The sequence below is a fragment of the Chenopodium album genome, chromosome 12 (genome assembly GCF_948465745.1).
Source record: "Chenopodium album chromosome 12, dcCheAlbu1.1, whole genome shotgun sequence".
NCBI lineage: Eukaryota > Viridiplantae > Streptophyta > Magnoliopsida > Caryophyllales > Amaranthaceae > Chenopodium > Chenopodium album.
Genome location: NC_137845.1, coordinates 10,002,643 through 10,074,731, shown reverse-complemented (window position 1 = coordinate 10,074,731; position 72,089 = coordinate 10,002,643). Strand labels below are relative to the sequence as shown.

Below are 72,089 nucleotides of genomic sequence, written 5' to 3'. Positions count from 1 at the left end.
CGCTTCGGCGAACAGTCTCAGGTCGCTCTCGGTGGGCAGATTCCGGCCGAGAGGCTGAGCTGCTGCTCTTGTGCGTTTCTGGCCGAGAGGTAGAGGATCCTTTGAAAAATTGAGGGTTCTTTTTCCTCTCTCTTTCAGTTCTCCAGGTATCCTCTTCCCACTCTTCCAGCTCCCGGAAGGAGGGAGGCTTCCCCCCCATCATGGTCTAGCTTCCTCCGCTGATGCCTGGTATGCGGGGGAGTTCGATCACGAGGTGGAGGCATATTTTGTGCCCTCATTGCCTCCATGAGTACCGCCAGCGCTCTCGCCACTTCTTCCGAGCTGGGCCCCGTCAAAGGGGTCCTCGGCTGAGTGTGAGAGTGAGAGCGGATGGTCAAAGGTTGGCTTTGGGGCACTGATTGAGTCCTACGATCGGACTGACTTCTGTTAGACCGAGGGGGACTCGGTCTGTGATGAGAGTTGTGAATTACGGGAAAAAGGGAATCTTCCCGGTATGATCCTCCCCCCGAACTAGCACCCTTCGAAGAGTTCCTGTCCGGCGAAGGTGATGGTGTAGGAGTTTTAGGCCTTTCGCCCGCTCCTTGACGTAGGCTTTTGTTCTTGCGGTTCTTAGCCATTGCTACTAAGATGAGTGCAAGATGATTTTGATTGGCTTAAAGATTTTTTGAAAGTCTTCCCCACAGACGGCGCCAAATTGTTTCGGGTGAAAACAATGGGACCTCGCCGAAGGCCCAATGAAGTGGATGAAGACTTGTCCGGTCCAAGGGATGCTGGGCCGAAGATTTCCCGCACAGCAAAACACACGTAAACTGGCCTCGGGGGTGGATCCGAGGAAGACCCCTCCGATGCCGAAGTCAAACAGTGTATTTAGAGAGGAAGCTATGCAAGAGATTTAATGCTTGAGGCTTTTTTGTATATCTCATAAATGAGTTAATTGAAGGCTTTTATACCTTTGCATATGAGGAGAGGAGAGTAATTGGGCCCCTAAATAATCATGGGTTGACCATAGCAATTTGGACCAAATGACTCATGGCTGACTTGGCTTGATTGGAGGCTTGGGCCTTGACCTTGGAACATTGGATCATTTAATGACTAGGCCCAATTAGATAAATTGGACCCAAACAATATGTTTTATATTGAATAAAAGCATGACCTAATATGCAACTAATGTATAGTAAACTATATGAAAATATATGTTTATTGGCTCTTAAAAGTGATTACAAAACTCACTTATCATATTTGTAGTATAGAATTTTTTAAGCACGTAGTATAGAAAAAAGGAAAAATTGATTTAAATTATCCGATCATTTGGCCATTCAAATCTCTATTAATCCAAGCTTTGAGGAGTGTTCTTTTTTTTTCTTTTTTTTTTTTGGCCAAACAAATCGCTTGACCTTAAACCTCATGTCACCAGCCACGTGTCGTGTTTTCATTTGTCCATAAAGTATTTTTCAGTTTTTTTAAACTAATTTTTCCCCTTTTTTCTCCTTATTCTTCCCTTTCCCTCCATGAATTCAAGCCCCCTATTTCCGACCACCTACCCTCCACGCCCACACTTCCCTTTCCAGCCGCCCCACCCTTGTCAACCATCCTTCCCATTCCTTCTCCAAACACCTCAAAACCCTTCCCCTTTCCCCTCCTTTCTCCGACCATCCACTAATAACCCTTCTGATTTTTGGGTTTTGGATTTTAAGTTCGTCCTCAAAATGCAATCCAATCAACCAAATTATGGCCGGAATCAGGAAATTAGGGGGTAGCTGATGTACACGTTCTATACCATATTTTACCCTCATTTTATAGTTATTTCCATATGGTTTTTGAGCTCTACGGAGCTATTTCTCGCTAATACCCTCTTCTCTAGTGTGGCTTGGTCTATTTAACTGATTTTATAGGTACATGAAGATTTTCGGATGATTTGAACTTGTTTTGGATAGCTATGAGAGCTTATCAAGATGGAGGAGAATTTTACCCGTGTCCTCCCTGGAGGGCAACATTGCCCTGGCAGCCAGGGCGAAGAAGGAAAGAAGAGGAGTCATGAGAAAGAAGTGAAGAGTTCAACTTCCATCCGCCCGGACCGAACGGCATTGCCCCGACATATGAAAGATTTCTTGACGGCGTAAGGTCGATTTTACTTCGCGCGCCCGACCGGGCAGCCTTGCCCGGTCAGACCGGGCGGAGTGTCGAAGACTGCGTTTTTCCTATTTTTTTCGGGATTTCTTATATTAGGGGTTATAAATACCCGTTGTAAACCCCAACTAAAACATACTGAGTTATTATATTCTAGCTTTTAAACCTTCATTAGAACCCTAATATTCTCTCTAGATCTAGATTACATTGCACTTTCAAGTTTTAATCCATGTTCATCAACAATTGGTACTTTTCTTCATTCAAGCAATTGATATTCATCTTTATTTCTTCTTTTACTTTTAATTACTTATTAATCATGTTTTCTTCATTGATTATTGTTTTTGCCTTCATTAATATGTGTGAGTAGTTTTCTTATTCCAAGATCTAGCGGAACCCGAATATGATTAATGCATGATTTAATTCTTTAAATTCTCTAATAATAATTGTAATTGATATGCTTAATTGATTATGCTTATGCCAATACTAGATTAGGGATAATTGGTATTGTTATTAATCCTTTGTTTTAATCGCAACGGGAGTTGGGTTTTGACGGATTTGAATAACTCAATTAAGGGCTTGAAGTTCATCACGGGAGTAGTTGAATGGATGATTAGGAAGTTAGAGTAATGTGCTTAAGGTCTTTAATTTACATGATTCCACGGAAGTAGGCTTGATTGTGATTAGAGAAGCCATTGATAACTCGGGAGAGACCATTGGTATTATTCATGGATTACTTTTCCTCATTAATCAATTTAATTATGTGTTAGGGGTAGAACGACTATTGCATTTATCGTATTCGTGGTGAAGCTTGATCTTGGATGTTTTTAGCATTGATTTGTCATATTGTTTAGATTTCATCGTTTTAATTAGTTCTTTAGATATTGATTCTCACTTATTTGATTTGGTTACTTGCTTAGTAATTGCTTGAGTCTATTTAATTAGTGGAACCATAGTCTCTTGGGATCCGACCCTTGCTTGCCCGTCTACACAGTAGTGGTCTAGTTAGGTTTATTTTTGTTAGGTACGAGACACGCCTATCAGTGGCCGGATACGAGGAGGGGAAGGGTAGGGATGGCAAGGGCTGCCACCTGGGTAGCAGGGGATGTCGCTGGTAGAGGATTAATCGGTCGTTATACAATCACCCTAAAACCAAACAATATTTCTACCCAAACCAACCTAAGACAAGTCTAGGGTAAGTAAAGGATCGTATCCACAGGGAATGGGTAAAGAACACCAAGAATATGAAACGGTTATAAGCTAATTTGGTCACAAATTTGGGTTTTGATTGGTTAACTACTATATAAAGGAACGCTAGGGGAAACGGGATTCAACACTAACCAAAACCAAGGAATCAAAAACAAGAATAAATCATGAACACACATGGAAGATAGAATGGGAACTTAACATTGTCTTCTTTCAAAGTCACAACATAAGTACTCCCTAGATTAAGCACTAACATGACAAGGATCAAGTCTCAAGGATAGGAAGTGGGTTTCTAGCTCGAGTCTCTCGATCGTTCCGAACTAGTATGAGGCACAAATAACTGGGATTTCTCACCTAATTACCACACTAAAGCATCCTACTCAATGAAACCAAACATCCAACTCAATGAAACCAAACATCCACAATCATGAAAGTAGCATAACCTAATTGCACAAGAAAGGACTTACCCCAAAACTCCATCTTTCGATGTGAGAAGAGGGATGAACACATGAGCATGAAGTGGCCATCAAAATACACATGCAATAATCAATTCAAGCACAAACAACCATCAATCCAAGGTAGAACATGAACAATTCCAAGTTAAACAACCATAGTTTGGTTGGGTTTTTACCCAACCCCTAACTAAAAGACTATTCACTAAACATGGTGAAATTTACTCTAACAATTAAATCTAGGGTTTTCATGAATTCAAATAAGTTAGGAAAGAGATAGAACAAGAATAGATCAAACATGCAAAAACAAATAAACAAGATTAAGGGAGAAATTATCAACTCAAAACAATAAAAACAGAAATTAAAAGCAAGAGATAGAGGAAAGAGATTACTTAATAAACTTCAAGGTTGAGAAATTGTTGAAATTGATGGAACAAACTTCCAATAATTCTTACAAATGATTGAGTTTTTGAGAAACTAAACTAAGGGAGAGGAAAACTATGAACTAATTAAGAGAATAAGTCTAGAAGAGTTAAGGAGGAAGAAGGTCCCAAAAACTGAAGTCGAGCGTCCTATTTATATGCCCAAAAATTACATTGTAAAATTCGTCAAAATCAGGCTTCAGAACAGGAGGAGCGCCCGCTCCTCTATATGCAGCGCCCGCTCCTGGCTTCTCCGCGCGCCCGCTCCTTATGCATCAGTTTGATGCGGTTTGTGGGAGCTTGGGAGGAGCGTCCGCTCCTCTGAGGATGCACGCCCCCTCCTTCCTGGTGTAGGGGAGGTAGTATATGGTGTTGGGTTTAGGAGCGGCCGCTCCTATCTAGGTGCACGCCCGCTCCTTCCTGGTGCAAGCTCCCTCAACAAAAGTCTTCAAGGTCGTGCTACTTAGCCACATTCTCATTGCACTTACAAACACGAGCACACACATAAAAAAGAAACGAGGAAGCCGAAAGATGCAAATTAGCATAAAAGGAGTTAGAAAAAGGGATTAAAGTAGGGGAAAGGGTACAAAATCATGTTTAAAATGTCATGATAAGATGACAAATAAAACACTTATCAATCGCCTGCTGAGGTTGGGTTTGGATTTTTTAGAATTTTTTTTTTATTGGTTTAACATGTTAGATGACTGGTTGGAAGCATTTAAATAGACTAGGGTATAAAGTTGGGATTATTAAACAATAATTGATAATTGGCATTATTTTTAAGCAAATCAGCAAAGTTGACATGATTCGTGTTAATTTTTTATTCACAAATTTTACAAATTTCAATTATCTCATAAATTAGTATCCTCATTTTTTTAAAGCTTAAGCTGATGGTTGGACCCCAATTAAGAATATGTTTTATACTCTATCATGCCTCCTCACATAATTCAAACCCGTAACCTTTGTATTACTATGGCTTTTAATACCATGTTAGTGGACCAACTCAACTAAAAATTTAAGCTGATGGTTGAATCCCAATAATAGGTTTTATACTCTACCACTCATAAATTAAACCATAAGTTTCTAATCCTTTTATAACAACGTTTTATCAATTTGTTGGATTCCATTTCCCCCCTAGCACACGGTATGATGATGTGAAAATTTTAGGGTATAGTCGCATGTATGATGTGAAAATTTTAGGGTACAGTCACATGTATCTTGCTTGGTACAGACCAAAAACGCAAAAAGAGCATACAACTGTTTTGTAAAGAATATATATATAAAAACGACCAAATTTTACATGATGATGTTGTAGGTGTGGCTATGCCACGTTTTATTCCCCCGTAGTTTTATTTCTTGTTTTTCTTTCGGGGCTTTGCCCCTCGTGAAAAAAAAACCGACCAAATATAATAAGTGTACTACTAGGAAAAAAGGGGCGGTCGGTTATGAAATTTAAACTAGTTTTAGGCCCGGGCGATGCCCCGGTCATTTTTGATATAAAAAATTATAATAAATTAAAGTGAAATCTATTGGTGGTTTTATAATTTTAAAAAAATTATTTTTTTTAAATATTAATGAACATTATTAAAATTCATAAAGAAATATGCAATAACCTAACTTTTATAATTCATATTAGTTTTTTTATTTGTTAAAGGAATTTTTATGTACCATTAAAAATTTATTCAAGGTAAACACATGTTGTAGTTTTGAAATTGATATGTATTTTTGTGTTACATATTTTAAATACATATAACCCATATGAATTATGGATGAGTAAACGAAAGAATGAGATTATATTGAAGTATACATATATAAGTTCAATTAATAATTTAGAATTTATGAATATAAAATTTTTGTGAGGAAACATTGATGTCTGTTTTAATATGACATGACCCCACATCATTTATCAAGTCATGCGACACGTGGCAAGAATTATGACACGTGGCATGATTACAATTCTTTGCCACGACTTTACATTTGGAATATTTTACTTATACATTTTTTTCTGCTCGAAAAAGATTGATAAAGATAACTCCAGTAGCCGATAGCAAGTGATGGATAACAGACGAGAATGTTAACCGGCAAACTTGTAGTAGTAGAAATTTATGAACGTTTTTTTTATCTTTAATCAGTTATTGCTGAAATACTTCTTCACAGACTACTACAGTAGTTGTGAGACTTGTGACTCGTGAGCTATTTTTTCTGCACAAATAATTCCATTTGTACTAACTGGTTTATGTTGTAATACGCACTGTATTGTGTAATATGAACGGATTAAGAATACCGCCAAACAACACCGTTTAGCTTCCCATGCAAATTAAATATCGCCGCTCAGAACCTCATGCTCGATTAGACATTTCACTGCGTGTTTAACATATCAAGTAAACACTGTTCATGCAAGGGTACTATAAATCCTCGCATAATCTGAAGGAAATATACACAACAATTATCGGAGTATCTAAAAGATTTCTTTTGATCTCTTTGAAATCCTTTGTTGTAAAACACGTTATCAGCACCAATTTGCTCAAATTACTCAAAAGAAATGGCTCGAATTGCAAACCGGGACTTTGAAATTTTAGAGATTTCCGGAGGAAGATACCTGGAATGGCGGGTGGACGCAAAAGCCTACCTAAGGGCAAAAAGCCTAGAACACGCTATCGCCGAAGAGGGAAACCCTACTCCTATAGAACAAGCTAAAGCTTTGGTGTATATCAAACACCACATTCATGACGAATTAAAAACTGAGTATATTCTCATTGAGGATCCTAGAGAACACGACGTAATCTATTGAGCTTCAAAGATTTACGTCTAAATGGTTATCACATAGAGACCGTTAATGAAAATAAAAAGGAGTATATGTACCTCGTTAAAAGAAAATATGGCAATAACGAGACTCTTGAAAAATTAGAAGCATACTCCTCAGGATTGTACTTTACTTATATCAGCCCAATTGAAACATATTTGGTGTCTAACCACAAGGTAGACAACCATGAAATGTTTAATATATGGCATGACCGCTTAGGTCATCCCGGAACAAGCATGATGATAAAAATCATTAAAAGTTCAAATGGACATCCGTTAAATAATATACGGATCCCACAATCAAATGAACTTCATTGTAAAGCTTGTTCACTTGGAAAACTGATCATTAGACCTTCAAAAGGTAAACTTGAAAGTGAAAATCTTGCATTCCTAGAAAGAATACAGGGAGACATTTGCGAGCCAATACACCCGACATGTGGACCGTTCAGATATTTCCTCGTGTTAATTGATGCCTCAACACGTTGGTCACATGTTAGTCTTCTCTCCACCAGGAATGTTGCATTTGCAAAACTTCTTGCGCAAATCACACGTTTAAGGGCTCAATTACCGGATTATCCGATCAAAAGGATTAGGCTAGATAATGCCGGAGAATTTACATCCCGAACATTTAGTGACTATTGTATGTCAATTGGGATAGACGTGGAACACCTAGTAGCCCATGTTCATACACAAAATGGCCTTGCAGAATCATTAATAAAGCGATTACAATTAGTCGCTAGGCCATTACTCATGAAATCAAGACTCCCATATTCTGCATGGGGACATGCAATAATACATGTCGCTGCTCTACTACGACTAAGACCGAGCGCGACACATAAGTTATCTCCAATGCAACTAGTTGTTGGAAAGGAACCTAGCTTGGCACATCTAAAAACATTCGGATGTGCAGTCTATGTTCCCATAGCACCGCCCCAACATACTAAAATGGGCCCACAGAGAAGGTTGGGAATCTATGTTAGCTATGAATAACCTTCCATTACAAGATATCTCGAACCATTGACTGGTGATCTTTTCACAGCTCGGTTCGCAGATTGTCACTTTAATGAGACATTCTTCCCAACCTTAGGGGGAGATAAAGAGGGCCCATGCTGGAAAGAAATATCATGGAATGCCCAAAATCTATCATACCTTGATCCAAGGACAAATGCGTACGAACAAGAAGTGCAAAAAATAATACATTTGCAAAAACATCGCAAACCAATTGCCAGACGCATTCACTGATACAAAAGGAGTGACGACAAATTCACATATACCTTCAGTGAATGCCCCTGCTACGGTTGAAATCCCAGCAAAGAAAATGGATAATCCACTTTCAGATAAAATTGCAGCATGCAAAAGACGTGGCAGACCCCTCGGAGCTAAAGATCTAAAGCGAGAAAATCTAAAAGAGTGGAAATGAGGAATAAAAAGAGTGAAAACTCCTCAAATAAAGTAGATCAAATCCAAATTGATAAAAAATATCATCAACCCCCAAGATGAATCTAAAGAGTCGGATAGTACATCTGAGGGGGAGCGTGAAAACAAAATCGTCGACAATCATGAAATTTCAATAAATTACATCCACACTAGAAAACAGTGGGATAGAGTAAAAACCTATGTCAATGATGTGTTCGCATACTCAATTGCCACAGAAATCATCACTGATGTTGAGGACACCGAGCCATCATCTGTAGATGAATGTCGACGAAGGAGTGATTGGCCAAAATGGAAAGAAGCCATTCAAGTTGAATTAAAATCTCTCGCAAAACGCAAAGTTTTTAGTCCTGCAGTCCAGACTCCAAAAGGAGTGAAACCCGTCGGGTACAGATGGGTGTTCATACAAAAAAGAAATGAAAAGGACGAAATTGTAAGATACAAGGCTAGACTTGTAGCCCAAGGTTTCTCTCACAGACCGGGAATCGACTATGAGGAAACATATTCACCTGTGGTAGATGCCATGACACTAAGATTCCTCATAAGTGTATCAGCATGCAAAGGACTACAAATGCCTTTGATGGATGTTGTGATTGCATACCTTTATGGGTCACTTGATACCGACATATATATGAGAGTCCCCAAAGGACTTGAACTACCTGAATCTTTGAGGTCACAACCTCGAAAGCTACATTCCATAAAATTGAAAAAATCGCTCTACGGTTTAAAGCAATCTGGGAGGATGTGGTTTAACCGTTTAAGTGAGTACCTACTCAAAGGAGGGTATAAGAGCGACCAAATTTGTCCATGTGTATTCATCAAAAGGTCCGAAAATGGTTTTGTCATAATAGCGGTGTATGTTGATGATTTAAACATCATCGGAACACATAAGGAAATCGAAGAAACCGTTAAATGTATGATGAAAGAATTTGAAATGAAAGACCTTGGAAGAACAAAATTTTGTCTCGGGTTACAAATTGAACATCTGAAAGATGGTATCTTAATTCATCAATCCAATTATGCCGAGAAGTATTAAAAAGATTCTATATGGACAAAGCACACCCATTGAATTCACCTATGATTGTTCGTGCTTTAAACATCAAAGATGATCCATTTAGACCCCGACAAGAAGGTGAAGCTGTACTTGGTCCAGAGATGCCATACCTAAGTGCAATAGGAGCTTTGATGTACCTGGCCATCAACACTAGGCCAGACATTGAATTTTCGGTAAACTTATTAGCAAGGTATAGCTCTGAACCTACAAGCAGACACTGGAATGGAGTGAAGCACCTTCTTCGCTATATACGTGGAACAATTGATTTAGGGCTCTTCTATCCAAGAAATGGAAATCCTACTCTCGTGGGATATGCTGATGCAGGTTACCTATCAGATCCAGTAAAATCAAAATCACAAACTGGTTATCTTTTCAGCTATGGCAATACAGCAATCTCTTGGAAGTCAACCAAGCATACACTAACAGCAACTTCATCAAACCAAGCTGAATTGATTGCCCTTCATGAAGCTGGTAGGGAATGTATATGGTTGCGATCTGTGACCCAACATATACTAAAAGAAATCGGCATTAAAACAGTCGAAGAAGACCCAACTACAATATTTGAAGACAACACTGCTTGCATCTTACAAGTTAAAGGAGGCTACATCAAAGGTGATAGAACAAAACACATCATATCGACCCCAAGTTCTTTTCTACTCATGACTTGGAAAAAGAAGGTAAGATCGATTTCAAGCAGATTCAGTCATGCAACAACTTAGCCGATCTATTCACGAAGGCATTACCACCTAGCAAATTTCAAGAACTCGTGCATATGACCGGCATGCGTCGTCTTTGTGATCTGTGCTAACTTAAGGGGAACCCTATATGTGCTGTACTCTTTTTCCTTCGTCCAAGTTTTTATCCCACAGGGTTTTTCTTGGCAAGGTTTTAATGAGGCAGATAAACATGTAGGTACAATAGTGGTAATATTTATTTTTACATACATGTAAATTAGTAGTCACCCTATAGAAATCCGTTCAAGGGGGAATGTTGTAATACGCACCGTATTGTGTAATATGAACGGATTAAGAATACCGCAAAACATCACCGTTTAGCTTCCCATGCAAATTAAATATCACCGCTCAGAACCTCATGCTCGATTAGACATTTCACTGCGTGTTTAACATATCGAGTAAACACTGTTCATGCAAGGGTACTATAAATCCTCGCATAATCTGAAGGAAATATACACAACAATTATTGTGGGGAATAAATTTCAAGCGTTAATCCCCTAGCTTGAACCCCACTGTGATCATACACTTAAGTACGGTGGCGTCCAAAGGGAATGAAGATAGAGCAAAAGAGTCGCCAACAAGTTTTTTAGGAACTTGTAAACCGTTCACGAGGTGAAAGGTTACACCCCTTAACGATCCAAGAGATCGTCAACTCCATAAGGTCTAGAACCAAATAAGGGTTCGGGGATGAAGGTACAAATCCAACCTAAAAGAGATTGAACCTGCCCTAATAATAGGCCTCTACTTTATTCTGATCGTATTCATATGCGCTTTTTGACTAACATACAATCAATAAGATTACCCTAAACCTGTTTATCTATGTTAGTTGAATATAATGCACAAATAAATCTATTATTGGCGATCACTTGTATTATAATCAAATTAACCCTAAACAAGATTATTAATTATCTTATTAAGCGTGATTACAAGTACCAATTCCCTTTAAACATGCATAAAAGGCGTGATAAAGCAATAACAAAATATATAAAACAACATAATATTCATAATCATCATCATAATAATTATAACCATAATAATAATTAAAATAATCATGATCATAAATTATAACAATTATAATCATAATTAACATAATCATGTTAAAGCATAATAATAATAGCAAGATCCTAGGCATGATACTAACAAGATTAATAACAAATCCTAGCATGTCACTAAGCATATAAAAATCAAAGCTTTAACCCTAACATGATAATAACAATCATAAATATTAGGAAGAACATAAAAGGCATCATACTTTTAATCATACTTAATATTAAAGTTACCTTAGACATGATACTAGGAATTTATTGTTGTCACCCTAAACATCAAATTAAGGAAAACATCCTAACATGATACTAGGAATCAAAATAACAATCTAAGCATGATTTCTATATCATTATATCAATTAAACCATTAAAGCACTTACTTGGATGCCTCGTACCTCTTTCTAATAACAAAATACACGTGTTAGTAACTTCAAGGAAAATAATAAACAAAACAATTAAATTAAATAATTGAAATAGAGATTTGGGACCAAACCCTCAGAAATTAAAACCTTTCACGTCTAGGGCAAAGGCAACTTCGAATTTGTCTAGGTGTGTCTAGTGCTAATGTATGAGGATTTGTGTTTGTAAAAGGCTAGGCTAGAAAGAGAGAGAGAAAATAATCAAGAAAATCTTGATGAGAGTTGGTGAGAATTGGTTAAAGAGAATGAGAGAATTGATGATTGCGAACTGGTTGTAGGTGAATATAATTGAAAACTGATTGTTGATGAATGAAAACGGAGTTTTTACGACGTTATTTATAGAGAAAATCAGCCAAAAAGATAAAATAAACAAAACAGAGCATTGGCGCACCTGAAACAGAGCTGGCGCCAACGCTGGCTGATTGGCGCCAGGCGCCAACATTAGCGCCAGGCGCCAATGCCAGCGCCAGGCGCCAATGCCTGGCATTAGGCGCTAATCCTGTTTTTGACGCGTTTTCTAAAATCGGATAAATTTTGCCGTACAGGAGGATAAAATCGTATCTTTTCCTCAAAAATGTTCTTTGATTTTAATTAAAACTCTGAAAAGTCAACAAAAGTCAATTTATCAATGCTAATTGAATTAGGAATGAAAAGAACCTTCTAGAAGATTCTAAAAGACTAAAACCATTCTAATTGCATTAGGAATGATAAATCATATTAGGCCCTCCCGTAGATCATTGGGCCGCATATAGGGCTCAAAACGGGCCCAGTTCAGTAAATTGGCCATAACTTCCTCAATATTCATCGGAATTGGGCTTATAATATATCGTTGGAAAGCTCTTGTCAGGCCCCATCCAACTACACTACTATTGGACCCATATCATGGACCAACCAAACTGGATTAGCTGTTTTTTTAAAATAAGTTTTCAAAAACAGAGAGAAGAGAAAAGAAATTAAAACTATCCGCAACACTAAACTTTCCACACTTTCACTTCATTCGATTATGATTCGACGTGAAAGGTACTCATCACTGGGTTTGGTTTTGGGGAGACACAAATGGGTGTCTACAATTATCGGAGTATCTAAAAGCTTTCTTTTGATCTCTTTGAAATCCTTTGTTGTAAAACAGTATTTTTTTTTAACAGCTGGTAATCTTTCACATATGAATCTGAATTTGAAAAGGATTTGTCAGTTTGGTGTAAATGTGGTAAGCGGTAATTTGAGGCCCGTGCTTGTTTGTACTTTATAAATTATGAGCATTTAAATTGAGTATTTGGGTTAGCTTGAACATATGATTAGTACTGAAGCTTTTCAACCCTTCCTAGAAGGTGGGGAAATCTTACACAGTGATGCTAATCACAAGCTAAACCACTTTAATTTGGTAGCTTCTTCAACAATGATTTGGAAAGTGCTATGAGGTATCCTAAATCAACATACAACACAAAGACGACGAAGAAGAGGAAATTTAAATTCGACTGAAGGGTAATCGTGGCTCAATGGTGCTGAAAGTTGGTCAGATTGTTGGAGTTATACGAAATCGCTTCATTACGGTGATCATGGATACAAGCTCTGGCATGACTCAGGCTCAGGCAAAGCTGCACTTGTGCTTCAGCTGTTCAGCACCACTTTTGTTGGAATTTATTACAATGTAGTCTCAGTCCTAAATTCCTAATGTATCTTATGAGATAACTGATACTGTAGCAAAATATTAATAAGGTGTATTGTATATATGAATATGATTCAGTTTTACTGTAATATGAAACTTTACATAGCTGTAACGATGAGCACATTTGTTATATCAATATGTTGATTATTTTGTTGAATGGGAAGGACTTGAAAGACATAACAGACGAGAAGGAAGAAATAATTGTCAAACATGCTTTGTAGGTGATACATTTTCTATATGGTTCCTATGTTTATCGGTTTAGTATGTGTGGTATATTGATATATACAAGTACTCTATAGACCTTCTTTGTATAATTGTATGTACTTATCATTGAAGAATGCATTTGGCATAGCTTAAATATTTCCTTTACTCCGTAATAAAAACCTACCACACATTCATACCAATTTAGCTGAGAATATATGTAGTGATTTGAAGAATTTTAACACGGGTCAAGGAGTGAGCAAAAAAATTGGGTATTCGATCCCAAATCCAAAAAAAGTTAGGACTCACTGGGTCCAAAACTAGATACGATTCAAGGGTTCTAATTTCAAGTCAAAATCGATTTTGATTTCGGTTCCGGTTCCAATTCCTTAAAATTTGGGCCTTCTATATGGTACCATTGTAGTATTGTCTTTTTCATATGGTATCCAAACTTTTTCTTTCTTCCACAGGGCACCATTGATTGAAGATTAGTGTTAATGAATATAGTAACACTCCATTAGTTTTAAAAAAGGGAGATGTTTAAACTTTAAATAACCCAACTACCCACCAACTGAAGCTCCTATTCAATATTTCCCTTTTAAAAAAATGGTCTTTCTTCCCTTTCAAATTCTGCAAAATAAAATAAAAGATATGCTACCCAATGTTAGCTACTTTAAATCATCTCACCTTGATAATCTATTCATCCTCATCTTTACGCTTATGCTCAAAGACTAAAATTATAGCTCAAATATACTTCTTTTATCACATTTAAAGCTTATTTGTTCACAAATATTAGCCTAATTAACACAAATCTTGTTAACAGTTGAGATTTAATTTTAAATCAAACACATGATAAGCAAAACAAACATCAAAATTTTCACCTCAAGTTAACTCTTTCACCAATTTTAAAGCTAATACACAAACAACATCAGCATAATATGATGAATTAAAACAAAATTCAAACAAAAAGCAAATTCAAAAATTTATAAATTTCAACCAACCTCATAAATTATCATCCATATTTTTTTTGCCAGCCAACCTTATTTCAATCTCATAAATTAGACCATAGGTTTCTAGTCCTTCTATAAGGACGTTTTGTCAATTTGTTGGATGAATTAGTCCTTTTTTCCCTAGCACATGGTATGATGGCCTTTATTTTGCTAAAAGTCTGGCACTTCTCGGTTGCCCCACTAAAGTTAAACCATCACCTTTAGATTTTACTTACAGTACAAAAATTGGTAAATATACTCCCTCCCCCTCCGTGTTTTACCCAGACCTGACAAATGGGTCATTCGGGTCGGGTCATCGGGTCGGGTCAGCTAATATTCGGGTCGGGTATGGGTCGATTCGGGTTTTGGGTTAACTTCGGGTCGAGTCCGGAACGGGTCAATTTTCTTCGGGTCAAGTACATTCGGGTCATATTTGGGTCAGATCAAATCTGGTCGGGTCATGTTCGGGTTGTTTCATTTGTGGATCAAGCTCAAATCAATAATTTTATAGCGAGTATACTTCAGTTTATGAGCTTAGCTACGATTGAAAATGAACAATTTTAGTTATTTTTGGCACAAGACATTTTCTGTTCAATTATAAGGTAATTTTAGTTTGGAGCATTTCTGGTATTGGGTTTGTTCGGGTCAATTTCGGGTATCGGGTCTATTCGGGTCAAACACTTTGGGTCAATTTCGGGTTGGGTCAACTTCGGGTGTCGGGTCAACTTTGGGTCAACTCCATTTTCGGGTTCGGGTGTGGGTCGGATCGGGTCAATTTCGAGTTTCGGGTCAATATTTTTGGGTCATGGGTCGGGTCAACGGGTCTGGGTCAGGATTGCCAGGTCTGGTTTTACCCCATAATTTGTTTTGGCCCCATCCCCATTCACAATGGTAAAAAAAATAGTACTCGAAGTAATTCACTATTGATAGTTTGAAAATTCAAACACAGGACAATAATTCATTTACTGGTTGTTGCTCCGTACATTGTTGGTTTCACACACTGCCTAATGCCTATTGACTAGTGAGCATTCATTTAGAGTTTAAACATTATGTCCACTCCATAATTCATTCACCATTCACAACTCACAACTTACAGAAGGAGAGATTTTAACAAACAAAAAAAAAAAAAAAAAAAAAAAAAAAAAAAAAAAAAAAAAGAAAGAAAGAAAGGAGTAGAAAAAATGGCAGAGGGAGTGATTTCCGGCTTATTGGTAACGCCTTGACAAATCTGGGAAAATCAGCTGTAAAAGAGGCTGCATCATGCTGGGGTGCACGAGACGATTTGGAAAAGCTAGAGGACACCTTAAAGGTGATCAGAGCTCGAGTTCGCGATGCGGAGAGGCACCAAGAAGAGGAGCGCAGTGACACCTTCAAAGAGTGGCTTCGGAGGCTGAGGGTTGTGCTTTACCAAGCTGATGATATGTTTGATGATGTTCTCACTGTCGACCGCCAGAAACAGCGGATAGATGTCAACAAGCAGGTTTGTGTTTCTTTCTCGAGGTCTGGCAAAAATCTTCGTTTTGATTGGAAAATATCTCGACAAATCAAGTCTATTAGACAGCAGCTTGATAAAATCAATTCAGATATTGGCATTGCTAACTTAAAATTGAACGTTTATCATGGCGATGAACCACAACCACTAAGGGCTCGCTATGTAAGGAATAGGGAAAGAGGATCTCATGTGAGAGAAGATGATGTTATTGGTAGAGAAAATGACAAAAAGATTATTACTGAAATGCTTTTTGATGATGATGGGAAAAGGGTTTCTGTAATCTCAATCGTGGGGTTTGGGGGTCTTGGTAAAACTACTCTTGCTCAACTCGTTTATAATGATGAGAATGTTCGGAAACATTTTGATCTTGCTGCTTGGGCTTGTGTACCTGAGGTTAATAATCAGAACCAAGTTCTGAGAACAGTTTGCCAGTCCTTGGGTTTTAAGGATACCAGAGAACTCTAAGTAGATCAAATTGAATCGAGCAACCAAGCATCGTTAAAAGATAAGAAATTTCTTCTTGTCTTAGACGACATATGGGATGATGAACGGAATAATTGGTTGGATCTGCTAAGGTTGCTCGAGTGTGGTGCAGATGGCAGTAAAGTTATTGCAACAACACGCTCTGCTAAAGTTGCCAATGCAGTTGGTTCAACAGAGCTGAAATAAGGTAACAATATGTAAAGAGCTGAAATAACCAAAATAAAAAAGATGTGGAAAATCTCACATTATCAGCCTATCAGGTATAGTCTGTGACTTATAATACGTTGGAACAGTCCCATCCAATAGTACAGAGCAAAAATCCTACATCATGCCAGAAAAGAAATTATATGCTAATCTACCCAAATTATTTGCGGAGTAAATAATTATAGTAAACAATGATTATACTTACGTCTAGTTTCCTCGTAGTAAATTCTGATTCCAACATATACTTTGTGCTAATCTTACTATCAAAAGCAGCAACCTATCAGTAACAAAGGCCAATTATGCTCAAGTAAGAATTACATAATCAGGTAAACAATAGGCAAGGCAATATGAATCTAACTTGAAAATATATTACAACGAACGAAACAACATGAAACTTACAATAATTTTCTGAGAATCTTCTAGTCCAAGCAGAGTCAGGAAACATTTTGCTAGTTTCTCCTCAGTTATGTCCACATATATGAACATTATCTGCACCAACAAAGCTCAATAAATCAACTTAAATGTTTAAAATTAAGAGACAGAGAAAATGAATGATACCTTCGACTTAAATTTCTTGGCTACTTCTTGAAGAGGCACAAGAAGGGACCTAAACTCATCAGACTCTACAAACACATAGACTGATAGACCTACAATTCATTTTTGATAGGCATTAGATACTTGCTTGATATATGGTGTAATAATTAACGTGCAGAGTTCGATAACACCGAATTAACAAGTTACAAATGTCTGAATTCAGGAAACCAACTGGAAATCTTAGAGTTAGATATAAAATATACCACCATGATTAACGGTTCTTAAAATAGCGGGATCACTGAGAATAATTACAACATCCAAGTTTCAACTTAGTTAATTGTAGCAATATTCAACCTAATAATAATGCAATACTGATCCTCCAAACAATTAAAATCCTTTTCTTCTCAAAGAGATTAAAGAGAGTGTTCTCAAATGAAGTAATTCGTCTAGCAGTGTAAATTAACTATACCATCCTGCTAGATTTGATCATCCTCAATAGTCAGAGCATCACAAACATGTAAAAGCTAAAATTAAATTGTTCATTTTGATTAATCAACACAATTCCGTAAAATTAACCGTCAAACCATTAAAATGCAGAAATTATTTTAATACAAATAAGCGTCGCCACTGCTTTTAATCACAATTCGCTTCCGCTTTAGAAGAACCCTAAAATGGCTAAACTGAAAAATGAATTAACGACAAACCCTAGATTATGAAATTGATAGTCGATGATTGGAAAAATATCTTACCCAGAAGCTGCTTCAATGAAAGAGAAGAAGCTAAATTGTGCATTAGTTCTTCGTTTTCTTCGTCGACGGAGTGGATATTTGGGGGCAATATGAAGGTCGGAGCCATTGTTGAGCAGAGGAGGAGAGAGGAAATGGAGAAAAGGCTTCTGGAGTTTGATTTTTGGGAGAGGACGAGGGAGTAAACAGACTAGCAGTGACAATTTTTACCTAAAAACAACAGAGGTAAGAGTAATATTTTCTAATTTCAACCTTGTTTTAATTTAATCCTTTAGTCTCCTAACTACTCCCTCCGGTCTCAATTATCTGCAACAAAAGAGACTTTTACGGACTCCTAGGCAAAACTTTTAAGGGATTTTAATGAGATGTTAGGGTGTTTAATTAAGGTGGGAAAAAGGAGGGAAATTGGAGAGAGAAAGTCATGCATGTGACTAAATATTGTTATTGTATTCAATTGGGTGGGAAATAGGAGAGAGAAGGTGGGCCTTTTTTTTTTTGGGTGGGAATCTGTCACCAAAGGGAAGAGGGAAAGTAGTGTTCCCTCTATTTTTTTGGTGTGAAAATTTAAAATTTTCACATTTCCTCCCAAAGTTCAAAATTTTTAAATTTTGGTCCAAATTTGAAAACCATTCAAATTTCAAACAACACCATTTGTTCCCTAAATCTGCTGCATATAAGAAGGCAGCAACCATTACAGTTCATTCATTACAAATCATTAAGCCACCATGGCTTCCAACATCAGAAATTAAGTTTGTTCACAAAAAAAAACCCCATTACATACAAGTTTAATTAGTCCAAAATATTTACTGCCTACTCTAACATTAGTCCTAAACTAAAGGGCAGCATATCGGTTCTGCTTCCAGCAGCACTTCACCAAAAAGTTCGAGCAACCACAAAAAACATCATCACCTTCCTTCAAATCTGCAGGAAAACCAAAACAAAAAAAAAAAGGTATCCAACCAAATGGAACAGCATTTTCATCAGGATTTTTTTGATATTGAACAAATCCTAAATGAGGGACCATTTCAGTACATAAGTGATGAAGAGTTCATGGACTATGATGCTGATGCTGACAGCAGTGAAGAAGAACAGGACCACAACAGTGAAGAGGATGAAGTACCACAACAGCAAGCAACAAGCAGACAGCAATTAACAGTCCAAACAAAAAGAAAAATGGTTGATGACATTCTACTGAACATGCATGCAGGGGAACTTAAAAGGGGATTTCTGTTTGACATGGGGAGAAGGTATGGGGTTCACAGAAGTACAGCACTTAGGCTATGGAAATTTGTAAAGCAAAGTATAGCAGAAGGCAATGTTATTGATGTCAGAAGCAAAAAACTTGGTAAAACTGGTCCAAAACCAAAGGAGATCACTGATGAGTTCTTGCAGTCTGTGCCACTGTATAAAAGGACAACATAGAGGAGTTATGCATCAGCCCTTAAAATTTCACACTCCTTTCTTCATAAGCTGAAGAAAAAGGGAAGGTTAAGAACACACACAGCAGCAAATCATCCAGCACTGACATCTAACCATAAAGTGGCAAGGCTGAAGTGGGCACTGGACCATATTCACCCTATTCCAGCAGTTGGTAACCCAACTTTCATGGACATGCAACAACACATACACATAGATGAGAAATGGTTCTATATGAACCCTGAGACAAGGAGGTTTTATTTGCTACCAAAGGAAGAAAATCCCTATAGATGCCAACAGTCAAAGAGATACAAAGTTAAAGCCATGTTCATGGGGGTCATAGGTAAACCCTTGTATGACTGTAATGGGCAAATGTTGCATGATGGCAAGTTTGGCATATTTCCATTCACTTACCAACAGAGAGCAAAAAAGAAGAGTAAAAACAGGGATGCAGGTGTCATGGAAACTAAGGTTGTGGAAAGTGTGAACAAAGAAGAAATCAGAAAAATGCTTCTCCAAAACATAATTCCAGCAATCAAGAGACAATGGCATCCTAGTCTTCCTAAGGACATATTCATCCAGTGGGATAATGCTAGGCCACACCAAATTCCAATGGATGAGGAATTCATTGCAGCCTGCACTTCTGATGGGTTCAACATTCAAATGGTGTTTCAACCAGCACAATCACCAGACCTAAATGTTTTGGATTTGGGTCTTTTCAAGGTCATACAATCTCTGCAATATCAGTCCTTTCCCGCAACATTAGATGAACTCATTGACAAAGTGTATGAGGCTTATGAGTGGTTTGATCCAATACTTAACAAGTACACGTGGATAACTCTTCAAGGGGTGATGATGAAGATTCTGGAAAAGGAAGGGGGCAACAATTTCAACCCACCACATATGGGCAAACAGAGATTAGAAGCATTAGGCCTACTTCCTAACATTTTGGAATGTGACAGGGGACTCATTCAACAAGCAGTTGCATACCTAAACACACTTTTCATTCCAGTCAACCAGGATTTCCCAGATCAGACTCAAAATGAGGTGGATGCAGACTAGGGGCAGAAGATAGGGACAATCATTCAAGGGATGCATGACTTCCACACATAACCAAACAAGAGCCAAAACCATTGTTTTTGTCACAGTAAGCTTTTGTTTTTAATTGTTGCTTATTATGGTTTGGTTATGTGTCTTTTGGTAGAAAACTTGTCTTTATTCTAAGGCAGTCATGTAATGAATGATTAGGCTACAGGGGACTTTGTGACTTAACATCTTTTGTAATCATAACAAGGAACTAATGATAAACAAAGTTGCACTTATATTCCATCAGATTGGGTTGTTTTTTAGCATTGAGAAGTTGTAGGATGTTACCTCAACAACACCTGTGCTAGACAGTTGTTGGAGCTAAAGCACTCTACACATCCCAGTCAAACTGAGTCCCTTCATCATTTGGAATTATCACACACACATACAGAGGGACTCAATCACACAACACTGATTGAGGGACTCAATCTCACATCCAGAGGCATAGACTAGCAAGAACTCTCAAACACATCCAATTGGGGACTCATTGGCCACCAGCACATGCCTCATCATACATCAATCCATTATAGAGGCAGAAATGAACCAGGACAAAAGCAGTGGGTACACAGTCATAGGCAAGTCACAAAAGCAGCATATGCGGCAAGTCACAGTAGCACACACATGTCATGAACAAACAATAACCAGCATAAATAACCAACAGGGTAATAAAACCCTTCTCACAATCAACCAGCAACACCAACATAACAACTTAACACAACACTGCCAAACTAAATAACAGAGCACAGGGTAAGCAAACCCATTTCAAATTCAACCAGCATAATCAACAAATCAAAACAATAAATTAGGGTTAAGAAATAGTTACGCTGCGTTGATCAGTTGTTGGGGGGGAAGTCATTAGGGTACTTGTCCCTAAGGTAAGCCATATAGCAAGGGTCCCAGTCCTTGTAGTCCGGAGTGAAGACATATCTCACTCTTTTCCTCCCACTCGAGCTGCTGGAAGAGGCAGGAGACCTAAGGGACTCAGGCAAAACCCTCCCCCCAGGCACTGGTGAGTCAGGAATCACCACCACCTCAATAGGGGGTTGAGGAACTACAACCTCTACCACCTCAGAGTCAACAGAGGACTCCGACACCACATCAACCGCGTTTGAAGGCCCACCAACACCCTCCGCAGTAATAACGGGACCCATTCCGGCCAGATCTGGAACTCTTCCACCCTGGTTAGCACCCCTCTTCTCCTCATCTTCATCACTGGAAGTGTACTCGCTCAATTTCGCTCCGATCTTCCCTCGAGTGTAACGGCGGAAAAAAGCTGTGCAACGGCGAACAGGCTTCGCAATACCACTACCTCGCTGTAACTTGTACAGCGTAGAACCGTCAGATCTACGTTATGGGGTGGTGTTTTTAGGGGACTCATCGCCGTTTCCGTCCATAGTTACAGAGAGAGAAGAAATAAAAATGGAATTAGGGTTTCACAGAAGAGAGAGACGAGAGAAAACAGGAGAGAGAGTGACGAAAATGAAAGGAAGGGGGAAGGGTTATGAATATTTCTGGAGAATTCTCCAGATGTGATGAATGAGAGCAGCAAAATCGATACATCTTCAATGAAGATCAATGAATGTGGTGGTTGGGAGTTGAAAGGGTTTAGAAATCAGAAGGTTTAAGGGGATAAATTTTTGGTGGGAGTCATTAAAGTGTGTGTGTGTACTTAAAAAATGTTAAACAAGTTTAAAACACAAAAAATAAGGGCAAAAATGTCTTTTAACAAAAAAAAATTTACTACAAATAGAAATAAAATAATTTGTTGCAGATAATAGGAAGCTTCCATTTTTGGCAAATGTTGCAGATAATTGAAACCGGAGGGAGTATATAATCAATTTATGGACATTAATGAAGTGCACTATGATGACTTTTTGAGGTATGTGCTGTAATTTTTCTTTTTCCACAATATCTAATTTATAGATGAACAATCACACAAAATAAAATTTCCATATTTTACCAATGTACGGAACGTTTATTCATGGGCGTATCATGGTGTCGGGATGTGTTTTGGGGGGTCAAAAGTACCCCGAGTAAGAATTATAATGGTCAACAGTATCCCCAACCCCACCCACGGACCCACCCCCCCCCCCCCCCCCCCCAAAAGAAAAAGAACGAAACAGTATATACTCCGTATATTTATATTAAAAAAATATGATATAAAAAAATACAAACGAAATTATACATATAAATTACCTTAGCTAGGAAGGAAGATAAGTGTAAATTTTGTGGGACTAGCAAATAATTGTGGGATTAGCAAAATCTCATGGGATTAGCAGAGGTAGAATCGTAGAAATGGAGAATTTTTTTTTAAGTTGAATTTTACGTTTTAGTTGAAATGGGATATTGAGTTATAATTAAATAAGGGTATTTTAGTCTTTTATTATTTCCACATTAATAATAGATTTCGAAATTTAGGTTATTTCCACATTAATAATGGATTCCTGAATCCTAACACATTGTATTATGCGTGATTTCCCAATATCAGTCTTGATTAATAAACAATACTGTGACTAAACAAGTAAATTAATAAAAATCATATGTCTCATGAAGAGCATCTAACAAAATAAATGTTGGAAGCAACCTAGCATGATACTAACAATAATAAAAAAAATCCTAACATGATACTCCGTACTATTAGTCAAAGCAACAAAAATAATTAAAGTAAATAAAACCAAGCGAGTTTTTTTTTTCAAATATTATATCATGAATTGCAGTAATTTTCAATATCGTAATTTTAATTTAATAAATCAAAATAGTTAAATTAAAATAAAGAAATTAACGAGAATTCATAGTCAAAGTTTTAAAAAATTTGACCCATACTCCGTTAAACCGAGGCAAAAAAGGTTGGAGGAGTATTGCAAACGAGTCATTCGGGTCAGATCAATTTCGGGTTAGCTAACACTCGGTTTGGGTTCGAATCAATTGGGGTTGCATGCGGATATGATTCGAGTCAGGTATCGGTTTGAGTTTGGGTTGGGTTCTACATGGGCCGGACTTTTGAAGCGGACCTAAACGAAACCAGAGTACCAGACCCAGATTCTCTGATTCTCTCTTTCTCAGTCATCAAAATTTCTCATGTAAACCCCCCAACAAAAACCCTCATTCATCTTCAACCTCCAAATTTCTCCTCTCTTTCTCTCTCTTCAACAATCAAAGCCATAACAATGGCGTCAAGGTTAACAAGGTCTCTTTCTTCACTTCGACGACACTCCGATTCTCTCTCCTCCCTCAACCGCCTCTTCTCTTCCTCATCATCATCACCAGTTCGCCGCACTCCGCTTCTCCCGACCTTCTCGCGCGCAACTCAACCCCTTAGGTGTGTTCTTCTTTCTTCTTCTGATTAATTTCTTATTAATGGCGGAATATTTGGATTATTTTTGTATGTATAAAGAATTTTAGGTGTCAATGGATTTAGTAAGAGTTAGGAATTAATTTGTGTTGAGAAATTGTTAGGGTTTTAGGCTCAACTTTGATCATTACAATTGGCGTGATCTTCAATCAAGTTTATTTACTTTCTGTTCTAATTTTTCTTTCAATTGATGATACTAGGAAATTCTTATGTTTGATTTCTTGATTGCGTTATGATATGAAACTTCGAATTTAGGAATCTAAATTGAAACTAGTGTAGTGCCCCTAAATGGACTAATTAGGTTCATTGGTCTTGTTATGGATGTCAGCATTAGTCTATCAATGAGCAATGAAGAGGATATCATTACTTATCACTGTTATCAGTTAGTCGCGAATTTTGTGATTCTCTAGTGCTTTGTGTTTCAAATAATAAATGGCCAAACCTTCAGCAACTCATCTAATCTTTCATACTTTGGAATTTACTTGATTTTCTACAAGTCTTTGAACTTTTTAAATCTTCAACCAAATCCTCACCAGCCCTCCGAACTCTTCATTTGGATTCTAACCTTTCCCAAACATTGCATATTTTGTGTTTTTGTTCGTAGGATCACGAGTCATGATCTGGTTTGGGATGGATTTATCTTTCTGTAAGAACCTTTTTGTATGATTTTGAACTATGTAATGAAGCCTCGCTATTGGTCATCTTCTTATACTGAGTAAAAACAATTCGATTTCTTATTAAAGTTTGCAATAGAATATATGTTGTGGAGTTGAATCGTATAAATTTCTGAACCATTGTCATAAACTGCCGTTTGTTTCCACTTTCTAGTTGATGCTACACTGTGGGATAGCCTGAAGACATCTAACGATGTGTGTCTCTTTTAATAGGTATTTTGGGTCCAATTCTGCAATTAATGAAGAAACTGCAGCTAACATGAAAGGTTTGTGAAAAAATGGAATAGGATCTAATTATCTTTTTTCTCCTTTTTTTTTTTTTTTTTTTTTTTTTTTGGGGGGGGGGGGGGGGGGGGGGGGGAGGGGGTTGGGTAGAAACTATAATATGATGTTTGAATGTTTGTTTTCTCAAATTTATCGTTATATATTTGAAATATTTGATGCCTATTTAACTTAAAGGTGTAATTTTTTTACCACCGATACCCATCATCCTATTTTTAAATATTGATGTGTACATTGGCGTAAATGGACTAGTTGCAAGGTCAAGAGTTGGCTATGGATTCATAAATGTTTTTTGTCATGGGTCTAGGAGACAAAAAAAATACCGAATCTTAACATTAATAATTCAGCTCACTTCAGTAAATCAAAATAAGCCCTAAGTAACACAAGTTACTTTACATTAAAACATATATGAAAAAAGCAAAGTGTTTTTTGGAGTGTAAGTTTACTACTATAGACATTACATGTTCTTGTAAAAGTACAAATTCATTTCTTTTTCCTCATTATATGACATTTACAACAAATTATATTAGTTGTCCATATTGGCTATAAAGTTGTTATATTAATCTTATATTATTTCTTTCCCACTATTATTTTGGTTTAAATATGTCTATATCTTCTACTTATTTTTCGCAAAGTGGCATCATTAATCAAGATTTAATTTAGTCAACATTTGTGCAATTGTTGTGGAATGGGTAACCTCATTGGTTCAATTTTAATGGTATTCTCACAAGGACAGCCTGCCAAAAAAAAAAAAAAAAAAAGGATATCTGGTAAGATTTAAATTATAAGGGCAAGCTCTACAGGTTCTCTGAACCCTAGGATTTCAATATGAATTTATTTTAAATTGCAGTGTTAACAAGGTAAATATTCCTTTGTCTCTCTGACTCTCTGTCACACGGAATTCTCTAATTATCTATTTTCCTTTTCATTTTATTGTTTTGCTGTGATTTGGGGTTCTCAGCAAAGAGCATTCCCTTATATTTCTCTAGGAGTTGTCAGTATGAGTATCTTAGGTAGGGTTCATGCTTTATATGTTTTTACATCACATTCACACTATAGCGAATGAGGATTTTTCTGTCTATTAGTTCAATTTCTTAATAGTCATTCTTTCCTGCTATTCTTGGGTTAGAGGAACTGAGATCATAGTAGGAGATAAGGACTTCATAAGTGTTCTTTCCTCTCTAGGTTATACCTTCCAGCATTCTGAGTATACTTGAATACTCAATATGAATTTTATATGAGCTATTAGTTTCAATTCTTATAGCTTCAAATTGAAATCTTTTCATGATACAACCATATGTGTTAAAGACCTTAAAGTGCATGCTTTTTTCCTTCAAATCCTGCTGTCTCAATGTGATGAAAAATTGAGGGATTGCTGTTAAGAGAGTTTTAATATAAATTATGATTCATGAAGTGAGTAGAATGTTGTTTATTACATGATTACTGCCTTTCTAAAAAAAATTAAAAAAAAAAAAGATTACTGCCTTTGAGTTTATAGTGAATCTGATCGTGATATGTGGGATTGAGAATTTTCGTTGTTATTCATATACACTTTCTGTCTGATTACTCTGAGCCTCTGATAATCTATGTTGAAATGTCATGTTAGGTCAGGCATACTCGTTGGCTTCATTGAACACTGGAATTACCAACCAGCTCTGTGAAAACCGCAGAATGTTTCAAGCAACTTCGTCCATCTACAGATCCTTTGCATCTGCTTCAGAGTCATCTCGACAGAAACAAACAGAGGTGTGTATTATTGTGTAAATACCCTTAATCTTGGGGGTGAACATTTGAATTTCTCTTGATTATTTTGTATGTCTGTGTCTATATAATTCTATTTTTAGTGCAAGCAAGATTTTCTCAAATTCTATCACATATTATATGCAAACATAATCAAACCACTCTGGCTATTGATATAAGTATAAATTAATGGTTTGACGTATCACTGTAAAAATTCAAACGCTTATACTTATACTTGGCAACTGGGGTAATGTTATTGCACTTGACCTGGAATATTCTTAAATTGAAGATTTTCTGACATTGTTAGAAGTGTTAACTTAGAGGGTAAAAACACAGGCCATGGACATGTGATTTAATTATTGTTTAAAAGCTTGTTTGGTACTTCCTATGTTTATTTTTAGATGCGATATTTGACTTTTGCACTATTCACATTTTCTACTCTTTTTTCAATCTATGGTGATTTATACAAATGAACATAGTCATATTGTATCCTTTTATTATTTGCAACAAAGGGGTATTATTTGCAACAAAGGGGTATTATTTGTGAGATATAAAATATTCCTTTGTTGCAAATAATAGTTAACGGAGGTAGTATTAAAAATAATACTCACCTATTGATAATCAAAGATGTTAATTACTGAAGTTATGCATTAGCAATCATGCAAGCCAAAGTTCCTGTAGTTACTTATGTTTGCTCTTAATAGAAGGGATTGAAAGGATTTGAATGTTTGTTGGTTTGTAAGTAAAACAAATGAAGCAGAAGGGAGGGGAATATAAGGTTGACATGTTTTTAGTTTCTCCTTAGGATAGTGAAAAATTTGAAGCTTTTATTCCTTCCATCTCCTACTATCTACCATATACAATTTGAAATGCAACATGGGAAATCCACTTATTTCCATTGCCTTCCATTCTTTTCTATCCAAACCTTCTCTACCAAACAACCCTAAATGCTTTTTCGACGAAGTTTTCATTATGACAAAAAGAGTAACGATGGTTACCTTAATATGTGAACAAAATTAAATAGTACCTATATCCGACATTCTGACTTGGAAAATTTAACAGAATAAGAGAATAGGAAATGGATTGAGATATTGATACAAAGGATTTGGACATTGCTCAATCTCGCAATGTAAGTAAAGGGTGCTTCCACATGTCCAGAATCCTTCAGATACTTTTTGTTAGTAATAGGCTTAATAGTAGTAATATAAACATGTAAAATATTATGTGGAGTATTGTGGAAGTGTAGAGGTTTTAAAATTGGAAAAAATCTTCATGAATCTCTTCCTATACAAACTTATAAAATATTAAAAATTCTGGTGTTTTGATATTTGACCTGCCTCCCATTTTCTTTCTTTTTTTGTCTTACCCTTTATTATGCTGCCAATGTGTTCTTGTTTCTCCATGAAAGTTTGATGTGCAGCATCTTTCTTAGAAACCAATAAGGCAACTAGACAGGTAAACCTTAAATCTTCAACATGCTCATCCCTCCTCAAGGACTGTAAACCGTAAATCTTTTTCTTAGCTTTGGTTAATTGATGGGTGCAATTTCTTAGGTCTACTAGAACCCTAGATCTGAAGGAACTGGATTATGTAGTTGGAGTTTGATGGATGGCCAATGAGGTTCTTAGGGCTTGTAGTAAAAGGGGGAGAAGGTAAGTCTAACTTGTGTCCCTTTTGATGGCCAACCTATACTGTATGTTTTTGGGTTGGGTCTCGTCATTTTGTGTCATCATAGTACCTCAAGGTATGATGCCAAATACTAGCTACACTGATGTGAACTGCTGTGCTTTGAGGACACTAATCACTATAGTGGTTGAGATTATGCTACAAACTACAAAGAATTTCTGGGAATCAAGGTCAGAAAGTGTGAGGCTTGGAAAAGATTTGGTATTTTGCTGTTGATGAGAACCTATCTGTTTTCTTTTGTATTCTAGAACATTCAGATGCAGGTATGGGGAAGGCATGTAAGATTTCTAGTGCTCTTAAAAACTTTAATTTAAACATATCTGTTGCAGAATTGCAATGTAGGCTCTGAAAAAGAGCTGTGCTTAATTATTTTTTGAGATTTATAACTTCTTCTGTTTGTTAATATTCACAACAATTTGACTTTCACGTGGGCCAACGCACTACTTTGAACATTTATACCATTAAGTATCTATCTATTTATAAAAATTAATTTGGTATTAAAAGTTATACGTTGAGTTTAATCCAACAACATTTCACATGTTAACATTTTCATTCTATATATTAATTAAAAAAATGTCTTATGAACTATATAAATAGTGCATAAGTATAATTGTTGTGATTACTAAAGAATGAGGGAAAAATATATTAATCCTTTATGCAAATTGAATTGGTTGCAGGTTTAATATCTGTTAGTATCAGGTGTTATATATTTATGTGCATGGAACTATCAATCAGCTTATTTGACTTTTTGGTATTAAGTGTTTACTCATGATGTATAATGATCATCTAGAAATCCTACTCTGCCTGATACATCTGTTCAGCTGAGAGAGTAGTTTTGTATTTTAATTCTTGTGTTTTGTATATCATCATCAACAGGGAAAGAAAGATATATCCACAGTAGAAGATCCTTTTGATTCCCCTACTTATCATATCCCAGAAAAACCTGTCACATTTACGGAGGGTGCATCCTACAGCATCGTGATTCTTGCAGGCCTTGGAATAGCTGCTGTTGCCGCATATGGTGTCTTTAAAGAATTAATATTTGAACCAAAAGAGTATACACTCTTGCACTTCCTACTAATTTTAAATTAGTAAATACATTTTCTGTCATTTTGTTTATGAGCTTATGATCTGTTATAGGTACAAAGTATTTAACAAGGCATTGGATAGGATTCAGAATGATAGTCAGGTTAGATATTAATTTCTATTTTACAAATTTTTTTTCTGGTATGCATGTACCTATCTTGCAAGATATCATCTATTCCTTTAATATTGCAATATGCAACATTTGGAGCTTTATGCACCCAACATACAACTTTAATCATCAAGGCATCAATATCTTCAATTGTTACAAAATTAAAAAGCATTTGGGAAGTATACATCAAGACAATTCTTACAATATCCCACATGACTAGCTTTTTCCTGTTGTAAATATCAGAGTTGATCAAAGGAAGTTTGTCAACTAATTTAAAATTCAATTGTTGCAATATTGAAGAATAAAGTTGTTTATCTATTGCTTGCTGTTTTAGTCTTTTAAAAGCTGATCTAGTTAGGTAAATGGAAAGTGGAGAAAGGATGTTCAATGCCTCTCCCTCATCCACAGCCATTATTTGAGTAAGGTGTAATATTCCTGTAGCATGACCATATGATTGTCTTAGAGTCTTGACTCTTGATAGCTGATACAAGCACTCCAAGAGATGTCTTAATTGGTTTGTTTTACTCTATTTGAGGCTCTAATTTTAATTTTACGAGCTTTGCTTTCCTGAGAAGTTTTGTGTCAATTAGCATTAGCAAAACAAAGGTTAGAGTTTTCCTTCTTTTTTGGTAGCTTTATTGTGGGAATCACAACCCAACCCATGACCAAAGCAAATGCACTAATAGAATAATTGTGTCATAACCTTTCTTTTTATTGTACGGTTACTTGCCTTTCAACGATTATAAAGACTTTTTAGCTTAAAACTTTAATTGTTATTCTCTACAAGATGCTTATACTTTCTGAGACATGCTAAAATAAGTTAAAAGTTGCCTATTTCAGGTCAGAGTGAGGATTGGATCACCTGTTAAAGGATATGGCCAGGAGAGCAGGAATCGTGCTGCTCGCCAAAGGATTCCACATAGAGTATGGACTGATGAACATGGGGTGGAACATATTGAGGTAATTTTATACTTTATAACAATAACATTGCTTCCGTTTTTCTGTTGTGTGACTTCTATTCATGTCGGTGCAAGTATTTGCTTTAACCAGCTTCTCTTATTTCATTATTTGGAGGTGGGGGTGGGGCATTAATTCTCTCTTGCAAGTCAAAGAGGTTATGTGAGGAAGTGACTTGATGATCGGCAATTAGGAGCTGCATAAATAAATTAATTGTAATATGTTATTTCACCAGTAATGCTGTCTTAGTTATGAGATTAATATATCTGCATGGTATGTTGTGGACAGAAGAGGCATCGATAGATGCTGTAAATATGAGCATTGTTCAATTAAGTGTCTTTTTCTTTGCTGACTCCCAGAGGACCTCTATGCTATCTTAGTATGTACCACTCTAGGCCAATTCTTTCCCACATTTGCAACTTATACAGTATGAGTAGAAAACTTTCTTTCAATCAAGGAATATGTAGTTTCAGATGTTAAATTTAGGTGAAAAAAAAGGATTTTGTCTGTATAGAGTTGGACCCCTCTCCTGTAAGAAATCAGGTACGGGTTTTGCAGTACCTTTTGCAAAAATAAGCCATCAGTTATCAACTTGTAATACTTGGGTTTTATTTTCTGGTTTTGATGTCTCCCACTGGCTTCTGCTGTTCATCTTTCTAATGATTACTGGATTAGTGTCCTAGTTTTTGCCTTTGTAAGAGTTTGCAGCAGAAGCCACCTTTGAAGGCCCCCCACATTTTACACTTCTATTTACTAATGTTACTCTATAGTGTGTTTGAGTCTAATGTGAAGGACAAGAAGACTGCTTATTCTCATCTTTTCTAAATACCCCATCCATCTTAAATTACTTGCGTCACTCTCTTTGTAAAATCATCCCAAATTACTTGCAATACTTCTATTTAAGGCATGAACTCTCCATTTCTTATTATTTTTGTCTTACGTTGAGACCGCTTAATTTCTATAATAGCATTATAAACAAGAAACTCCTCACTCACACCCTCAAGAACTAATGAATCATTTTCTCACTAACTATTTAAATAAAAAAAAAATCCTTATTGTCAGCTACCATGCAATATCATACAGTCAGTTAAAGTGCCAAAAATCGTGTGCTGTCCAAAGCGTTGCTGCTAATTCAGGACGGTGGGAGTATCATTTTTTTTTTTTTTTTTGACAAAGAGTATCATTTTTAAAGTTAAAGAAAACAGTTTCCATCCCAGTTTTCAGGAAAGAAAAAAAAATAAAATAAAAAGATTACTTCTATATTCATCCCATTTTTCAAGAAAGTAAATATCTATATAATGTTCAATCTTGATTATTTCTATGTGAATTCTTTCTGAATATGTTGGAGTAAATGAAATTTTGAGGGAACTTCTGATGCTTGTATAGAGATTTAGCGAGTTTCAGTTATTATAAAAGGAAGCTCAAATTAATTTAAAGTTTCATGAACAATACGGTATATGTTGTAGGATTGATAATTTTTCTTCATTCAAAATTCTACTTTGTAGCGGAATAGCATTGTAGCATTTAGAGTCAGACTATTCAACCTCATGGTTACACTTGGGAATTTTTAAAATTTTATTATGGTTAGGGTTACAATTGTTACATTTCACATGCACTATGAGCGTAGATTGCAATATCACGCTGTTTTTGCATAGATTGTACACTGTAAAAAGATCTGTGGATTAACAAGTGCTTGTCGTGTCTTTTGACCATGTTCACTTATGCACTATCTTTGCATGCATGTTTTTGAAGAAGAGTAGATACTTCCAGCGGGAGGGAATGCTAGTTATTTGTTTTGTGATTTTCTGATGATCATGCATGATACACGTTAGTTACTTCTTGTAAACTCATTCGACCCTCTGTCTTACTTTTTCCCTTCCCCCAAAGAATAACAAAGTAACAAAATAAAAATTAATGCGGGCTTTTTTGAATTAGAAGAAACACTAATTCGATCAACTTTATTGCTATGTTCTTGATACAGGTGAATTTTTATATTCGTGGTCCTAGTGGGAATGGAAAAGTCTATTGTGAGATGTTCAAAGACAAGGAAGACAATCAGTGGAAATACATGTATATGATTGTTGACATACTCCACCCTTCTCAAACAAAGTTGATCTTGGAATCATTTCTCCCAGCTTGAAAGTACCAGCAGGTATGCTTGGCAAGATGAGGCACTTTTATTTTTCAATTTTTGCCTGCCGAACATGTTCATGTGAGTCACAGCTTGGTTTTTCCCACCCAAAATTTATAATTCGAGCCCCTTTGCCCTATCAGCTCTGTGTAATTACTGGTCCAAGATTTAGTAGTGCCTAAAGAAAAGTATAAATATTTGGCTAACTTCAGCTTCTAAGAATTATTACAGTAGCCATGTACTTAATTAGTGAAGACTGAAAAGTGAATTTTCCCATGTTTTTGGTAAAGTGAGATGGTTACTGCAAGGGTTGGCGCTTTCATACTTCCACATTTATGAATATTGACTTAATTCACTGGTTGTAGTACATTGTTTAGTGTTTTTCCATTCCTGAACACACCATTTTATTGAGTCTGATATGGTTCTCCAGACGTCCAGTAAGTGGTTTATTTTAGCTAGAAGTTGGGAAGACTAAAGCCTTTTGTGGCTGAATGTGTTTTGATGTGGCCATCTAGTGGGAATTTACTCGTATAATCTTCGAGATGTAGATTAATCACAACATATCAGGAATAACTGGATTGTAATCATCAGGATATTGACCAGTATCAATGTATCAAGAATGACTGATTGTAATGTTGTTGGATGAATAAATCTTCAAGATATATTGATCAATTGCAACATATTTAGAAATATATCAAGAATGATTGAATATATCAAGCCTTTTGTTGCTGAATGATTGATATATCAGAAATATATCAAGATATATTGATCAATTGCAACATATCAGAAATATATCAAGCCTTTTGTGGCTGAATGTGTTTTGATTTCATTAAATTAACCTTTTTTTCCGTTGCTGTAATTTTTTTTTTTTAACCTTAGCGATGGATTCGTGTAGATACAATAATGTATTTGGGTTTTGTTAGTGATATGGCAATTCTATAATACATACTTCGTATTAAACCGGCTATACTGGTAACATACATAAAGACGGCCACCCTAATTTAGCAGTAAAGCAATATCCAAAAAACTGAAAAAAGCTTAAAAAAGATTGCCTTCATAGTAAGGGTGGAAAGAGAAATTAAAGCATAGTTAAGTATATAATTTATGGTTTGAATTTGGTTGATGTCTTTTGAAGGCAATGATCAGTTGATAAATTATTACGAAGTTATGTATTGTGATTTGTGAATCATAACTATTATTGCAAATTTTATGTCATTCCGTGGTACTCTTCTAGATTTAGGATCAAATGCCATCTACAATATTTGGCCTTTGTGGTTCTCTCTGCCTTAATGTTATACGAAGTATGTAGTATGAAGGACGGAGTATCTTTCGAGAGAAAAACAAGCAAAGTGTAGCTTTTTTGTAGGACATTGTGACATTTTTTAATTTTCAACTAGGATTCTAGGAAGGAACAAGGAATAATGGAAGGAAGTGTTAGCACATGTGGGGTACTAAAAGAAAAATCTCAAATAATGTATATAATTATTAGTATTTTTTTTTTTTTTGAACAGATAATTATGTAATTTATTACTCCGTATTATACATAAAACACTATAAAGAGAATAAAATTTTTGCATGAATCATTTTGCTTTCTTTAGCTACAAATCAACTTTAGCCATTGAAATAAAAGATTTACACGATTGACACCAATGTATACTTAGTTATCCAATAATATATAAGGTAATACAAATCGTTTTTATTACTATTCTGTTTGTTAATTAAGCCCAAAATTAACGGACCATCCTTGTAATAATTCACAAAATCTCTAAATTAAGTAAAATTCCATGATTTCCTTATTTTATTCAGAGTCAATCTTCTTGTATAGTAATAAAAATCATATGAAATCAACTGTACCTAACATTCTTTTCTTCTATATAAACCCCCAAAAACTATCCTAGTTTTTCCTTGCAATTCTATCACAAAATGTCTTCCTCAATCTACATTATTTTCTCACTTTCTCTGTTCTCTCTCTTCATCCACCCTGCATTCTCTCAAACCACATGTAAATCCCTTAAACTCTCCTCCAACGTTACCTTTGAAAATTGTAATGATCTCCCCACCCTAGATGCAGTCCTACATTGGACTTATGACACCTCCAAATCCTCCCTCTCCATGGCCTTCACGGCCTCGCCCCCGCAACCCGATGGTTGGGTTGGATGGGGCTTGAACCCTACGGCCCCGGGCATGAAAGGTGCCCAAGTACTCGTAGCTCACAAGGGAAAGGACTCAGTAACAGTAGACACATATGACCTACGTGATTATCATGACATCAAGAAGGGACCTATTTCTTACAACGTTAGCTCCCTCTCTGCCGAGGAAACTTCCGGCAAGATCACCGTGTTCGGCACGTGGGTCATACCCAAGGGTGAGTCAACGGTCAACACGGTGTGGCAGGTCGGCCCTATGACGAAAGATGGCATAGGAAAGCATGCAATGGAGCCCGCCAATCAAAATGCCAAGTTGAAGCTTAGCTTGACTGGTGCTGGAGCTCCTGGAGGATCTCCTGCCGGTTCGCCATCGGGTTCAAGTACCGGTGATTCGGCTCCGCCACCGGGGACGGGTGCAGGGGAGAGACTGGTTTCGGGAGTTTTGGCCTTGGGGGCTATTGTAGTTTCCATGGTTGTTTAATAAAACTTTGTTGTCTATTTCCTCATTTATCTTTTCACAATTTAAAATTGGGTATACTACACAAATTAGAATGTACTCCATATCATTTTTTTTAAAGTAGTTCTTTATCTTCTCTACAGAAACTTTTGATCTTTTTGTTTCATATTTGATATGTTACCAATAAATCAAAACAGGAAAAGAGTCCGGCTAATTTTTTAATAATTCTATCAAGAAACAATGTATCTATTGTGTGATCATTACCAATATAACTATATTTGTCATTGAAGGGTAATTTAGGACATTTCTTCTCTTGTTAGTTGCTAAAACAAGTATAAAAGACGGATTTTTTTTAATTCCCCAATTTCTAGAGGAGAAAAAGAAAAAGATATTGTGGATGCGAAAATCTTTTTTTTTTTTTTTTTCATAATACAATGAATGATGAATATATAGGGTGAATTGTTTTTGGTGCAAAGGTAAATTGAGATGTTGGATTTTAGTCTTTTTAAATCTTGAAGTAAGGGAAAATAATTGAAAATTTGCCTTTGTGTGTACTTAATTTTGAGTATGTGATTAGATCTGAAATAATGATATTTAGGTGATTGATGCATGAACGTACACTAATGACTACATCTTCGGCATAAATTATTAGAACAAGTTCTATGAATTTTAGTAGATGAGATTGTTCCACATGAGAGGTCCACAAAATGCTGATGAATGTTCCAATCTCTTAGTAAACTAAAACATAGAACATGGTTGCTTTTTCATAGCAAACATAAAGTACCTTCTTCATCTAAATAAGTTATAAATTGTCATTTTTTTCCCAAGCCCTTGCACATAATTATTTCATACAGTTTAAACAACGTACAAATTGAAGTAGATTTTTAAAGACTATTGCATACATAAATAAATTGTTGCAAATTAAATGAATTTAAATTGTTTCGGTGATTTCAGAAGGTTATAATAAAATAAGTTTAGACAAGACAAGTCAAACAAAATATCACGAAGTACTTGTAATTCACAATTTCACATAATTTTGTCTTGCATAATTTCACAACCCTTACTGCCTTATATATATTTTCTTGTAGTAAACTCACCGAATCTTCTTCATTTAATGCATTAATCAAGGAGCAACTCCAATGGTTGTACTAGCTAGGAACTTGCTTGCAACATATTAATCCCTAACTACTCGATTAACCATTGGAGCTAGAAAATGCAATTAGCTAGTGTCAAGCTAATTTGCTTGGAAAAAAACTTGCTAAAATAAAACAAATTAGAATAAATAAAATGAAATTTAACAACAAAAATTAAGGAGGTTTGGTCCATTTTAATAGTAAGCTATTAGCTAGCCATTGGAGCTAAAATGACAATTAGCTTAAAAGCTTATGTGGTATGACAAGCTAATTTGACAATTAGCTTGCCATTGGAGTTGCTAATTAAGGAGGTTTGGTCCATTTTAATAGTAAGCTATTAGCTAGCCATTGGAGCTAAAATGACAATTAGCTTAAAAGCTTATGTGGTATGACAAGCTAATTTGACAATTAGCTTGCCATTGGAGTTGCTAAGACGTACTTGTGATTAGAGAAAATAAACTTATACGTAGTAAGTTATAAAAAGTCGGCGTATATATTAACGTGAATTAATTAGTTGGTGTGAAGGTTAATAAGCTAGATATTGATTAGCAGTTAGACAAATATAGTTATAAGCACATGTTAGCATGAAGTATTGAACATAATTAGCTAAGCTTGCACCAATTACTACTTAATTAATGATTTCATAAGTCAGCAGTCAATTAAGTTTATACAGGGAATTTCCCTCACAAAAAAAAAAAAAAAAAGTATATACAGGGGGAGAATTATGTTAAGGCTTATAAAATTCTACATGTTCTAGTCCAAAAAAAAAAAGCCTACATGTTGGTCTCCCATATAAAGGAAAAACACCAAACTTAATATGCGACGGTCATCATCATGAAGTTACGAAGGTTACTTCATCTGGCTGGCCAATTTTTATAAGGATTACTTGGTTAGTGTTACATGAGTTATTTCATCTGTGTTATAGAGATTACTTGATTAGTGTTATAGAGGTTAATTATTCGGTCATGATTACAGGGGAACTTGGTAATTAGTGTTACAGGTGTTACTTTGCTATTTTACAAGCTGCTACATGCATGATGTGGCCAGCCGCACATAAAATACACGGAAGTGAACGATGCATTCATTGTAATATTTTCGTGTCTAAACAAAACTCAATCAATCAAGTTTTTATACCTAGTAAGAGATGTTTAATTTAATGACGAATGGTTGATTATGTCTAACAAATACGAGTATAATTTTAAAGTATCAATGACACATTGATACGGTTACACAAAATACATAAACATTTTTCTAATACTCCGTATAAAATATTCATATTTAACTTAGATATTTTGCCCTATTTTTGCATGATGAGAATTGTGATCAACAATTCATTACTTCAATGAAAATTTTTATACATACGGAGTAGTTGGTACGTCATACTAAGAATTTCTGCAATATGTTTCAGTGTATTAGTCACGGACGACAATGTTGACAATACCTTCAAGTCTTCATTCTTCAACAATACGGAATTCTAGTGAGTTATTGTGATTTAATTTTTTATTTTTTTTTCTTTTTTTGAAAGAATTGTGCGTTAATTATTTGAGCGAGTAATTTTACAAGACCTTATAAAATAAAATAAAATAAAACACTTCCGCCAGTTATTGCCAAAATTAATGCCAATTTTGTTGTTTGAATTGCTTTCAAAAAAAAATTATCACTAGTGAGCTTTTTTTTCATAGACTTCAACCAATTCTAATACGACAATTATATTTTGAATTGCTTTCAAAAAGAATTATATTGTGAATTTGTGACCAGAAAAATTTGTTCAAAAATTGACAAATTCAATTTGGATATATACTTGAAAATTGACATCTTTTTTTTTGTACGTGCCTTACAATTTTATTATTACACATACTATTTGTCACAGCTACTATGTCTTAAATTCATATACGTAGTACTAGTATTTATTATAGTATATTGAATACCACCCTTAAAACTTTTTTAATCAACTAACTTACATTCATTTATGAAATTTTAATCACTTCATAAAAAAAAAATTTGAAATTTTAATCAGCTTGTTCATGCTAGATGTTGTGAAAAATAGAACATATATATAAGATAGAGAAAAGCAATCACCTTATTTAATAACATACAAAGTTTATATGAAATATTGTGTACTGTATAAATAATTTTAATTTAGCAAAAATCAAATGAAGAGATTCACACCTTTTTTTTTTTGGAAATAAAATTGATTCATAAATAAAGTCATGCGACATCTACAAAGAGATTTAGATCTAATGAATACATTATAATTGAATCAAATAAAAACATTCCATAAGCAAAGCTACGATCGTTGTTGCAAATCGTACATTCTTCATACCCTCTTTCATATCGCTGTGATTTACAGCCTTCATTGGCGAGGGGGTCTATCGATCTGTTGTAGCCCTGCAGAAAATTTCCGTCTGATTCGCTAGATTGTAATCGACATATTAACCTCTTTTTCGATCTCGCACAAAATTTTACCCATGAAACAACTCTATAGCAATCCATAAAATAAAAAAGCAAATCCTCCCTCAAAAGAGAGAAGAAAAACCCGGTCTTTCGAAGGAGCCAAATCTTCCTAAAGAAGAAGAAAAACCCTGTCTTTCGAGGGAGAAATATTTCTCCTAGAAGAGGAAGAATTATTATTATAAACCTAAAACAATAGAAAAAGCACACAAAAACAAACAATTGGGGCTTTCCACTGATAAAAATCGATGGAAGCCCCTCCAAAATTCAACAATGGAGGCTAGGGTTTTAGAGAGAGAAGAGAGGAAAGAGAAGGGAGTAAGAATATTTTTTTTTTAAAAAGGGAGTAAGAATATTTGATTTCAAATGACTTTTTGAAGATATTCACACCTAATAAGAGCATAAAATGAAATGATATAAAGTAAATCGATCATAATTTTTCTAGAAACATATAGCCTTTAAAACTATAAATCCAATGAAAATCATCACATGCCTAATTATTCGGAAAGTATGTTATTATTCCATAGTTTGTTTTTTTTTTTTTTTTTTTTTTTTTTTTTTTTTGGAAGAATTATTATTCCATAACTTAAGAATGTGAAATGAAGTTGACGAACAAAAATGATTCAAAATAACCCATGTGACGCCGGACTGCCGGGCATTCAACTCCATTTTATATTATACGCAATGTGATTTCCCATCTTATTATGCATGTTACGAGTAACAGTTACGACTTATGAGTGTTATGACTTATGACTTATGAAGTTGTGACTTGTGAGACATCTAAATTATCTAGAAGGGAACATTGAATAATAATATTCAGCACTTGGAAAAACATAAATGTTGCCCGATATGAATAAAGTTATAAATGAGTAAATATAAAATATTAAAAATATATATTGATATATACTTCGTATTAGTGAGTGAAAATAGTCGTATATACAACATTATTGTAAACCGGTTATACACAATTCTATGCTTTGATATATTTTTTTTAGTGTTTATAGAACTACTAGTTTAAGGTCCCGTGCAATGCACGGTTTTACTTAATCAAATTATGAATTACAATGTTAATATAACATAAATATATTTATATATAAAAAAAAATTAAAACAAATACTTGAATTTCTTTTCAAAAAAAAAAAATAACTTGAATTAATATTATATTGTTATCAAAAGTTATTGATTAATAAACATTAAAAAAAAAACACTCAAATTTAATGGTTATACTGTTTATATGAGAATAAAATTTATGTTAATTATAACCCGTGCAATGTAATTATATACCCCGTATTTTCCTATTTTGCTGGCATGTTTTGACCGGCACAATATTTTATAGCATACTATAACCGGAAAAATGTTTTATACAAATTTAATTGACTTAACTTTTACGAAAATTAATAATCAAGGTTTTTTAATTTTTGTTTTATATTTATGTTTATAGTTATTGAATTGTAATGTTATAACTATAAATAAATCAAAAAATTTATTGTAAAAGCTAAAGTGTCTAATCCTGGTTGGAGCAAAAAAAACTTTCAAGGAAAAAAATACATTGTAGAATGATACGAAGTACGGGATTAGTACATTATTCTAATTTAATATATTACCTTATATGTTTGTTTATTATAGAAAAATACCTATTATAAAAGTTATAAAAAATATGCATATAGAATACATTTCGAATATAATTGCCAAATTGAAGGTTAAATATTATAGGTTATATAAATTGATATTAATGAAGATTTTGTACAAAAAGAAAAAATAAAAAGGGAAAGAAAAAAGTGGCGGGAAAATTTTTAATCAGAACATGACAAGTGTCATGTCAGATTCGCCTTTAGTATTATGTAATTGATTGATTCTAATTTAATATATTACCTTATATGTTTGTTTATTATAGAAAAATACCTATTATAAAAATTATAAAAAATATGCATATAGAATACATCTCGAATATAATTGTCAAATTGAAGGTTAAATATTATAGGTTATATAAATTGATATTAATGAAGATTTTGTACAAAAAGAAAAAATAAAAAGGGAAAGAAAAAAGTGGCGGGAAAATTTTTAATCAGAACATGACAAGTGTCATGTCAGATTCGCCTTTAGTATTATGTAATTGATAAGGGTAGACGATTTGTCCCGTTAGCTATATAATCTACATACTAAATGTAGGCCCTAACACTATTAGAGGAAAGTTTTAACCAATTAAATTATAGCTCACCCTCTAAAATAATGTATATATATCGAAGCTTAATATGAGTATCTATCTATAACTAATACTAAAGTAATTACCGCTGACATTAGGCCTGTTCACGGATCGGATATCCGATCCGAAATGTGATTTTGGATCGGATATCCGAAGACTCGGATATCAAAAATTGATATCCAAATCTGATTTGAAAAATTCGGATATCCGATATTCGGATATCCAAAATTTTCGGATCGGATGCTTCGGATATCCATTATCCAATATTAAGTAAAATTGTTATGATTACTTTCTAAATTTCACTAATTTTACCGTTTTTTTATCGCTAAGTTGTACAAAATATTTTAACAAAAATAGTAGTCTTTTTGCAATTAATATTATCATCAAATATATTAAGAATATTACAATAAGTTAATAATACAGGGTTAATTTTATATGAACAATTTAAAAATTATATTATTTTAGGCTTTATATTTCGGATATCCGAAATTCTGAAAATTAATATCCAAATCTGCAGCCGATATCCGCCTTTTCGGATCGGATTTCCGATCCGAAATGAAAACTCGGATCGGATATCCAAAAATTCGGATCGGTTGCGGATCGGATTATCGGATTTTCGGATTTTCGGATTCTCGGATAGTTTTGTACAGGCCTAGCTGACATCACTATTGTATATGTGTCACCTTCTTATAAAAAAATTTTCCTCCTAAACTATTTGTAACAAAACACTCTCTCTCTCTCTCTCTTTTCCTCTTTTTTTCCTTTTCAAATTAAAGCTAATATTTGAAAATTATTGATTAACTATACATTTTTTTAAAAAGATTTTATGACTAATTATACAATTTATTAGTGATAGAAGAGTTTGGATTTTTTCTTTTTTCCCTCTATATCAATTCTTCAAATTTTTTATAATGAATCAAAAACGAATGCTATTTTACAAATTTTATTATAACTATGAAGGTAATTAGAATATTTTTTATCTTAATTAATCTAACTAAAGGGATCGATCACGATTTATTATGTTTTGCTTAAAATATTTATATTACACACATACAAGTAAGTTTTTAATTATTTAAACCGTGCATCGCACGGTTAACCTAGTAGAATAACAAAAGATTATATGGTTTTTGATGGAGTATATAAACATATTATTGGGCTTCAACTAAAGTTTATTACAGAGTAATAACATATTATATGGTTCATTAACATAGTATCAGAATTCAAAACTATTGTGACTCAAAGGTCACAAGTTTAAATTTCATCAACCCACTTTCAAGTGGAATATTTCACACTAGAAAAGTAGAAATGATAGGGCCCATGCTACATCCACATTTCAATCCCAATGACCTCTTATGTGTGAGGGTTGCGATACAGAATATAAATCAATACTGGGCCTCAACTATCAGATTAAGCCTTTGGTTGAGTTAATCATCTAACAGTTTTTGTAAGAGTTTTGTCCTTACGAGTGTTTTACTGTTTTTTTAAGTTCCCCCTAAATTTTCCAATGAAAACAAACTTCATTCATGAGTAGATGGCAAAGTCCACTGCAAAATGACTACAAAATGATCATTAGCTTTGATAGTATTGGGCTGTAATTTGCTTACTATTTAAAAGCTAATTACTCCGTAGTTGTTTTGGGCTTTGCTTGTTTAGATCTTCATCGTCTGTTTAATATTATTGCGTTTTACTAATTTCTTCATGATTCTTAGCATTTTCATTTTTTAGGTATGATATATATATTCACCATTCACCAAGCATTATTCACACTCCAACTCAAGTCAAGATAAAAGTTCAACTGCATAATTAAAGGGTGATTTAATATACTACAGTTTGTCACGGCCTCTAAATCTCGGCCCAAGTGTAGCCTTCTTTTTGACCCAAAGCCCAACTCAATGGTCTATGGTTAGTAACTTACTCTTTTTTTTTTTTTTTTGAAATAAAATTAATTCATAAATAAAGTCATACGAAATCTACAAAGAGATTTAGATCTAATAAATACATAATAATTGAATCAAATAAAAACATTCCATAAGCAAAGCTAAAATCGTTGTTGCAAATCATACATTCTTTATACCCTCTTTCATATCGTTGTGATTTACAGCCTTCATCGGCGAGGAGGTCTATTGATCTGTTGTAACCGTGCAGAAATTTTCCGTCTGATTCGCTAGATTGTAATCGAAATAATAACCTCTTTTTTTATCCCGCACAAATTTTTACCCATGAAACAACTCTATAGGAATCCATGAAATAAAAAAAAAAAAAAAAAACAAATCCTCACTCAAAAGAGAGAAGAAAAACCCGGTCTTTCAAATGAGTCAAATCCTCCTAAAGAAGAAGAAAAACCCTGTCTTTCAAGGAAGAAAAATTCCTTCTAGAAGAGGAAGAGTTATTATAAACCTAAAACAATAGAAAAAGCATACAAAAACAGACGACTGGGGTTTTCCACCGATAAAAATCGATGGAATTGAAGCCCCGGCCCTCCAATATTCAATAATGGAGGCTAGGGTTTTAGAGAAAGAAGAGAGGAAAGAGAGGCTAAGGTTTCTATTAACTTACTTCTTATCTTTCATAGTACTAGTAATTATAATTGCAATAGTTTGACTTTTGTACTATTTATAAGCTTACTTTTACTATACTTTCCATTGATATATGAAAAACCTATGTTGTCATGTTAAATGTACCTGTTCGGATTAGCCTTTATGTTATAGGCTTCGGGCCTTCGGCCAATATTATAACCACCACTTTATCATCTTTAATTACTTGACACATCCACATAAGATTACAAGATTTTTTTTAAAAATTGTCATTTATTGTGACCTTTAGCATTTCACAAATGTTAATATGACTACGCGGTGTGGTTGGAGTTAGTCAGTTCGGGGTTAATTGATTGGTCAAGGGTTGCTTGATCAATGTTTTGATGTGTGTCAGCTTGTCGCACGCTAGCCAACCACACGACCACACCAAAAGCATGGTTGGCATGCATTTCTGTATTACTTATTGTTATTTTATAATAAAATGTAAGGTATTGGTATGGTTATTTTGAAAAAACTATTTATTTTATTTCACGTTTTTATTCTTAAAATATTTTATTATAATATACCTACCTTAATAATTAAAAAACTTTGTGACAATTTTAAAAGTCAAAGAATAAGATTAGTTTCAAAAATCAATTCTTTCTTTTTCAAAAAAAAAAAAAAAAATTCAATTCTTTCTACTAGCAAACTATAAGTAATCCTATTTCAAAATTTTCATCTGTATCATTTGATGAAACATAATATGTGAATTCTTATTTGATTCGTTTTAATGAGTTGGATCACTTGGATGTTATATAAAATAACAAAAAAATTATATCTTTTTTTTAACTTTATTCATTATACTTTATAAATCATCTTATAATTTTGCACATGTGTATTTTTTTTTTCCACTTTTTCTCTCTAATTTTTGTTTATAATTGTACTTTTCACTTTAATTAATTTACTTCATCCACTTTTTCTTCCTATTTACTCCCTACGTTTCAATTTGTTAGTCCCATATACTATTTTGGGCGTTTCAAAAAGATATACCCATATTGAATGTATTCCACTTTTAACTTAGTTTTTATTTCCTATTTTATTCATATTAAATTCTGATTGGTTAGATTAATTGATTGTGAATTAATGACATGACTCTAAGTAAAGAAATTACTCCCTTGATTTATGCAAATATGACTAAAACTTTCCTTAAAAAAATAAAAAAAATTAAATAAGGCAAAACTATTTATGAATTGTTTTTTACTCCGTAATTTATTGTTAGATTCCAAATATTATCCTTTTCTTATTTTATGTGATTGATTCCATATGGGACTATCATATTGAAACGGAGGGAGTATTAAATATCGTAAACAAAACACAAACAAAAACTATATTATGAAACGGAGGGAGTAGTCATATATAATAGTGGTCAAACATTTAGTGTTGGATATGTGCATGATCAAAACGGAAAGAACAACCAAGTTCATGTCACACCTATGTCATGCTTATGATTGCTACCATCCCATAAAAAAGAATGAAAATAATTAAAGGGTCATGTCATGTGCTTCATATTCGGTATTCGTGGATCACCTGATAAGGATTTGAGCAAGCATTTAATTCTTATTCGAAGTTTAACCACTTAAAGACAAATCATTCTTTTATCAATTAACCTTTGATAATAATCTAATCCAAATAAGTTCCAGCTGAATTAACGGCTCATTTATGTAGGTTTGTCAATTTGTTGCGTTACAGTTATAATGTACTTTTTCTTTTTCCTTCTTTTAGTTTACAGGGTTGTTTGTTGTGGACTTGTGGTGCATTTAGAAAGCTACATAAGAGATTATCTGTCCCACAATTTATTAGTGATGATTAATCACATGCAGACGTATGTTAATCCTTTTTTGAGTTACCAAAATGTATTTGTTAATGACACCTTCCACTATAATAATAATTTTTTTTCCAGTGAAAACAAAAAGGAAAATAATAGCCCTAAGGACTATGAGAAAATATTAACATTAATAACACGTCAACTAAATATATGTGTCTAAATTAAGTATTTTTATACCACTGATTTGACAGGCTTACTCCTAGTCATATGGACTCTGGAGTTTCTGGACAAACACACAAAGAACCAAATTCAGGAAGTGTACCTTTTATTTTATTCATGATGTAATGATTAGTTCATGATGACCTCATGTTTCCTACAAATAGTATTACGACCTTATGAAGGGTATTATAATACACTTAATAACACGTTTTTCTTAGTCAAGAGTATTATAATCCCATTGCTCAGTTTATATACAACCTTATGAGACACTAACCTTAGTATTAAAATAAAAAGGATATTATAGAGTGAATTAGAAATACTATTGATCATCTTAGATTTCGTATATAGTGTTACAACCCTAGTTTACAATTATAGAGTATACCACGTATTTTGTATAAGCTAATCATAGGTCTCAATCATCAACTTAAGTTATTAGTTGAATTATTGTCACTTAACATGATATAAGAGATTAAGAGACAACGTGATACAAAGGTAATGAGTTCATCAAATTTTATCCACCCCCTTTTCCAAATGAATGAAATATTTAATTTTGCACTTAGTATAATTATATTTACCCCTAGCTTTATTAAGAGGTCTATGTTGCATCCACACTTTAAATTTAATGACATCTCATAAACTAATTATGAATCTCATAAATTAAGTACACCCTTGTCAATTCAAGGGTACATAGTACACTACATAGATTATTAATTAGTGTTTAACATTTTAGGCTAACCTTATCTTTAACATAGACCAATAGCAAGTGTCCGTGACCCAAGAAAGGGTTGGTGGGTTAGTAATGCGTCAAATAACTCAAATTAAACCCATCAAAGCATAGTTACTTAGTTAGTGTTCAAAAAAAAAAAAAAAAAAAAAAAAAAAAAAAAAAAAAAAAGACATTCTCGTTTAATGCAATGAACTGAAAGGTGCTAAACTTTCTAACTAATTTGTGCTGATCATATGCCTTATTTGAATTTCCTCTATAATGCTCATGCATGTGTGCTCACAGCATAAAGGCTTGAAGCAAACGAGAAAAAAATGCTTAACAAAATTGACTAGCATCACTTTCATAGAAAAAGCATACTTGCCATAATGCCATGTTCTCAACCTTTCTTTAAAAAAAAAAAAAAAAAAGAAAAAAAAAGTCTACAAACCAACCTCGGAAACTTCCACCTACTAGAGTAAGGCCCTATTTAGTTCGCCTTATATTTACTTATTTGAACTTATCTGATCTGATATGATTTGGTCTGGTCTAGTCTGATCAGATCTGATTGTCTGATTTGACCAGACTTTGACCTTAAGAAATATATCAAGTGTGATCTTGTTAGATTCGTAATAATGTGTATTTTATTAATATGTAATTTTCATAATTTTGTTTCATTATGAAATTAAAGATATTTGCGATAAAAACTGCACATAAAATAATGATCTGATCTGAACTTATTTTTTCAGATTTGATCTTATCTTATCTTATTTTTTCTAAAATAAGTAAAAATAAGGTGAACTAAAGAAGACATGTGTTATTGTCATGTATTCCGTTGATCCTATAATAATTCAATGTCATCAATTGCACGATCACCATACCCATGAAATGTTATGATCATAAATATCCTTTATTACTTATTAATAATAATCAAACTCCGTAAAAGTAACATACTGTATTTGAACAAATTTAACAATGACATAATTTTGATTTTTGCAATACTCTGTAATATATTAAATTTTTAATTAAGTCTTGGATATTATAATACTCTCAATACTTTTTAACCTAATCAATCAAATAAACTTAATGATATATATATTTAGTATTAAATTATTGCGATTTAGGGTCTATTCTCATTGACTGAACTGAACTGAATTGAACCGAATATTTTATAAGAGAAGAAAATTAGGAGCTAAACTGAACTGAACTGAACTGAACTGAATTGAACGGAAATGAATATTTTATAAGAGAAGGAAATTAAGAGCTGAACTGAACTGAATTTCAACGTATGAGAACAAGTCGTTACTATAAGTTTTTGGCATAGTAACACTACTTCATTGAAATTTATAATCATGTTAATAATATAATGTAGTTTATATCTCTGTTTCACCACTTGCTCTTTACAGTTATAAATGATACTGATTATTATTGCATAAAAATAATAGACAGAACATGGTTGAAACAAATCATATGCTTCATTACGCTTTAATTGATCTGCTATCATTCTAATAATAAGCATTTTATTTTATCAATAGTGCGTGCAAATTAATTAATTGCCGTAAGCTACTAAGTTAGGGTACGTATGTAATGATGTAATTGGTGCCATGCATTGCTTTGTTAGGGGATGATGCATGGGGGCACCCACGATTAACGATTTAGAGGTGTCAAAAGCACACCCAATCCGAAACAGATCCGAAAAATATCCGATTTAGATTTGGACTCGCGTGAATATAACAATTTATTATGACTTAACTTTAAAAATTGACCCAACCCGACCATATCAGACCCGATCCGATCATCCGAATTGACACCCCCACGCACAAACTCAAGTCATAAGTAACAAGCCATGCAACAAAAGTTTACAACAAAATAGGTTGTATAATCTAATATAATTTTGGTGTTTTTGTTAAAAAGTTTAAAAAACAACAACTAAATATTGCTTATAAAATGTTCCCTAATTATGAAGACAGAATATGGATTTATTTATTACTCTATCAAAGTGTACACTTTAATAGATTTGCTATCATGCAATCTACACATTTAAGCACAATGCTAATTAAATGCCGTAAGGTACGTATGTTTATGTATCAACGTATGTAGTGATGTAATTGGTGGCTTGGTGCCATGCATTGTTATGTAAGGGGATGGGATGCACAAGACCAAGTTTCATGTAAATATACTATAAGTAAATTTTAGAAGGCCTAAAATATACAAAGTCAATTAAGATAGATCAGGAATACAAGTATAAAAGAGAAAGTAATATAATGCTCTCTGATAGATATTATATTTACGATAATATTTGTCACAGATTAGGATAATATTGTATATTTTTGTGATATACTTCGTATCCTTATGATAATAGGATTACGACCCTTGTAAACTCTTATATATATTATTCAAAGGTACACACTCCAACCTAAGGAGTTTTCCCGAAATCTAACATGGTATCGGAGCCAGCGTGACATAAAGGACACGGGTTCGTATCTCATCCACCCCCCACTTTCAAGTGGAATATTAAGCGATGGGTATGAGGAGGGCCCATGTTGCATCCACACTTCTAGCCCAAACGGGCTCTCGTGTGAGGGGGCGTGATAGAGTATAAAACATATTCCTGGGCCTCAACCATTAGCTTAAGCTTTTGGTTGAGTTGGTCCTTTAACATGGTATCACAGCTCTAGGTTACGATCTAGCTTCCGCAAAAATTTTTCTTTTCTTCTTTCTGTTTTTTTTTCCTTTCCACATCGCACCTGCTTCTGTGTGCTATTTAGCGGCACTTTACCACCAGTTGCTTTGTTCGCAAACACCCTGCCATGACTAAGGACAGTGAACAACCTCCGTCACCTCCGTCCTCCGAATTTCATCCCGCTCTTGGCGTTAACAACATCAAGAATGCAATTCCTCTCATCCTTGACCGTGAGAAGGTACATTATTCTAATTGGGTTGAACTTTTCGAATGTCATGCCCATGCTTTCGGTGTGCTCGATCACATCGATCCTAAAGCCCCTAGACCTGCGGACATCTCCGACGCTATGTGGAAGCGGCTTGACTCGGTTGTCAAAAATTGGATATACGGCACCATCTCCTCCGACTTGCTCGAGACCGTCCTTTGTAGAGGAGATACTTCTCAACAGATTTGGGATAAGCTCCAAGGTATCTTTCAAGACAACAAGAACACTCGAGCGGTTTATCTTGAGAATCAATTTAATTCGTTGCATTTATCCAATTTCCCTGATATTTCTTCTTATTGCCGCCAACTCAAGATCCTCAAAGACCAATTAGCTAATGTGGATCAGCCTGTCTCCGAGAGCAAATTGGTTATTCGTCTTGTTTCGGGTCTTGTTAACACCGACTTCGATACTGTTGCTGCTATGATTCAACAAACCACCCCTCTTTCGACGTTTGAAACGGCCAGGTCGCGACTCCTTCTTGAGGAATCACGGCGTGCGAACGACTCTTCGTCCTCCCCTCAATCGTTTCTTGCTCACCAAGGATATTCGGGGTCGTCGGCTTCAAACCAACAACCTGCACCACCCCGTGATGGCGGCGGCAGCGGCGGACATCGCACCTCTGGCCGGGGAGCCAACTCCGGCAAAGGGGGCAAAGGTGGAAAAGGGCGCGGCAGGGGGCGTGGTCAATCCTCTGCCAAGGTCGCCTCTCCTCAACAGCAACAACAACAACAGGCGCCAGTGGGTCAAGCCCAATGGTCTCCACCTCAGTGGGCCGGTCAACAAGGTCAATACCCCATGTATGGTTGGACATGGGCACCTCAGCAAACTTGGGCCAGACCTCCTTTTCCCTATCCTCAGGCCCAATTTTGTGGACAGCAACCAGCTTCAGGGCCACCTCCATCACAGGCCTCACATCAGTCCTATGTGGCATCTCAACCCACTTATGGTCAAGCAATGACCCCTACGGAGCTCGGGAACGCTTTTTCTACAATGACCCTAGCAAATCTGGATGATGGTTGGTACATGGATTCGGGTGCTTCGTCTCACATGACACATAATTCTGGTAATCTCTTGCCCTTGTTTAAATTAAGCACTAATAATCATATTTTAGTAGGCAATGGTCATCGTATTCCAATTACTGCTTATGGTCATACCACCCTTCCCCAAAATAAATTAGCTCTTCGTGATGTTCTTCTTGCCCCTCAAATTATTAAGAACCTAATTTCAGTCCGTAAATTCACCTCAGACAATTCAGTTTCTATAGAATTTGACCCATATGGTTTTTCTGTGAAGGATCTTCGCACGGGGAAAGTAGTAACGCGATGCAATAGTTTTGGGGATCTTTATCCAGTCACCACCAACAATTCCACTTCATGCCTTGCCACTTCTCTCTCGGCCGTGTCACCCACCACCTGACACGATCGTCTGGGCCACCTTGGAGCACCATCTTTAGCCTTCTTAGGAGTAATAATTTGATTAATTGTAATAAGGAGCATGCCTCCACTTTTTGCAATTCTTGTCAACTTGGGAAACACACTAGACTTCCGTTTTATTCTTCTGATAGCAATACTTTTTCTGCTTTTGATATTATTCATGCCGATTTATGGACGTCTCCTATTCGGAGTACTAATGGTCATAAATATTATTTGGTACTTCTTGATGACTTTACCCATTATGTATGGACCATACCTCTTGTTTATAAATCTCAAGCTTTCCAAACATTCTTGAATTTTAGACAATATGTGCAAACACAATTTGAAAGACCTATTAAATCTTTCCAAAGTGACCATGGTCGCGAATTTGATAACGATCCTTTCAAAACTTTTTGCATAAATAATGGTTTGGTTTTTCGTTTTTCATGTCCTCATACCTCTTCTCAAAATGGAAAAGCCGAAAGAATGATCCGCACTCTAAATAATATCAATCGCACATTGCTATTTCATGCCTCCCTTCCTCCATCTTTTTGGACTTATTCTCTTGAGACCGCAACCTATCTCCTTAATATTTTGCCGACCAAGGTCCTCAAAAATATAACCCCGGCTCAAGCATTATTTGGAGTCATCCCTTCCTATTCCCACATCCGTGTTTTCGGTTGTCTATGTTACCCAAATCTCTCCGCCACCGCTCCCCACAAGCTTGCTCCACGGTCCACTCCTTGTCTTTTCTTGGGATATCCACCCAACCACCGTGGCTATAGGTGCCTTGATCTAACAACTAACAAAATCATCACCTCAAGGCACGTAAATTTCGATGAGTCAAATTTCCCATATCAAAACTTGGAGAAATTCAAGCTAAAGGATTATGGTTTTTTGGGTGAATCTGAGACTTCTCCTTTATTGTCTCACCATTTGTTTCGGCACCAGCCCACTCCTAAAGGCCCAATTCCTTCTAGCCCACATGCTGCAACAAGCCCAACCACACCTCCTTTAGTTTCGGCCTAGCAGCACACTCCTCCCACCTCACCCACTCATCTCACGCACTCCCCTGCACTACACCAGTCCACTCCGCCCCCTCCCCGTGGTGTGGCCTCCCCACAGCCTGCCTACACCCCGCCTCCCCTTAGAGGGGTACCACCGATACGACCCACTCGCCCTCCGCCACCCTCACCGCCGGTTACTCGTAGTAGTCGCGTTATTTTCAAGCCAAATCCCAAGTATAATCTAGCCACCTCTTCCATCATACATAAATCACCTCTTCCAAAGTCCTATAAGCATGATTTTAATGACCATAATTGAAATGCGGCGATGAATGATGAATATAGTGCTTTAATTAAAACAGGGACATGGGATTTGGTGCCTAGGCCTACGGGGGTGAATATTGTTAATTGTATGTGGCTTTTTAAGCATAAATACAAATCTAACGGTGATCTTGAAAGGCACAAAGCTCGTCTTGTTTATGATGGCAGGTCGCAGGAAATTGGTGTTGATTGTGATGAGACTTTTAGTCCGGTAGTTAAACCGGCCACTATTCACACTGTTCTCAGTTTAGCTTTGGCTAAAAAGTGGTCTATACATCAGTTAGATGTCAAAAATGCCTTTTTACATGGTGATTTGCAGGAAACTGTTTACATGCATCAACCTCCGGGGTTCGTTGATAAGAGGTTTCCCTCTCATGTTTGTCGGCTCCGCAAGGCTCTCTATGGTTTGAAACAAGCTCCCAGAGCTTGGTACCAACGCTTTGCGAATTTCCTCATCAAATTGGAGTTTGTCACTGCCAAGAGTGACACCTCTCTTTTTACTTTCCGGCAGGGAGATGATATGACATATTTGCTTTTATATGTTGATGATATTATTTTAGCTACCTCATCTAACAGGTTGCGTACAGGGATCATCTCTCAGTTGCAAACCGAGTTCCCTATGTCTGACTTGGGGCCTCTGAGTTATTTTTTGGGTATCGCAGTAACCCGAAAACCATCTTATTTGCTACTTTCACAGGAAAAGTATGCCCAGGAGATTTTAGAGCGTGCAGGTATGGCCTCTTGTAAACCTGCAGCCACTCCAGTTGACACTAAGTCCAAACTTAGTGCAGATGCAGGACCACCTTTTCGGGATCCTACTTTGTATCGCAGTTTAGCAGGTGCTTTACAGTATCTCACTTTCACCAGGCCTGATATTTCTTATGCGGTACAACAGGTGTGTCTATTTATGCATGATCCTCGGGAACCTCATTATGAGGCACTGAAACGCATTCTGCGTTATGTTCAGGGTACCATTGATCACGGTTTACATTTATATCCTACTGTTTCTCATCGCTTGATTACTTACACTGACGCTGACTGGGGAGGTTGTTCAGATACCCGACGTTCCACTTCGGGCTACTGTTGTTTTCTTGGGGACAACCTCGTTTCTTGGTCATCTAAGCGTCAGCATACATTGTCTAAGTCGAGTGCAGAAGCAGAATATCGAGGCGTCGCAAACGTTGTTTCTGAGGCATGTTGGCTTCGGAATCTATTACTTGAATTACATTGTCCTCTACGGCAGGCTACTATTGTTTATTGTGATAATGTCAGCGCTATCTACCTTTCTGGCAACCCGGTACAACACCAACGAACCAAGCATGTGGAGATGGATATTCATTTTGTATGCGAAAAGGTTGCGTTGGGGCAGGTTCGGGTTCTACATGTCCCTACTCGGTATCAGTTTGCAGACATTTTCACCAAAGGCCTACCTTGGGAGTTATTTTTGGAATTCAGGTCCAGTCTTAGCGTACGACCTCCTCCCGCTACGACTGCGGGGGTGTGATAGATATTATATTTACGATAATATTTGTCACAGATTAGGATAATATTGTATATTTTTGTGATATACTTCGTATCCTTATGATAATAGGATTACGACCCTTGTAAACTCTTATATATATTATTCAATGGTACACACTCCAACCTAAGGAGTTTTCCCGAAATCTAACACTCTCAATTATTAGTCCTTTTATTTTAAGAAACATCAACACTTTTTTTTTTATAATTTTTATGTTCAAGAATTGTGAAATCAGACTTAGATATTTGATCAAAAAAAAAAAAAAAAAAATCAGACTTAGATATAAAGCTTTAGGCAGATTCAAAGACGAGATTTCATCTAAGCTCTCCAAACGAGCAATTGAGGAAAACTATTGGCTTTGCTTTTTATACTACCGTACGTGCTTATTATGAATACACCCGAATTAGCTAGTATACAATAGAACTTACACGTTTAATTTGTACCCTTGGGTCGTAGTCATAACTAAAAATCTTCCAATCCTCTACTTTTTGACTCCTCAAATTAAAATTATTAGCTTGGTTATAATGGCTATTACAAAAGTAATGCTATAAAAAGATGTTTTGAAACCATGACAACTTAACTAACCAAAAACGGAGGAAACTAATTTGAAACAAATTGAAAAGATGAAGATGACAAGATAAAGAGAGGGACTCTAATATTTGGGGTGGGGTGGGGTGCCGTGGAAGATAGGTGTGTTTCCTTAGCAAAGGAACAAAAGACAGAGAAATGATGAAAGTGAAGACAGGTTAGAATTGCACCATTTTGCTATTTATATTTGGGGACCCCTTTTTTTTTTTTTTTTTTTTTTTGAGCCCTTTTGACAAAGCTAATAAATAATATCACACTCAAATCACTTTGAAATTAATTATTTTTGTAAAGTAATTCCTTATTGAATGATCTTTTCTACTTTTAAGCTTGAAATCTTTTTCCAATTAGTCTTACATGATTCTTTAATTAATTATACACTACGACATACATGCATCGTATTTTTAACATTTAACATTTATGCAATTTGCTACAAAAGCTAACTCCGTCAGTCCTTATATATCTTCGATCTCATGGATTTTACATGGCCTTCATGTGCGTAATACATACGTACTATCCATACAAGTGAGATTATTACAAAACTAATATTTAAAAAATTTACATAGATGAAACTAACAAGATTTATAAATTATAGTAAAGCGATATTCTTTTGACTAGATATATACTTTTTTGTACACTTAAGAGTTAATTAATACAAGTATTATACTACGTAGTAAAGTGTAAATAATTTCGTAAAAAAAAAAGGTGTAAATAAGAGGTTGTAAGTGTAAACTTAAGATTAAATACGCGATAGATTGAAAATATACAAACTTAATCAACTACCTAAACTCTCTCCATGATTGATATCCATACTTGTATTTGGGCTAATAATCTTTTAGCACATCACTAATCTAGTAGTCTCCATTGTTTCCAAAAAAATAAATAAAAATTTAGTAGTCTCTTTTTGCTTCATTATTTATTTACCATGGGAATGATTTAGGTTGATAATTGACATGTCATTGACTTAAAAAGTTGCTTAAATTCAGGAGATTAGATGATATATTCGACTAATTGAGTAATTAAACCTTTAAACCATGCTACTTTTATAACTTTGAGTCTAGAAATAGTTGTATACACTCGGTTGTACAGTGCACCCAAGAATATTATTTGATCATTTTGATGATTATTGCTCATTTTATCATCAAATGAGAAAACAAATTTTTTAAGGTGTACCGCTCACCCGGGTGGCCGGGTGTATATAACAATCTCTCAACTATAAATTCAATTTCATAGACCACAATTATTACACCTTCCAAAAGAAAATTCATTATACAATTTATCAAAAAGAACTTTGTCTATCCTTTATAAATTGTCCATTTAATTATTGCATGGTTCAATCATTACATTTTATATACAAACTAGTTTTTTGGCCCGGACGCTGCCCCGGGTCATTGTATGCATATAAAAATACTATAATTAAAAGGAAAAATTAGAAAAAATAATCCCAACTTTCATTTATTCTGGAATAATCCGAACTTTGGGGGGTCTTCTTTTTCTTCAATCCCAAATACTGGTTACCGGTTGAATGGGTTATTTATTTATTTTTTTAATTAAAGTGACACGTGTCACGAATTAATTGGCTAAAAAAATTAAAAAAAATTTAAAAACAAATTAAGAACAAAACCCACCAGCCAAAGCCCAACCACCTAGCCAATCCGGCAACCGCCCATGCCAGCCACCTACATACATTGGTGGTTTTATAAAAACAATATCGACCATTTGTTAATTATTAATTAATATGAAGTAACTAAATATTATATCGTATCATTAAAATTTCTTCTAGTAACAAATTTCTTAGTTAAAAAAAAAAAAAACCTTTATTTAAATTTGGGTTACACATTTTAATACTTAAATATAAGTGTATAACTTATACTAAAGGTTGAGTAATGGAAAAAAATGAAATTAATTTTATAATTATATTGTTGTCAAAATATACACATATAAGTTGGCTATTAAAATTTTTGTATTTATGAACATGAATAAGTCTTTTTAATACAACTTTATTATCATAAGATTTGTTGTTGGAGTAATGGTTAGAGTTTAACTTTAATGAAGATGAGGTCATGGGTTCAAATACTATTGCTCACAAATTATTAATTTTTGTGTGGAAACATTGATGATTGGTAATAGTATGTGACATGGTAACACGTGGCGAGATTGACAACACGTGGCGAGATTACAATGCTTGCCTTTGAGTTTTAATATATATATTGATTAAATTATAAACTTTTCATAAATAAAATACATAACAAAAATGATGACTACCACTCCCTCTATGTCTGTTTGATGCACTCAATTCCTTTAAACATTTATTATGAAAATTTTGTTGCAGTATAGTAATGAAAACAAACATGAAGGATGTTAGGATGAATGCATAACTGACATTTTTTTTTTCTTTTTAAATTTTTTTTTATAATTGATGAACAAAATATTTGCAAAATTTCTCTTCTAATAATTTCTCTTCTAAATTAATTTCCGCTGGTACATACAACGCATATAACAGGACAAAATAGTCATGTGATATTTATGATTAAGAAATGTCTTAATATTTCATCAAAAAAGAAATGTCTTAATATTAACTCTCAGAATCGAAACTTTACATAAATTTCATAATTGCACAATTAAACAAAATTGTGGTCAAGCTAGTAAATTAGAAGTCAACTTAATTGCTACTCGTATGTCTTTAAATTTTACACCGTACTCATAGTAACTAAAGTTTATCAAAATTGGGAAAGGATAGGGGTACACTTGGTGTACAAGATTCCTATTAAATGTTGTCAACTCAGCTAAGATAAAAGGAAAAGAAAAAAAAAGATAGCCCACTTCAAAATAAGATTCCTTATCAACTACCAGAAAACTTGATGTACTCCCTCCGTCTCTTTATTAAAATCCGTCTCTTTATCAAAGTGGACATGAATAAAGAGACGGAGGGAGTACAAAATTTTTTTGCACACCAAGTGTACCCTAGCATATTCGGTCAAAATTAGAGAAAGGAGAAATTAAAAGTATACTTTCTTTGCAAAAGTACATCAATACTGGTACTTGCTTCCATCCCGTTTGACAATTAAATTAGTTTTGGCGGCCTTCTTGAATTCAGATAATAACTCCCAACTCATGTCAGTAAGAATCAATGAGTCAGTGACCAACTTCTTGGTCAATTTACTGTTGTAATGTTGTTAGTTATGAAGTCTGAATGTCTCATGGTGAGACGTTTAACACAGTACAGTAATTGCTGGTCAGAACCAAAACACGTTAGTACCATTTTATGGAGTACTTAAAGTACCGTTATTATTATAAACATATTTTCGTATACAGTATGTTATTGTACTATTTGATCACTTAATGATGGAGTACTATTGTTGATTTACAAAAAATTTACGAATAACATTTGTTATATAAATACCAAATGTCTGCCGATTAAGCAGTTGGGACTTGGGAGTGCCTTGTTATTCAACAACTAAGAGCAAAAACCAGCAGCAGTGCAACACATTATAAAAGAAAATTACTCATATCAGTAAGCAGTATAAAATTCTGTTCTAAGCTAAAATAGGAAATGTGAATTTCTGCTAAAAGTAAAGAATCTAGCACACTTGCACAAACAAATGAAGATGGGCTCACATATTTCTGAATATCTGCCTATATGCAACTATCTAAGATACATACAATCCTTGAAATAATCGGAAAATGAGAGCGCTTATCTATACCACAACTATCTCAAACCAATATACACTAAGGACAGACAACATGAGGGATGATATTCCCTGTCGAATAAGTGAACTATAAAGCGTATCAATCATCTTACAAGCTTTGATGATCCAATGAATGGAGTCGTCGTGTTTAAGGACTTTTTGATGAGCTGATCAAGCATAGGGTTTGGTGGATCTACTCGATTTTCTTCGTAGGACAACGATCCAGGTAAAAACTTCTAGTACTGCAGTAATGCCACCCAGCACAATAAGAATGGTAACGTACGTTGATTTCCATTTCTTTTCAGGTTCGAGTATTTTTAAGCCTTTGAATACGTTGATGATTCTGAGGATAATGATGGCATATCCAATGCCGTGGTGGTATATGTTCCAGTAAAACCTCAACTTGTGCTCTTTCTTTGGTCTTAGAAACAGCGCGAAAATCTGCAAGATTAGAGCAGTCCAAAATGAGAATAGCCCCTCAGCAAATGGGGCAAACAACAATCACTAAAGTCCCAAAACTTAAGGGACCATTTGGTACCATACTAACATTTAGTTGAGTTACTCAAAAAATCAGAACATCTTATCAATTGTTAAGAGTTGCATTAATTTGGGAAATATCTGATGTTCTGAACCCTATTAAACCTTCACATTTCACAGGTCAAATCTACATTCAGATCTTCAAAGTACAAGTAGGCTTATATCACAGTTAAATGAGTATTTATAAAACAGCAAGAAAGAGTTACCTGCAGAGTAGCCAGGGCAAAGAGGGCAATGCCGATGTAGCGATGACTCGAATATACGATCCCTACGGACTCGCTTCCGAGTTGAAGTCCGGTGGACCAGCCGGCAACACCGATAGCATATCCAGATATCTGGCAAGAAACATGAACATAAAACCATGCAGGATCTGCTGATTCAAATGTTCTCATGTATCTTGCAATGATAGCTCCAATTGGAAACAATAATCCCCAACTAATTGCATTCAGAATCCCATGAGTCTGAAAATTCAACAAACCACAATACCAAAATTGTCAATATGATATCAGCAATGACAGGAAATTAACATGAACATTTAACAGAACTTTAATTTGAATGGGGTAGTTGGCAATCATAATTCTGACATGCAATTTCAGGATAACAATGACAGCTAAAAATTAAAGAACATTGTTTCAGGAATTTCTATTAATGAATAAAAATTAACATAAAAAGTCAATTTCAGAATCTCAACTACAACAAGAAGTAGCTTAAAAGCATAACAGTGAGATCCCTGAAAAGAAATATGAAATCATAAACATTTCTTGTGTGTTAGTTTGACCAGTAGTTTCTCTTTGTAAGAACTATGGCTGACTGGTGGTTGTACAGTAGGCACACAGTTAACAAGTAACTGAAGTAGATGTCAGCTAGCTTAGTTGATTAAAGACTTAAGAGAGGTGGCTGAGATCGAATCCCGTCTACATATAATTTGAGCATAATCTAACAGAAAAGCCTGTATTCAATACTAAAAGCTGTTCTAATGAAATTTATTCAAACACTTTCTGATCATCAACCATAGCATACAATTTTACTACTATAATCTAACCACAACATCCAATTTCACTAATACTACAATTTTTTTTATCAATTATGGATAAAACACTACACAATTACTATATATTTAATTAAGTGCAAAAGAATCAAAATTGATCCATAATAATAAACTCCCAAAATTCCCAGAATTTAAGAGCACCCAAAAACAGAAAACAAACCAAGAACCAAACTCGAAAGAAGTAACAATAAACCCACATTTCTCTTCTTAGTAGCAGCATCACTAGCACTTTCCGACGCTTTACTGCCACTACTTGCTCCTCCATTCAAATCCAAAGTACCTTTCGACTGAAGATTCTCCGGCTTAAACTCGTGTTTCTCAGGAAAACCTTTCGAAACACCAGGACCAACTTGCCAAACATGGTTAATCTTACCAGTACCAGAATTCCCAACGCTTGCAAAAATAGTAATCGACCCATCAGCAGCATTAAAAACCGCCCGTTTTTCGTAAACCGGAAATGACAACTTCCCTTCAATAATGTCGGAATACGACGAAAGATTGAAGGTCTTAACAGACATTGAACCGTCAGTATCTTTGAAAGCTACGATGGCTTGGGTACCGGCCATACCGGTACCAGTAGGGTTAATTCCCCAGGCAACCCAGCCAGAAGCCGAAGGCGGGGTTGCCGTAAAAGCGATAGAAAGTGATTTATTTGAGTGGTCATAAGAATAATGAAGCGATGAGCTGAGAGAAGGGAGTTCGTTACATGATTTGTAGGAGGATGTGAGCTTAGGAGAGGTGCAGGTTGAGGAGAGAGAAAGTGGAAGAGAGGTTAGGAGGAAGAGGAGAGAGAAAGTAATGGAGGATTGAAGAAACTCCATTGATGAAGATGAAGGTGGAGAAGAAGAGGAAAGTGAGGTTTGGGAAAGTAGAGAAGAATGAGGAAGGGAAAGGGGGTTAAATAGGAGAGAGAAAATTAGTTAGTGGAGGTGAGGTAGCCAATGAAAAGGTGACATTTGAAATTAGGGACAGAGGAGAAGTATGGGATTTGTCACGCGAATTTTTGTGTAATGAGTGAAAATTAAAATTGTTTGGAGTGTGTTTGTTCTATTAGCACTCCCGTCTCTTAATTTTTGACCTATACTTTTTTTTTAAAAAAAAAAATTATATTTACAACATTCTTTTTTTACACTCGTTAACGTATACTTTCAATCATTTACTCCTTTAATTATTAATATGTAAAATTTATAAACATTTGATATTAGAATTGTGTAAATTGATATAAATCTAACAAGATCTTACGTGACTATATAAAGTTAGTCAAAGTGAAACACATAAATATTATAAAAGTCAAACGGTTGCAACTATAATTTTATTTTTTTTTTAAAAAAAAAGAAAAGCATGAGGAAGTAACTAATATGGATTATGTGGGTTAAACTTTATAAAAAATGATAAAAAAATTCCCGTGAATCTTAAGGGACAATTATGTGAGATTTTTTTGAATTCATTTCATAGTATATGTTAGTCATATCAAGTTTTTATAATTTTTACTCATATATATATATATACACGTTTTAAGATGCGTCTCGGAGATCATTAAAAGGCAAATAGAAAAAATGAACTGAACAAAAGTGAAATGAATTGTTTATGAGAGAAAGAAATTAGGATGTGAACTGAAATGATTGAAACTGACTGAACTGAAATTAAACTGAACAGAACAGGCCCTAACTAGTAAGCATATTATGAACAAAATGATTCTTTTAATTGTACAATTAGGGGCCTTGCCACGCCCACTAGAACTTTATTCTCTTTATCTTATTTTTAAAAAATATAAATTCTGACACATTTAATAAGATTTTCATATGATTATATATTTCAAAGCTTATCAATATGGTAAAATTAGGATAAGTAACCCTTATTAACACTACACATTTGATCTTATATCTGAACTTATAATCCATCATTACAACTTAATTAAATAAATTTATTCCTAAAGTGAGTGAAATTAAAGTGAATATAATAATGATAAATTCATTTCCATTGTTCAAACAAATACCCCCAAGAACATCTTTACTCTAGTTACATATTGACTAAACTAGCTGCATAGAATGATAAAAATGCATGATTCCGTTACTAGGCAACTTTAATTCACGTAGTTTGTTTAGCTACTTAACTACCAAGTACTACATAATATTTACTCTAGCCAATTATTTCTTATCTAAGCAAGCCCTCTACAAAAGTGCAAATGCTATATATAATAATATATGCTATACAAGTGTATTGGAGAAAGGAATATAATTTACAATTACTCTTTAGTCTTTACCATATACTTGTAGGAGTTGTAAGTTGTAGTAAGTTTGCTATTTAGGGAAGTATTCGTTATGTTGTGTAACAAGTTATAAAGTGAGATTTGACTTTAGAATGTGTAAAGAACAAAATAAAGACTAAAAATAAAAAGGTTTGAGGGTTAGGTGTTAGGATTTAGGAAGGGGAGAGGAAGTTGCACTTGCACATACACAATGTGTGAAGCAAGCTTTTTGAAATCAAGGACAACGGTGGGTTTAGGATTCCATCATGTGGACTCCTTTAATGACCTCCTTTTTATTAGCTCAACAATTATTTGGTGTATTGTCAATATTCCTAAACCTTTAAAGCTAAGAGTTTTAGATTTGCATTGCTTTCATACATTGTAGCTTCATCCACACATGTTGGGACTTTCAATTGATAGATAGAGATTACAAGGACTAGAGACTCGGTAGTTCGACCTAAAAGTCACATGTTACAAAAATTTCAATTTTCAGAATTGAAGTTGCTTTTGTGAGTTCGGTAAATATATATTTGTTTCGTTATACAAGGTGGGTATTTCTTATGAGTTATGAGAATTACTAATTATTAGGACTTTCAACTCTTATTAAAGAAAACCAAATTAATCAATTTATTACTTTTAAAGGATTGAAATATTTCATAGTTATGTAGTTTTATGTCAAACAAATATGTCAAACAAATGATCAATAAGCTGTAAAAGTTAAAAAAAGTAAATTAAATTTTGAATACCTACTCCTACATGTACTAAGTAAGAGATAATGAATAACCTTGGATTTTATAATAATGTTTGCCATCAAATAATGTCAAATTTATGAGACATAACTTATTATTCATTCACAAAATTTTCTATGTGACACACCACATTATCGTTTAAGGATATGATGTATTGCAATAAGGTTAATAACAACAAAGACTTTTGTATACACCCGGTTTACACTAATTTTACTGTACATCGAGCAGTATAAGGGTAACTTTTACCTAATTTTGGGGTAACTTTTTGCCTTTTTTTTGGGTTTTAACATAATACAATTTTTATATAAATAGACAATAACAAAAGTTTTACAATGGTAATTTAATACATTTAATCACTAATAATTGATTTTTAGTTATTTAAAATGTGATTCTTTACTAATAATTTTTATTTGTATTGGCTTACTTTTATGCATATTAGGGTAACTTTTATTTATTTTAGAGGTAACTTTTAATCAATCTAGTCTATCGTTATGGTGAATGTACAATAATTATTGTACACCCGATTTTTTTTAAAGTTTGTGTAATCACAATGTATAGTCGCAGGTCAAACTCTCCATAAGCATCAGTAAATTCAAAACGAAATTTACTATCAACACTTCAATGACCTACTTGGCTACTTAGGAGTTAGAAAGATTTTAATGAAAATTTTATTAATAATTTTAAATTTTGTTGTTTGTATCATCTACCATATCATTAAAAATCTATTAAGAGATCATGTTGTGGACACCATAGAGTTTCAAACTCTCAATCCAATTTTAGCAACTTAATGGGCCAATCCAAAACAAATTCATGGGCCAATCCAAACAAATTCATGGGCCACACATCTCTTTCAAAACTTATCTTTCATTTTAAAAAAGACAAAATTCGCAACAAAAAAACTCCAAAAATTCTACAATTATCGATTCAATTACATTCCTTAATCGCGGGAGTTCGATTCCTCAGTATATACTTTTTCTCATTCCCCCTTTTCATATCTAATCCACAAAATTTTCTCACAACAAATTATATCTTCTTCAAATTACCAATTCAATTTCAAATTGAAAATTAGGGTTAGGGATTTCTACCAAACAATCGAAATTTTTCAATGATCAGCGATGATTGTAGAAGGATTTCAACGCAAATTAGAGGGTTGGATCAAAGATCAAACTTCAAAGTTCCCGAAGCTTCAACTTCCGCCATTGCCGCAGTTTCGAGGTTGGGTTGGAGTGAAGTGGCCGCCATGGTCGACTGATCGAGAACAACGTAGGAAGCTTCAAGAAGAGTATGAGAGAAGGAAGAAGCAACTTCAAGATCTTTGTCGTGCTGTTAAGGCTGAATCTGTTTCTGATTTGCAGGATATTCTTTGTTGCATGGTTCTTTCTGAGTGTGTTTACAAGGTTAATTCTGAATTTTGAAGTTTTTGATTGTTTTTGTTTTGTGTTTAATTGATTGGTTTGTGTTTGAATTCGGAAAATTGCTGGAATTTCTGGAAATTTGTTTGTTTTCTGATGATTGAACTCATTAGTGCAATTGTTATTAAGAAGGATGGGATTCTTATATAAAATTGAATGCTGTGTAATTTCAATGAGTTTGTTAATACCATGAGCTGAATTTGTTAATAATGCGGGTGATTTTTTTTTTTTTTTTTTTTTTTTTTTTTTTTTTTATTTTTTAAATAATGTATGATATGATGATTGCGGAGAGGTATAAAAGGCACTTATAGCTTTATGTTGTGTTGTACGAATGTCGTCGTGTATATTATGTATTTTGAATCAGGAGATTTCGGTGTGGTATTGCTATAATTCGTGCTGAGTTGAGATGAGAGATTTAGGCTTTTAAGAACACTTAGCTAGTACAATCAAATAGTGTGTATCAGTAGTGTATGTGCTTATTTTTTTGCATTTAGCTCAGATATTAAATGCTTGTTGCTATTTTTGATCATATAGAGGCCTGCAACGGAGCTAATTCGAGCAGTAAACAAGTTCAAAGCTGACTTTGGAGGGGAAGTCATTTGTTTGGAGCGTGTTCAACCATCTCTTGATCATGTTCCTCATAGGTATCTTTTGTATGGCTGAAGTTTTTAACGTGTCTTCGTTATTCAATTATGAAATTTATTGGTACATGAATGCAAAACTTACTTGCTTATGTTACTTTTGATTTTTGCATTACTTTTTCCTAAATTATTTAAGCTTCAGGCAATAGCAGCTTGTAGCCATGTCACCATTTGGTATCAGTTAGTCTCTTTGTCTTAATAAACCTCTGGTTTCTGGACTAACAATAGAGAACATTTCTTCAAAAATAAATGTGATTTTACTTGATGAACGTAGATGGCCTGTCATGCTTTATATGCCTTGACATCCCACCGTTGACCTCTGAATTGGTTTTGCATTCATTTGCTTCTTTTAAAGGTAACAATTACTCCCTCTATTTTACTGACTGACACATTCGTTTCTGTGCTGAGTTTGAGGAGAAATAAATTCTAGAATGTGGGATGAGTGAAATAATAATGTAATAGCGGGTCCATGAGGAAAGAAAAATTAATTTAAACTTTCTCCGTGCTTTTTACTTGCAAGACTTTACACTATTCACATATCTCACTTTGACTAGTTTTGGTGATTTATAGGTTAGATAAGATATTGTCATGTAGAATATTGTCTCGATTTATTCTTTCATAATATTAAACTTTTATAATTTTTACACATTGGTAATTTAAGATATTAACGATTTAAAAAGATAATTGGCAAGTGTGAACAAAGAAGTGTTGCAAGTATTAAAAAAAAGAGAAGTTTGTAATATGGGGACCAAAAGAGAGAGTAATAATTAAAAATAGTTGTATTTCAACAATTTCTAAAAAGGGAAAGTTTGCTACTTACAGAAATAGAGGTTTAAGAAAAATGTGTCACTTAAAAAAAGCGAAGGGATTATTATGTCAAGGCTTCTCTGCAATCTGCAAGTCTGGTTTTTTAGTACCTAATTTTTGTCATTTGATTTTGTGGAGAAGCAATCATTCTAATTTGCCTACAAAGGTGTAGGGCATGTCATTGTACATAATATTTCACTTCTTGATTGACCATTGTAGCATGTCAAATTTGTTTCCTTGGCATCACATTGTGAAGTTATACGGCAAAAAGTTACGCTAGCTAAGATCATTAGTCATCATATCCAGTATATAAGGCATGCCTAGGCGATTAGGGTAGAGCGCCTTTTTCGCTCTAGGCAAGGCACATCAATGAGCCGCGCCTAAGGCGCGTGAGGAGCACATAATCAAGGTTTATATTGTGCACCTCACTTCAAAGAGGCGCACCAAAGCGCACCTAGGCGCAGCAGGACCTTCATTGCATCAGCGCCTTGGGCTGTTTTATACATTGATCACAACTGGGTTAAGCTATTCTTATCTGCTCAGCTCTAAATTTTTTAAATTTCCTGGATAGGATGTCCTTGAAGTCTTATGTGCTGGACTCATCTGCGTGCTGGCTAGGGTTGGGAATGATCATATCTTAAATTTAGGAGTTCAAATTCACTGTCTTATCTTGTTAGTGTCTGTTACGGATCCTTATTAGTTCAAATTATCTGTTCTGGACTTGAATTACCACATAACGGCTTATCTTACCTGTTTAGTTTTTGTTATGTTGGAAAAGCATATAGTATTTTTTTTTTTTTAAATCAAACTATAACATGGATAATGTTGTAAAGTACGAAGTATTTATGTCTTTTGATACTTTTTATTTTTATTTTTTATTTTTATTTATTTATTTATTTTTTATCTCTAGCGATGCTTATACTTTCTATTTTTCAGTAGTTTCAATGAAGTAAAGTTTGAATTTTGGCTTATCTCACCTACACTCTGTTCATCATGAAAGTTCTGATCAAGTTCCGATGTATTTGGCTGTATAGAAATGAATTGAGGTTGTGGCTGCGGTTATGGTTACTATTGTGACATCATAATGGCTTTGTTTTAATTTTATGTTCAATGGGCATGAAAGCTTTCATCTTTTACATGTTAAGATTGTTAGCCAAAGGAACATTGTCTTCATTTTTAGCTGTGCATTTTTTTTTTATATTAAGGTTCCTTGGTACACGCAAATTATTCATTATGTTCCTAAATAATGGGGACCGTTATTTTCCTAATACTGTAGAACAAGACTTGTTTAAGGATATGTGTAATCCAGTGAGCTATTTGTTTTCTCATGGGTTCTTTTTTATTTGGTTTTTTTTTTTTTTTTTTTTTTTTTTTTTTTTTTTTTTTTTTTTTAAAATAAAAAATACAGATACCTGTTGGCAGAAGCAGGTGACACTTTATTTGCTTCTTTCGTTGGGACAAGGGAGTACAAGTATGTCATGTAGACTCTTTATTTAAATTTATTTTACATGCTTCTTCCACAATTTTCTGATTCACATGATGTCCTTGAACAATAGAGATGTGATGGCCGATGCTAATATATTTCAAGGAGCTTTATTTCACGAGAATGACATGGAGGTTATGGAAGAAACTGATATTGCTGAGTCAGATATGTCCAATGGACGAAAAGGAAATGTAGATTCTCATGCAAAGACGGAAACTAAACCTAAGCAATTGAAACACAAGCTGAGACCTGCCGCTCATAGAGTACGACGACAGTGTATAGCTTTGTTGTTTGATTAAAGTTCATAGTCTTGAATGCCTAAATCTTGTTATAGTGCATGTGAAATTGTTTTTTATGCTTTCATTGTCAATTATCTTTTGAAATAATTTAATTACAGGGTTTCATGTCTCGGGCTAAAGGGATACCGGCCTTCGAGTTGTACAGGCTCGCTCAGAAGAAGAAGCGCAAACTTGTCTTGTGTGGGCATTCTCTTGGTGGAGCTGTGAGTGTACTCGGAAATTTTGCTTATCTTGTTTGTTTTCCTTGCCGAGTGCAAATCATTGCAGTTATCAATTGTGCTGTCTTGCTTTGATCATAGGTTGCAGCACTGGCCACACTAGCCATTTTGAGAGCTATTGCCGTGTCTTCTCCATTGAAAGACAATGAAAAGTTTCAAGTCAGATGTATTACATTCTCCCAGCCCCCTGTTGGGAATGCAGCTCTCAGAGAGTTAGTTTTGCTATTTAGTTGATCACTCATCATTATTTACATATTAAAATGGATTTTCTATGACACGATTTTACGTGACAATATGCTTTTTTTTTTTTTTTTTTTTTTTGGTTCATTATCCAGTTTTGTTGATCGAAAAGGATGGCACCATTATTTTAAGACTTATTGTATTCCAGAAGACTTGATACCTCGATTTTTATCCCCAGCGTATTTTGATCATTATAATAATGCGCAGACTCCATCAGTTGATGGTGGTGGTGCTGCGGCTTCATCGTCAACTGGTGATCAAGGGAATGGTGGGGTGATATTAGAATTTGGAAAGATGAGAGAGAAGCAAGGCGAAAAACAAAAAGAGAATGAAGAAGAGCAGTTGGTTCTTGGTGTTGGTCCTGTTCAGACCCCATTTTGGAGATTGTCTCGCCTTGTTCCTTTAGAGGGTATTAGAAGGCATTTAACTGGAAAAAAAGGTGCAGAAGCTTCTGATAAAGCACCCACTGTGGCTAATTATGATCCTACAACATCTGATAATGTAGCTGCACCACAATCATTAGAGATTGAAGAAGGTTGTGATGGTGTTTCTCTTAAGCCAATATCTGAAAATGATTTGAAGGTGACAGCTTCAAATGCTGTCAGAAAGGTACCTGAGAAAAGTGGCAACAATGAAGGAGATGGAAGAGCATGGGGCAGAATGCCTTCTTTACCATCATATGTGCCTTTCGGCGAGGTAACTGCTTAAGTTTGTCTGGTTTATTCTTCATTTGAATGCGAGAAGAAAGTGTTCAACACTTCAACATGTCTTTTTTTGAAACAGCTGTACTTGTTGGGGGCATCATCAGCGGAATCTCTATCAGATGCAGAGTACTCAAAGTTGACATCGGTATGGTTTAGTTTTATTATTTTAAATATATGATATCATCTGAAGATATTATTGAAAAAATTGTTTCAAAGTTCTATAAGTTATATTAAATTATCCACTTTGTGCTACTATCCTGGGCTTCAAGTATAGTATTTTTTAAGTATGATTGTAGGCGTAAGTAGGGTGAGCACCAATTCTGGATACCCAGAATTGGAACCAAAACCAGAATTGAATCCGGTGGTTCCAATTCCGGGAAATCAATTAACGAACTGGTTGCCACAAGTTCTATTTCTATTCTATTTCTCAATTCTTTGGAGCCAAAAGCTGTTGGGTTCCCTGTTACCCAACATAAACCATAAAAAACAAAAAATTAAAATAGCCTAATGCATATAAAAGTATAAGTATTAGTCGCTAAAAAATGAAAAAAAACCGGAATAATATTAATTTTATTATATTTCAAGAATTATATACATAATTGGGTACTCGGAAACAGAATCAGAATTGCACATGGCGGTTCCAAGTCCTAAATCCTAGGAGCCAGTTCAACTAGTTTCAATTCTGGTTTCGAATTTTGGGATCTAGTCCCTAACCAATTATGGGTCCGGTTTCTAAAATTTTGACTGGATACCCACCCAGTTTGCTCACCCCTTGCGTACTGTGAGTATAAGCCATAAGCCAACCTGGTTCCATACACTTGATTACGTGGTCTATGTTACATGAGAAAATCTTTGGAAGTTATGGTCTAGATCTGTAAATCTTTTGTCATCATTTTCTATGCACAAAATTACTGTACGGGCATATGCTATGATATTGCAATGGCGTCATGATGTGTTTTATTTGATGGGGCAATAATGTGATTTTTTTTTTTTTTTAAAATTTGTGGAAGGTGTTGATTATTATAAATAATGGCACTTTTGTCTGTATTTCAAAACTTCTCAGTTTCTTGCTTTTTTCTGGCAAAGACATTTTCAGGTCAAATCTATGATTGCTGAATTGAAGGATCTTTTACAATCGCATTCAATGAGATCTTATAGATCAAGATTTCAGAGGTATGTTGTGCATTCTTTGTTGGTGCCTTGTACTGCTATCATAGCTTTGCTATAGGCTCATTTCTGGTCTCATCCGTGCTCTGTATTTTATTGTACTAACCTTGTGTTCCCTTTCTCTAGTGCTCTTTGTTCCCCCCTCTTTATTTTGAGTGACAAGTCTTAGAGAAGAGAGGGGGGGGGGGGTCTCTTTCTTCCATGCACTTTTCAATTAGCTTTTAGCCTCCCAAAGGTGTAACCCTTTGCCCAGAATTTATTTGTTTTATACTTCTCTTTCCCTGCTTTGTTTCAACCAGTGCAGATGGATATGCATTTTATATTCCATATCTTGCATTAATGGTTGTTACTTGATAAACTTTTAAAAAGTGATGATGGACAGTTTCTTACTTTCAATTACTTGAGATCTCATTGGAGATGCTTACTTGGAAAAATTATTTCATAAACTAATGATTAATGACATTAAAAACATAGTATATTACATCAGTTTGGAAACCCAAAAGGAAACTTACCGCTCATGTAATCACTCTTCTACTGTAATACGAGTACTGTTTTAGTGTTTTCTCGTAAACAGTTAAACTCCCTTATTCACTTCATGTTCTTCATTTGAAATCTTCTTCAAAATTGGGATCTGATAAGTTATCGCCTCTTATTATGAGCTCTAATTTAATCACAATGTTTTCTCATTTCAAGCTAAGTTGAACCTTTTCCTGTCATGCACCTCTCTCTTTTGTTATCGCCTCTTATTATGAGCTCTAATTTAATCACAATGTTTTCTTATTTCAAGCTAAGTTGAACCTTTTCCTGTCATGCACTTCTCTCTTTTGTTTTAGGCTTGCAATATATGGGCTTGTATTTTTCCTAGCTTGCCTAGTTACTCTTATTCATCTGGTAAGGGGTTGAATATCAAGTAGGAGGGGCTTTAGGAGACTGAGGTGGCATTTATGTTGGAAAGTGGAGAAGTTGTAGGGATTCTTGGATTGTCTCATGTGTAATTTTAGGCCCATGGCCATCATTGGACTGTCAGAAATAAAACTATCAAGTTTAATGATTGCAAAATGCAAAGGGCTCAAAGCTTGTACTATTCAAGGCAAATTTCAAAATTGCTGGTCCTTGTGCGAATTGCTAGATAAATTCTTTTGTGGTGGTATTTTAAATAAATACTACTTACCTCCGTTTTTTATTAATTGACACGTATTCCTTTTTAGGAAGTTTTTTTTAGTTGACACGTTTCCTTTTTGAGTAAGTTTTATGCCTTGCTTTTTAAGTGTACCCCATTTGCTTTATCATTCTCTCTCACTCTCTCTCCTCTCCTTAATATGTGTGCCTAAATTGAACGTGTCAACTAAATGGAAACGGAGGAAGTGTTTCATAGTTTTGAATGAACTATTGGAAATCTTAATCTAGAAGAAAGTGCTCAGTGAATTGTTTGAATGTGAAATATGTTGAGGTAAATGCTAAAGCATTTTTTTATATATATTTTTTTTGGCTAAAGAAGGTGCTGAAGCATTTTCTTACTCTTTTATTTATTACTATTCCTAAGCTTTTGCTTGATTACATTTTTTTAATACTTATTTTCTAACTATTTCTACACTACCTCCATTTTTTTTAGTCAATACCTTTTAACTTTAACACTATCCACACTCTTTCGCTTGACTGTGTTTTGTGATTTATATGTAATGAAATATAGTCATGCAGGATTTTATTAGCTTCGTTACGATATAAATTTTCAAAATATAAATTTTTTATAATTATTGCTTATCGGTAATTAAATATAATAATGGTTGTTTGTGCATTGACAAACGTGACTAAAGAAACGTGTCAACTAAATAGAAGTAGAGGAAGTATTTTCCTAGCTTTTGCTTACTTATCACTCAGCTTTCATGTAATGACAATTTTTCTTTTTCTTTTTAAAAAAAATTATTTTTTTATAAATTGACGTCATTGCTACTTGTTCTAAAGTCAAGTTGGATTTTCTTTTCTGGAATCTTGCATTTATTTTAGGTGTTTGGGCACCCTTCACTCCTCACCATCACTTTCCTTCCCTTCCTCACTGCCCATATCACCATCATTCCTCTTTGGCTGTCACTGCCTTTTTTTTTTTTTTTCGATTCTTCTTTGTCCTTTTTTTCCTCCTCTGCTACACCTCACTCATTCTCTTTAATATGAGTGAAAATTGAACCTATATTTCATGTTACGCTATAACCACTCCTTTTGCACAAGAAAAAACAAATATGTAAACTTAGATATTTATATATTATCAACTGTGTTTGATCTCTGGCAGTAGTGTATAATTTTAATCATTAAAATTTTAGATCTTAAGTTGTTTTATTGTCAAAACATCCACCAAAGGTTGTCGTCCTGACGTGCAAAATGTATGAGGGAGAGGAAGAGTGATGGAGGGAGGTGGAGCTCTGAGAGTGGCAGGGCTTGTGTAAGGGAGGCTGGTAGGGAGGGTGGATGAGGTCAGAGAGAGGATCTTAGGAGGGAAGGAAAACAGGGGAATGGGATAGAAAACAGAGGAGTTTTTGGGTTTTATTTTTTGAGGTTGGGTTTCTTGTATCAGTTATTCTAATTCGTATACATGAACTAATTATGAATCAAACATCTTTAGTGCTGTTGCAATCTTTATATCTCCATTTTCTGTGTTACTTCTGTGAAATAAGGATGGACCACATGTCTCTGGCAGTGGCAGGATGATGAGTCAATGAATGCAAACCATTGGCTCTACCAAACTATTTATGATGCTTCTTAATTAGGAAGTTGCTAAACATGTTCATCATGGATTCTCAGTAATCTGTATCTCCCCTAACAGGATCTATGATTTGTGCATGAGTGACGGTCCTGCATCTTTTCTGGGAATTGAGCAGCTTCAGCAGTTTC

The 72,089-nt window shown here is 34.7% G+C and overlaps 6 protein-coding genes across 6 annotated transcripts in view; 4 read left to right on the top strand and 2 right to left on the bottom strand.

Moving 5' to 3' along the window:
* Positions 1 to 16,713: 16,713 nt before the first annotated feature.
* On the bottom strand, positions 16,714 to 17,372 carry LOC145570294 (protein disulfide isomerase-like 1-6). The gene is made up of 4 exons (XM_081629331.1): positions 17,284 to 17,372; positions 17,125 to 17,214; positions 16,931 to 17,002; positions 16,714 to 16,842 (listed from the first exon to the last, which is right to left on the bottom strand). Exons 2-4 carry the CDS (start codon positions 17,209 to 17,211, stop codon positions 16,762 to 16,764), a joined length of 240 nt encoding a protein of 79 aa, XP_081485457.1. The 5' UTR covers positions 17,212 to 17,214; positions 17,284 to 17,372; the 3' UTR covers positions 16,714 to 16,761.
* Positions 17,373 to 23,528: 6,156 nt separating this feature from the next.
* LOC145571919 (putative mitochondrial import inner membrane translocase subunit TIM21) lies at positions 23,529 to 33,251 on the top strand. The gene is made up of 7 exons (XM_081630943.1): positions 23,529 to 23,826; positions 24,747 to 24,799; positions 26,422 to 26,561; positions 29,118 to 29,296; positions 29,382 to 29,430; positions 30,277 to 30,396; positions 32,375 to 33,251. Exons 1-7 carry the CDS (start codon positions 23,675 to 23,677, stop codon positions 32,531 to 32,533), a joined length of 852 nt encoding a protein of 283 aa, XP_081487069.1. The 5' UTR covers positions 23,529 to 23,674; the 3' UTR covers positions 32,534 to 33,251.
* A 1,196-nt stretch (positions 33,252 to 34,447) lies between these two features.
* On the top strand, positions 34,448 to 35,333 carry LOC145571918 (auxin-induced in root cultures protein 12-like). Its single transcript, XM_081630942.1, has one exon. The coding sequence runs from the start codon at positions 34,448 to 34,450 to the stop codon at positions 35,150 to 35,152; it is 705 nt and encodes a 234-aa protein (XP_081487068.1). The 3' UTR covers positions 35,153 to 35,333.
* A 13,652-nt stretch (positions 35,334 to 48,985) lies between these two features.
* LOC145570821 (uncharacterized) lies at positions 48,986 to 50,539 on the top strand. The gene has a single exon (XM_081629953.1). It carries the CDS (start codon positions 48,986 to 48,988, stop codon positions 50,537 to 50,539), a length of 1,554 nt encoding a protein of 517 aa, XP_081486079.1.
* Positions 50,540 to 57,453: 6,914 nt separating this feature from the next.
* On the bottom strand, positions 57,454 to 60,148 carry LOC145570293 (cytochrome b561 and DOMON domain-containing protein At4g12980-like). The gene is made up of 3 exons (XM_081629330.1): positions 59,436 to 60,148; positions 58,397 to 58,651; positions 57,454 to 58,094 (listed from the first exon to the last, which is right to left on the bottom strand). The coding sequence occupies exons 1-3, from the start codon at positions 60,057 to 60,059 to the stop codon at positions 57,825 to 57,827; spliced, it is 1,149 nt and encodes a 382-aa protein (XP_081485456.1). The 5' UTR covers positions 60,060 to 60,148; the 3' UTR covers positions 57,454 to 57,824.
* Positions 60,149 to 63,155: 3,007 nt separating this feature from the next.
* Positions 63,156 to 72,089, top strand: part of LOC145570292 (uncharacterized) — an 11,570-nt gene continuing 2,636 nt past the window's right edge. Inside the window, exons 1-10 of the mRNA XM_081629329.1 lie at positions 63,156 to 63,632; positions 64,182 to 64,291; positions 66,504 to 66,566; positions 66,652 to 66,841; positions 66,976 to 67,080; positions 67,177 to 67,307; positions 67,431 to 68,031; positions 68,119 to 68,184; positions 69,136 to 69,212; positions 72,022 to 72,089. The exon at positions 72,022 to 72,089 is cut by the window's right edge and continues 211 nt beyond it. Of these exons, the coding sequence (XP_081485455.1) occupies positions 63,351 to 63,632; positions 64,182 to 64,291; positions 66,504 to 66,566; positions 66,652 to 66,841; positions 66,976 to 67,080; positions 67,177 to 67,307; positions 67,431 to 68,031; positions 68,119 to 68,184; positions 69,136 to 69,212; positions 72,022 to 72,089 (1,693 nt within the window). The 5' untranslated portion in view covers positions 63,156 to 63,350. The remainder of the gene's footprint in view (positions 63,633 to 64,181; positions 64,292 to 66,503; positions 66,567 to 66,651; positions 66,842 to 66,975; positions 67,081 to 67,176; positions 67,308 to 67,430; positions 68,032 to 68,118; positions 68,185 to 69,135; positions 69,213 to 72,021) is intronic.

What these genes read in the sequence shown, in the direction of transcription:
- LOC145570294 (XM_081629331.1), bottom strand. Translation starts at nt 17,211, where the DNA reads ATGTTCATATATGTGGACATAACTGAGGAGAAACTAGCAAAATGTTTC. An exon ending in AAGATTCTCAGAAAATTATT is followed by an intron (nt 17,003 to 17,124) that starts GTAAGTTTCATG and finishes TGTTACTGATAG; the next exon opens with GTTGCTGCTTTTGATAGTAA. An exon ending in TTACTACGAGGAAACTAGAC is followed by an intron (nt 16,843 to 16,930) that starts GTAAGTATAATC and finishes GGCATGATGTAG; the next exon opens with GATTTTTGCTCTGTACTATT.
- LOC145571919 (XM_081630943.1), top strand. Translation starts at nt 23,675, where the DNA reads ATGGCGTCAAGGTTAACAAGGTCTCTTTCTTCACTTCGACGACACTCC. An exon ending in TTAATATTTGAACCAAAAGA is followed by an intron (nt 29,297 to 29,381) that starts GTATACACTCTT and finishes GATCTGTTATAG; the next exon opens with GTACAAAGTATTTAACAAGG. An exon ending in GGATTCAGAATGATAGTCAG is followed by an intron (nt 29,431 to 30,276) that starts GTTAGATATTAA and finishes TGCCTATTTCAG; the next exon opens with GTCAGAGTGAGGATTGGATC.
- LOC145571918 (XM_081630942.1), top strand. Translation starts at nt 34,448, where the DNA reads ATGTCTTCCTCAATCTACATTATTTTCTCACTTTCTCTGTTCTCTCTC.
- LOC145570821 (XM_081629953.1), top strand. Translation starts at nt 48,986, where the DNA reads ATGACTAAGGACAGTGAACAACCTCCGTCACCTCCGTCCTCCGAATTT.
- LOC145570293 (XM_081629330.1), bottom strand. Translation starts at nt 60,059, where the DNA reads ATGGAGTTTCTTCAATCCTCCATTACTTTCTCTCTCCTCTTCCTCCTA. An exon ending in CTGCTACTAAGAAGAGAAAT is followed by an intron (nt 58,652 to 59,435) that starts GTGGGTTTATTG and finishes TTGAATTTTCAG; the next exon opens with ACTCATGGGATTCTGAATGC. An exon ending in TTGCCCTGGCTACTCTGCAG is followed by an intron (nt 58,095 to 58,396) that starts GTAACTCTTTCT and finishes CTAATCTTGCAG; the next exon opens with ATTTTCGCGCTGTTTCTAAG.